Raw genomic sequence first — 70910 nt, 5'->3', positions numbered from 1 at the left:
TGCGATCTTGTCAGAGACAGGACAATCACATGAAGGTGGAACTGTTTGCCTGCAGACAATAGCTGTTAACAGAATGGAGCATTAATGTGGGTGAACAAGGAGAAAATACAGGATTTTGCCTACATACACCTCTTGGCATTTACAAGGAGAAGAGCCCAGTCCTGCACCGGAGAAAGAGTAACCCCACACATCAGGGCAGGCTGGGACCCTACTGAGTGAGTAGTGGCCAGGAGGAGAGGAGCATGGCCATCAAGAAGATCTGAGTTATCAGACTCAGCTGAGATCTATAAGAGACCACCAACAGAAGGGACTGCAGCCAGCAGGGAAAGAGGTGCAGCTATGAGAGTCCTTAGGAAAGGCTGCTGTGGAAAGGACTAAGGGCTGTGACAAGACAGAGTCCCAGCAGGACCCAGGTCTTTGTGCCCATGGCTATGGCTGTTGTCTCTGCCACTGAGGCCTATGGAGAGACAGCCGATCATTAAAGCACCAGAGCCTCATTGCCTCCTCGCCCCCACCCATGAACCAGGCAGGCGTCATACCATTCTCCTGCACTTGGCCATGCACATCCCCATCTCCTACTGCTTCACAAAGAGCCCTGAGCAATTTGGGAAGAGAACAGATCTCCTTCCTAGGCAACATGAGTCAAGGCCTGACCCTTGTGCTGGTGAAACACATCCAGTTTTCCTACACCTCAGTGTCATCTTCACATTGCCTTTGTCTCCGTGTCCTCACTGCCTCCAGGGTTCTGCTCTAACGAGCTCCAAGGGAGGCTGTGTCAGTGTTGGCCCTCAGGGGGACACTGCAGGAAACTTGCCTCTGACTTGGACTTCTGGAGAGATGTCTTCAATTGTCTCTGAGTGCCTGAGGTTCGTGGGCTCATCAGCAAAGCCCCCAGAGGGGTGATTGCAGTGCCTTGGGCTGGTGCTGTGCTGCTGAGCTGGGCTTGGCTCGTGGGACAGAGTGAGTTCGTGGCAAGAGGGCCGTGGTGCAGAGAGACAGCTGTGCCCAGGAGCAGCTCCTCTGCACAGCGCAGCAGGGCTGGGGGCTCTGACCGCAGCTGGCACACAGACAGGAGAGAAGGAGAGAGGGCTTGGAGGCACTGAGGAGCACAACAACAGAGGGCAGCGTGTGGCAGGACACATCTGCAGGCTCCTGAAACCGTGAGGCTCTGGCAGCAGGGACATGCAGGTGGGGTTACAAGAGGGGTCTTGTAAGGCTGGCACATCTGATTACTGATAGCATCTGTCAAGATGGGTCTCTTTGTTTCTCCAGAAACGAGTAGAAAACGCTTTAGAGAATGGCATTTATGATTGGAGCTTTCAACAAGAAGACCACGGTAGGGGCTACCTGAAAGGCAAGATATTTTCTGTAGCCTGTGCTTGCGTTAGAGTGGACGCCAGTTTCATGGTAATGGGTAGTCAGGTTTGTACTGCAGGCTGAGACTGCTAGAGCATTGCAGTGAGGGATCAATATTTAATCAATGAACTTCATGAAGTCCCTTCCCACACCTCAGCCCACAGACTGCACCAACATCATCCTTGTGATCCTCACATGTTTTATTCTAGCTGATATAAAGGAGCTGCAAACCCTATGATGCCCAGTGCCCTGTCTTTGAGAGTATCTCCTTGCTTGAGATGTGCACAGATCACCTGCAATGAGCAGGAGCTACCTCTTCTGCAGGCAGAGCTGCAGCACAGGAGGGTCTGCTAAGTGTCCGTCTGTCCCTCCCTGGCCTTGCCTCCCCTGGCAGCAGCACGCTGGCATTCCTCCTGTCTTCTCCAGCTGGCCGTGCTGCTGCTGGTCTTGTTCCCAGGCTGGCTGGGGATGGGGGTTTCACATTCCCATGGGGAGAGCCCTCAGTGTGCTTGGGGGAAGGGGAGTACGGGGACTGGTTTAGGGGTCTGGAGTTGGGCACTTTGAGCCTCGATGTCTCTGCTCCCAGCAGTGTCCTGGTTTGTTTCAGGCAAACATGGGAGTGCAATTGTCCAGTAGGTCAAAGAGACACCAGTACAGGGCAGTTGACACTAGGACTAACACACAGACTTGATGTGCTCTCTCAAGGACACTGCACTGAAGCCATCACCACGTTGATGACACACAAGGATTTATTTGAATACAGTGGGGCTGCTAGAACAAAAGAGACAAAAGAAAACTCATCATATGATCTTTACCACTTGCTTAGGGCAGGACTGACTCCCACATTGCCCACAGCAAGTCGCGTGCTCTCAGTGACACCCTCTAGCAGCACCAGCCAGAACTCATGAAAAGGACCTGTCAAAAGTCAAAATGGAAGTGGAGAATCATTTGGGAGGGATTAAATGAAAAATTGAATGAGTTTTCCTCTGAAATGAGAAATGAAGGCAAAAAAGAAAAAAAGATATTAATGTATATATATATTTTTTTCTGTAAGATAACTCTGTTAAGATAACTCTGATAAACACTCATTGTTTTTCTGTTCCTTGTGCAGGACCCCAAGCCCAGAAATAGGAAATGCCCAACATCAGCTCTGTGAGCGAGTTCCTCCTGCTGGCATTCGCAGACACACGCGAGCTGCAGCTCCTGACTTTCGGGCTCTTCCTGGGCATCTACCTGGCTGCCCTCCTGGGCAACGGCCTCATCCTCAGCGCCGTAGCCTGCCACCACCGCCTCCACACCCCCATGTACTTCTTCCTCCTCAACCTCGCCCTCGTCGACCTGGGCTGCATCTCCACCACTCTGCCCAAAGCCATGGCCAATGCCCTCTGGGACACCAGGGCCATCTCCTATCAAGGATGTGCAGCCCAAGTTCTCTTTTCTGTCTTCTTCTTTGGTTCAGAGTTTTCCCTTCTCACTGTCATGTCGTATGACCGCTACGTTGCCATCTCCAAACCCCTGCACTACGGGAGCGTCCTGGGCAGCAGAGCTTGTGCCCAGATGGCAGCAGCTGCCTGGGGCAGTGGCTTTCTCAATGCTGCCCTTCACACGGCCAATACATTTTCCCTGCCCCTCTGCCAAGGCAATGCTGTGGAGCAGTTCTTCTGTGAAATCCCCCACATCCTCAAGCTCTCCTGTTCAGATGCCTACCTCAGGGAAGTTGGGCCACTTGTGTTTAGTGTTTATTTAGCATTTGGTTGCTTTGTTTTCATCATGTTATCCTACGTGCAAATCTTCAGGGCAGTGCTGAGGATGCCCTTTGAACAGGGCCGGCACAAAGCCTTTTCCACGTGCCTCCCTCACCTGGCCGTGGTCTCGCTCTTTATCAGCACTGGCATGTTTGCCTACCTGAAACCCCCCTCCATCTCTTCCCCATCCATGGATCTTATTGTGTCAGTTCTCTACTCAGTTGTTCCTTCATCAGTGAACCCCCTCATCTACAGCATGAGGAACCAGGAGTTCAAGGATGCAGTAAGGAAACTTTTTGGATACATGCTTCTTTGCAATCAATAATGTTTGTGAGTTCCCTGATTATTTCAGGAACTGTGAGGAAAATTTTTTGTTACTACATTTCTCTATAAATATTTTCTACAAATTATTTGTTTTGATTTAAATTATGTTATCCTTAACCTGCTACCTGTTTTTCTTATTTCTATTTTTTCATTTACAATGACCCAGTCATCTAATTATTGAAAGAAGCAGTTTATGTAGAGAAACAAAGAAACAAAAACAACAACAACAACAACAACAACAAAACACATCAGGTCTACATTGTTATCTGCAGCAATCTCTTCCCATCCCCTCTGAAGCTGAGGAACCAGCCCCAGTACACAGGAGGGGCTTAGGACCAAGAGCCCAGCTGCTACATGGAGTTTGGGTCGGGGCTGCTGCTTCCCTGGAGCCATGGCCATGGCCAACAGCAGGACGTGGCCTTGACACTGCTGCTCTCTTTTGGCTTCCGGACTGTTCTCCTTTGCTCTTTATTCGGATAAGCTGTCAGATCTCATGTACCTTGGTGACAGTCCTGTTGTCTTTGCAGTGGCATCCCTGTGGCTGCAGGCAGCAGCAGGCACTGTGCAGCTCTGGGTCACAACTGGCCTCCCTGCTAGTACCACAGTAGCAAGAGGGTCTTGCTCAGAGCAAACCCAGAACCCTGGATGCCTCTCCAAAGCTGTTGCCAGAAATACAGCCAAGAGGTTGCTCCCTGCTCATCTGTTTTCTGAGGTTCTTTTTGTGGGGTTCCTCACCTGGGGGCGCAACAACCCCAAGCAGAGCTACAGGCTGGGAGATGAGTGGTTGGAGAGCTGCCTGGCAGAGAAGGACATGGGAACACTGGTTGATAGTCGGCTGAATATGGGCCAGTAGTGTGCTCAGGTGGCCAAGAAGGCCAACGGCATCCTGGCTTGCATAAGAAGCAGTGTGACCAGCAGGTCCAGGGAAGTGATTGTCCCCCTGTAATCAGCTCAGGTACTGAGAGGAGAGTGATGTAACCGCTTGAGCAAGTAAATTCAGGAGGAAAAGCTGAAGTGACTTGGAGTATTAATGGGCCCCACTGAGGGCTGTTACTAACAAAGCCTCCCCAGGGCCTTGTTAGGGCAGATAATTGGAGGCCATGGTTACAGACAGGCAAAGCACTGTGCTGAGAAAAGTCTTTGTTGGTTTCAGTGAAGAAGAGCCAAGGCCTGACCACGGCCACTAGGAGAGGAGACCCTACACCCCCCTGTCTGGCTGAGGGCTAGTCTTGGGGTCTGTGGGATGTGGTGGGTACTGTGATGCTACTAGAAGAACTTCATTTTGACACCTCTGCAGCCCTGCAGTGTTGCAAGGAAGCAATGCCAACACTCAGCATGCCAAGCAGGTGCCTTCTGCTGGCCTAGCAGGGCCACTGCCAGATGTCAGCCCAAAAGTGCAGCTCCCAGGGAGAAGTCAAGGCTGACCTGCCACTTCCAGACACAAGTGTCCTCCCAGTCCCTTTGCGTGACACATTCCTGCTGCTGCCCTATCAAGTGCAGAGACAGAAGTGACCTCACAGTCCCTGCCACAGTCACATTCCTCCTGCTGGGACAGGAGATGCTGAGGCAGAGCTGAGCTCCTCAGAGCATTCCCACCCATCTCCTCCTTGTGGCCCACAAGCTGATCAGATCAGGGTAAGCAAGAGAGTAAAGGTAAGGAAAAGGGGCTATGGGCTGAGTTTTGGCTTGAAGGGATAGTTTGAGGTCAGGCATAAGAATAGTGGATTCCTGTCAGGGTGTGGACTAGCATTTAGGTTTGGGGATTAATGTCAGTGATTAAAATAGTGCAAGGGCTTTACATGACTGTTTTAAGCCAGCATTACAGCAGAATCGACATTGCCTGAATGTTCTAAACTCACAGAAATCATTCATTTCTGCTGGCCAATATTCTCTTTCCTCCCTCAAATCTCATATCTCTCCTGGCCAGGCTTTTCCTGACTTCCCCATATCAGTCATCTTCGTATGGGCAGCTTTCTGGTGGCTTTCATGATCTCAGAGTATCTGTCTCATATCCATTGGCTACTCCTTTCTATAGACTGACGTGGCACCTAAGTCAGGATGGAAAAGAACACAAAGGCTGTAGGTGAACCGTGCACAATGTGCCCAGCAGTTCTTGTACCACCCCAAAATTTTGTTTCCTGCCTCCAACTTTTGGATATGGAATGGTTTCTGTGCACCCAGGCTATCTTTTTCCAAACCCTCATGCATGGTTCAGTTTGCCGCAAGCGTCTTGGAGGCAGTGGCCCCCTCTGTGTCGAAAAATGAAAGCAGTCCTAAAGGATGACTTCAGGCAAAAGCTGACACCTCTGACATGACAACCCCTATCCAAGACCTCTTCCTCTATGGGGCCTACCAAGTACTTAGAAAGAGCCGATCTCAGAAACTACATGCACAGCAAGTGCCTTCTGCTGCCCTACCATGGACACTGGCAGATGTGAGCCTAAAGGCACAGATCCCAGCCAGGAGTCAAGGGTGACCTGTCAGCTACTTGAGAATGCAGTCACCTCACAGGCCATTTAATAGCCAGTCGCTTCCCGCTGGACTTAGTGCTTCTGATGCACCACTGAGCTTATAATACCACACCTACAAAACACCCCCTTTTTGGGCCAGGACCTGCCCAGGTAGAAGTGAGCTGGTTGTGATCCTCCAAGCTCATGGCACACCTGCTGGGCTCCCAGCCTCTCTGACATTCAGGAGCCAGTTCCGTGCCAGTCGTGGGAGGTGCTAGGGCAGGAGGGACCTTGCAGGCAATGTTCCAGCCCCATGCCTGTTGGCAGTCTCTCAGCTCCTTGGGCACAGTGAAGATCATGTTTTTATCCAGAAGCCATGAGACTGAAGCTGACATTCAGGGGAAGCACCCTCCAAGCCCCAGCCCCAGTCCCAGCTGGCAGTGGTGCTCTGCTGAGCGAGGGGGCTGTGGTGCCTGGGGCATGGGGACACTCTGCAGGGCCGTGCTGGGCAGGCTGGGAGGCAGACCCAGCTCATGAGGTCACTGCCATTGCCCCAGGGCTGCAAGGAATCACTTGCCAGGCTTCTTTGCTGGGGCTTTTGTGTGCCCTGGGGCTGCAGAGCTCTCCTCTGCCTGCTCACACCAGATTGAGCACTTGAGCTCTGCTCAGTCCACCTCAGACAGGCTCACGCTCCGTGGGCTCCATTCACTGCTGTCTCCTGGGCTCACACGGCCCCAGAAAAGAAGTCTGGTGAGTGATTTTTTGCAGGCCTGGGGCAATGGCAGTGATATTTCCTTGTTTCTCATGGTCTTCTCACATGTCTTTCTCATAGCCTTTCCCACTGCCCAGCACTGCCTCCCAGGTGGGAATAAGCCAACCTTCAGATGGGCCTTGGTCTTCTTCAGTCTTCCTGCTGCTTCTTAGGACCTTCCAGACTCCCCATAGAGCTCAGAGGGAGCCTTCTTGTCCAGTGTGTGGCCCTGCACTGGCTCTGACTGTGACGAAGTAATTCTCTGCAGAGCAGCCCCTGTGGTGCTGTGTTTTCAATATGTGACCGTTATGGGTCTGGCTGGGATGGAGTTAACTTTTCCTGTAGAAGCTCACCCAGTGCTGTGCTCTGCTTGAGTAGCTAGAACAGCACTGGTATCACGGTTGTGTTTTGTCTACTGCTGAGCAGTACTGTCATAGCATCAGGAATCCCTCTAATCCTCCCTCCCCAAAGAGCCAGCAGGCTGCGGGTGCACAAGAGACAGGGAGGGGACATCACCAGGGCAGCTAACCTAAACCAACCACGGAGATATTCCATACCATATGATGTCACACTCAGCAATAGAAGGTGGAAAATGGAAGGAGAGGGGAGAGGTGGGCTCCCGTTGTGAAAACGTCTGTCCTCCTAAAAATCTGCTGCATCTATTGAGGCCCCGTTTCAAGGAAGTGGTCAAGCATCACTGTCACAAACAGTTTTGCTATGCTTTTGTTTTTAAATAGCTTCTTTGCTAGTTCACAGGAGATGGGAATGCACTGCAGCTGAGACCTATGAATTTCTGCTTGCTTCTTTATTGTCTATAGCTACACAGAAAGCCTGGCTTTAGATATACATGAGATAATTATGAAAAGTAAAGAGATAAATGAACAGGTAGGAGGCTAACATGACATTAATTAAATCGACACCACAACTTGGAGAACATATTTATCAAGAAAAATAAAACCAAATTGCTATCCTAACTGTTTCTGAGATAAACTCAGAACGTAAAGGCACATAATTTTTTTTTTTAACAAATATGTATTCAAACAATTTCCTCAGTGCATCCTTGAGTTCCTGGTTCCTCATGCTGTAGATGAGGGGGTTCAGTGCTGGAGGTAACATGGAGTACAGAAAAGATACTGCAAGGTCCAGGGATGGGGAGGAGAATGAGGGGGGCTTCAGGTAGGCAAACATGATAGTGCTGACAAACAGGGAGACCACGGCCAGGTGAGGGAGGCATGTGGAAAAGGCTTTGTGCCGGCCCTGCTCAGAGGGTATCCTCAGCACTGCCCTGAGGATCTGCACATAGGATAACATGATGAAAACAAAGCAACAAAAGGCTAAAGAAACACTAAAAACTAGTGCCTCAACTTCCCTGAGGTAGGCATCTGAGCAGGAGAGCTTGAGGATCTGGGGGATTTCACAGAAGAACTGGTCCACAGCATTGCCTTGGCAGAGGGGCAGGGAAAATGTGTTGGCCGTGTGCAGGACAGCATTGAGAAAGCCACTGCCCCAGGCAGCTGCTGCCATGGTGGCACAAGCTCTGCTGCCCACGAGGCTCCCGTAGTGCAGGGGCTTGCAGATGGCAACGTAGCGGTCATAGGCCATGACAGTGAGAAGGGAATACTCTGCTGTGATAAAGAAGACAAAGAGAAAGACCTGTGCAGCACATCCTTGATAGGAGATGGCCCTGGTGTCCAACAGAGAATTGGCCATGGCTTTGGGCAGAGTGGTGGAGATGCAGCCCAGGTCGAGAAGGGCAAGGTTGAGGAGGAAGAAGTACATGGGGGTGTGGAGGCGGTGGTGGCAGGCTACGGCGCTGAGGATGAGGCCGTTGCCCAGGAGGGCAGCCAGGTAGATGCCCAGGAAGAGCGCGAAGTGCAGGAGCCGCAGCTCGCGTGTGTCTGCGAATGCCAGCAGGAGGAACTCAGTCACAGAGCTGATGTTGGACATTTTCTGACATTGAACACTGTTGTCCGTAGAGAAGGAGAAGGCAGAAAAAGTTTAGAAGACAATTCTCTGAGGAAAGCCTACTGCAAGCCTTAGAGCACTCTCATCTGAAGCCTCTCTCTTTGCAAAAGGATCTTTCTGCAGCTCTATCGCTTGAGTCCAAGCTGATGCTGGGTGAGACTGGCACTGCAAGCATGCAGTACTGGGGACTTTAGAGGTGTCCTTCCTTCTGTGAAGCAGTCAGAAAGCAGGAACAAGGGGGAAACTCAAGTTCAGTCCACTTATGGGATCCATGAACTTTGCAGGGTTGTTGCAAAAAACACCTCCAACCACACTGTAGAGCGAGTCAGATTTTATTATGCTTAGTAGAACAATCACACTCTTGCATTTCCAAAGAAGTGGAGACAGCTTAAAGCAAAGAAGCTCCAACCCCAGTGCAGTTGGACAGAATCCTCACCTTATCTCCAGGTACATGAGCAGGATCTCAGCTTTTCCCTCTTCTCCAAGAGTGCAGAAGCCTCATTCCAGCTGCCCACAGACAGCCATCCAGCAGCACAGACATGGGTTTAGTACAGAGGTGTCTTCTCCTTGAGGTACCTGGATAACACAAGGATGCCAGGAGAGAGCTGCATCCTGCGGGAGAGAAGAATGCAGCCTAGGACAATGCCCCACGGACAGAGCTGGATATTCGCAATCTGGGGTGTCCCAATACCCAATCTGCATCCCCTGCAGTGTCTGGAGGAGACTTGGACACCCAACTCTTGGCTAAAAAGAGCAGCTGGGTTATGACACTCCAAGGGGCTTCTGCCAGACTTTCTCACCTTGCACTGCAACCCAGCAGGACTCTCAAAGCCTACTGCATTACTCACTGCCCTCCCAGAAACAAGACCCAGCAGGAGGAGACCCTTCCAGGACCTGCAGCTGCATGGCCCTCCAGCCAGACCCTTACCTTGTCAAGGGCTGTGCAGGTTTCTCCTGCAGGCAGCTCTCAGCATCCTCCCACTGCCAAGTGCCTTCAGACCCTCTCTCCTTCTCTCCTCTGTGTGTGCCAGCTGCGGTCAGAGCCCCCAGCCCTGCTGCGCTGTGCAGTGGAGCTGCTCCTGGACACAGCTGTCTCTCTGCAACAGGATCACTTTTGAAATGAGTTTTCTCTGTCCCACGAGCCCGGCCCAGCTCAGCAGCACAGCACCAGCCCAAGGCACTGCAATCACCCCTCTGGGGCCTATGCTGATGAGCCCACGAACCTCAGGCACTCAGAGACAATTGAAGACATCTCTCCAGAAGTCCAAGTCCCAGGCAAGTTTCCTGCAGTGTCCCATTGAGGGCCAGCACTGACACAGCCTCCCTTGGAGCTTGTTAGAGCAGAACCCTGGAGGCAGTGAGGACAAGGAGTCAAAGGCAATGTGAAGGTGACACTGATGTGTAGGAAACCTGGATGTGTGTCAGCAAGCACAAGGCCCAGGACTTGACATCCAACCCATTTTAAGGGGGATCCTTTCCCTTCACACCTTGCTCAGGGCTCTTTGTGGGGCAGTAGGAGATGGGGATGTGCATGGCCAAGTGCAGGAGAATGGTATGATGCCTGTCTGGTTCATGGGTGGGGGCGAGGAGGCAATGAGGCCCTGGTGCTTTAACAATCAGCTGTCTCCTCCTAGGCCTCAGTAGCAGAGACAACAGCCATAGCCATGGACACAAAGACCTGAGTCCTGTTGAGACTTTCAGCCTTGCCATAGCCCTTGATCCTCTCCACACCAGGCTGTCTGAGGGACTCCTAGACCTGTATGTCTTTTCCTGCTGGCTGCAGACCCTCTTCTGTGTAGTACCACACTAGATCTCTGAGGAGTCTCATAACTCAGATCTTCTTGTTGGCCATGCTCCTCGTAAGGGAGCTCTGTGGGAAGCTGGCCTAGCTGCTGCTGAGCAGGCACCACTGCTCATATGGCATCCCTTGTGGTGCCCAGGCCCTCCTCCTCCTGGCCACTGTTCACTCAGCAAGGTTCCATTCTGCCCTGATGTGTGGGTTTCTCTTCCTGTGGTGCAGTATGGGGTTCTTCTCCTTGTAAATGCCAAGAGGTTTCTGTAGGCAAAATCCTGCAGTTTCTCAAGGTTGCCCCACACTGATGCTCCATTCTGTCAGCTCTTCATATCTACAGGCAGACAGTTCAAACTTTGCGTGTGATTGTGCTATCTTTGAGAAGACAGCAGCATCAGGAAAGTTTGGATAATACAGGAGTAACCAGTTGAATGGCATTGCAGCACAGAGCCACAGAAGAGAATGGAAAGCTGCCAGGTTCCACCTCTTCTGTGCTTCCTTCTCATGCATGCTGTCAGTTTGTCTGGAGCTGTGTCCTGAATGTTATGGGAATGTGCAGGTGAAAATTAGAAGGGCCAAAGCCAAGCTGGAGCTCAATCTGTCTGTGACTCTTAAAGACAATGAAAAACTCTTTATAAAAATACCATAAATAAAGGAGGATTAAGGAGAACCATCATCCTTTATTGGATGTAGTAGAAATATGGTGAAGATCTTGAGATAACGTAAAGGATGAGGTACTTAATGCCTTCTTTGCCTCCGACTAGGTCAGCGAGACCAGTTGTTCCACTGGACATTTCTTCTTCCTCACGGCCAGTGCCATCCTTCCAATGCACACTTTGTGGCATTTTTTTTCTCTACTGCTCTTTCCTACAGCCAAAAAAAGCTCCATCAGGCTGGAAACCACTCCTGAAGTAGGCATCCCAACACACCAGGCTCCTTGTGGCCTCTCAGCCAACCAGACACAAGTCACCTCAGCAGCAGCTTCCAAGCCAGGGGCCTGCTGCTGGCCTTGCAGCTTCTTGGCTACACACAGCCAAGCCTTGTGCCTGCTGCTGCCCAGCCATGGACTCAAGCAGAAGGGACAGGACAACCCATGTTGGGGCCTTCTTTCTGCCTGGGTCCTGCTGGGTCTGGAGGCAGAGGGGATCCCCCAGTCAGCATGCCAAGCAGGTGCCTTCTGCTGGCCTAGCAGCACCACTGCCAGATGTCAGCCCAAAAGTGCAGCTCCCTGGGAGAAGTCAAGGCTGACCTGCCACCTCCAGACACAAGTGACCTCCCAGTCCCTTTCCGTGACACGTTCCTGCTGCTGCTCTATCAAGGGTAGAGACAGAAGTTACCTCACAATCACTGCCACAGTCATATTGCTCCTGCTGGGGCAGGAGATCCTGAGGTAGAGCTCACCTCTCTGTTGTCCCCTACAGACTGGGACTTACCTTTCTGGTTTAGAGAGTAAACAAAATTTTAGTTGGAAGGTTTACCGTTCTGTTTGTGGTGTCAGGTCTCTGGTTAGGGTATGGGAAAGCATTATGGATTAGGGTTTTGTTTAGGTCTGGCAAGAAGTCTTGGGATAAATAGAGCATTTAATGTTAGTGTTAAGGGCAGGGATTAGGGTGAGCAAGAGAGGAAATGTAAGAAACAGGCGCTACGGGCTGAGTTTACTTGAGGTGATATTTTGAGTTCTGCTTTACAATAGTGGATTCCTGTCAGCATGTTAGACTAACGTTTAGGTTGAGGGATTATTGTTATTGTTTAAAGGCGTTACAAGACTGAAGTCAGTGTTACAGCAGCATCAACATTACATGAACCCTCTTACCTCTACAAAGGTAAGCTTCCGAGCTCCTCTTCCCTTCTTCTTCCCTCCCCCAAATCTCACATTTCTCCTGGCCAGGCTACTCCTGACCTCCCCATATCAGTCATCTAACTCGGATCAGCTTTCTGATGGCTGTCATTATATCAGAGTACCTGTGTCACCTCTGTTGGCTACACTATTCTGTAGTATTAGAATACTCAATACTCTGTTGGCTATTTTATTCGGTTACTCACAAAGCCTCCCATGGGAATTGTTAGGGCAGATAACTGGAAGCCATGATTACAGGTTGGCAAAGGCACTGTGCTGAGAAAATCACTGTTTATTTTGGTGAATCAGAAGGGCCAAGGCCTGACCCCAGCCACTGGGAGGGGAGATCCTGCACCTCCAGCATCCGCATGTCTCACTCTTCCTGGGGTCTGTGGGGCAGGGGGTGATGCCCACAATATCATGTGAAGGGCAGTGATATGACACCTCCCGGTGTTTGCACAAGGTTGAAAGGAGAATACATGGTCCCAATGCCATGAGTATAACACATCTCCTCCTAAGCTAAGGCCAAGGGGAAAAAGTTGTCAGTACAGCTGCAGCCTTCCATTCTTGTCAGAGCCCTCTGCCTTCTCCTCTGCAGGCTTTCCTATGCTGTCCCACACTTTTCTGAAGGCTGCAGACAGACACTTCTCTTCCCCACCTTGCTCTCACTCTGGTGTTCCCATGATTTCACTGCTGCCTCTGCACTCTCACCAGCTGTTCCTTCAAACACAAGGGCATGGGCTGATCCAAACTCCTTCTGGGTGACCTCTCGACCCACTGCACAAGTGCCAGTGCCTCACCTTCAAGTCAAGAATTTCATCTGACTATCAAATCTAAATCTACCCTCTTGAAGTTTAAAACCATTCCCCTTGTCCTATGATAGAGTCATAGACATCATAAAAGCACAAATTTGGAAAGGACCTACAAGACCATTTAGTCCAACCTTCCTATCACTAATACTGCCTACTAAGCTACTGAGCCATAGCTCCTAGCATCTTGTCCTGCTGGTTCTTGAATACTGAGGGTCAGTGAGTCCACCACGTCCCTGAGCAGACCATTCTAGTTCCCGACTACTCTTTGAGAGAAAAAGTTTTTTGTGATATCTAATCTAAACATCCCCAGGCACAACTTGTGGCCATTTGCTAGAGTCCTATCATTAGTTATCTGAGAGAAGAGGCTGACCCCCACATCATCACAACCTCTCTTCAGGAAGTTGTAGAGTGCAATGAGGTCTCCCCTGAGCCTCCTCTTCGCCAAAGTAAATAGTCTCAGTTCCCTCAGCCACTCCTCGTAAGACCTGTGCTCCAGTCCCCTCAACAGTTTGGTTGCCCTTCTCTGGATATGTTCCAGGACCTCAGTGTCCTTCTTGTAATGAGTGGCCCAAAACTGAACACAGTGCTCAAGGTGTGGCTTCACCAGAGCCGAGTACAGGAGGACAATCACCTCCCTGCTCCTGCTGGCTGCACTATTTCTAATACAGGCCAGGATGCCCTTGGCCTATTTGGCCACCTGGGCACACAGCTGGCTCATGTTCAGCTGAGCATCCATCAACACTCCCAGGTCCTTTTCCTCTTCATAGTCTAGCCACTCTGCCCCAAGCCTATAGCATTGCATGGAGTTATTGTGACCAAATTACAGGACCCTGCACTTGGCCTTGTTGAACCTCATCCCGTTCACCTCAACCCAGCAATCCAGCCTATCCTGATCCCTCTGAAAGGCCACCCTACCCTCATGTGGATCGTCACTACCTCCCAACTTGGTGTCATCTGCAGATTTAGTGAGGGTACACTCACTCCCCTCATCTAGGTCATCAATAAAGACCTTAAACAAGATAGGTCGCAGTACCAACCCCTGGGGGACACCACTTGTAACAGGATGCCAGCTGGACTAACCAAAAATCTTGGTTAAAATCTCTGAGGAGAGACATTATGGGCTTCACAAGGGCAATGGTAGCAGTGTCACAGGTAATCATAGAAACATGGGATCATAGAGTCATAGAATGGTTTGGGTTGGAAGGGACCTTAAAGATCCTCTTATTCCAACTATCCTCCTACTAGACCTGGTTGCTCAAAACTCATTTCAATCTGTTCTTGAACACTTCCAGGGATGGGACATTCACAGCTTTTCCAGGAAACCTGTTCCAATGCCTCACCATCCTAAGAGGAAAGAATTTCTTCCATATATCTAATTTAAACCTGCCCTCTTTTAGTTTAAAGTCATTACTCCTTGTCCCATCACTACACCCCCAGACAAAGACTGTCTCCCCAGCTTTCCTGTAGGTCCTCTCTAAGCACTGGTAGGTTACTCTAAGGTTTCTCGGGTGCTGAGTAGTACCAGTTCTCTCAGCACGCCTTCATAGCAGAAGTGCTCTAGCCCCTTTATCACCTTTGTGACCCTCCTCTGGACCTCTTCAAATAATTCCATGTACTCTAACTGCTGCGTTAAACCACAGCAGTCTTTTTGGCACACGGTGTGGGGCACAAAGGGTTGAGTTAAGTACAGATCTTACCACAAAGTGCTAAAGTTAAATTGTTATAAGCATTAGACTATTTTAATAGTTGCTGATCACAAGGTCGACATTTTGGATCTCAGGTCTGTTGGGCTTTCATTCAGAAATGCGTTGTATAGCACATTACTTACTGCCTGTGTTCCCATTGTGCTGTTTGTCATCTCTGGGGCTGGTTTAAAGATATTTTGCTATGTTGTGTAACACTACCTTATGAGTCTATAAAATTATTGGTCATGTGACAAATCTGTTCTTTGTACTGAGCATTGCCATCACCTCCATACCTCAGGAACCATCACTCAGAAACTATTAAGAATTACACTCTTGACCATTTTGCTTCAGGGAGCCAATCTAGGGGAGGAAAAGGAATGTACACTTCTCCACTTCTACACCTCCCCCTTCTCCTCTAGGGTAATTACACTACCTCTACAAAGCTCAGAATATCCATGGGATGGTCCTACTGTGATGTCTCCTGAATGTGTTTCAACTTTTGTTTAAGGATAAGCAACTCTTGAAGAATGCCCTCCAGAGACCTGCCCCAAGGCAGGAGACTTAGGAGTGGCAGGGAGCATGGGAGGATCTGGGCAGGCACCTAGAGCAGTGGGCACCTCCAGTGCTTTGGAACTTCCCCCCTGAGCACATGCAGAATCCTTAAAAACTGCAGAAGTACTTGAAAAGGAGGGGTTATCACCTTGGCAATTCCAAAGGGAATTCCAAAGGGAGCCTCAGTCAGTGTCACTCCAACCCCTGGGACAGGCCCTGCAGCTACTCCAACACCTCTGACATGTCCCACAGCCACTCCAGCCACTGTGACAGGCCCCAGACTAGACCAGACCCCCCAGGTCTGCTCTTGCTAGGCCAGAGCACCAACCTTTGCCAGGATCCGTTGCCTCTACATGCAGGAGAAAACAGAGGGTGTGAAAATCAGGCTCCTGAGAATGGAAGAGAACTACTGCCCGGAAAAGAAAGGAGGGAGAGGAATGTTGATCTATGAAACCTTGACATAGACTTCCCCACGAGAGGGTACTTCCAAGATCCAAAAGGGTACAGCTGGAGTTTCGGGATAGCTGCCTTCAAGAGAGAGGATGTTAAAGAGCTGTCTACCTTGCCCAGTCCCTGGGAGGACACTTCCATTTGTGGACTTGTTGAAGGTCAAAGAAGGTGTAGATGGTTACCAGAATGTTCTACCAGTTGGGGACAGGCTGGACATCAGTCAGTAATGATCAATTGCACTGTGCATAGCTTGCTGTGTACATAACAATAATAGTACTAAAAATAATTGCTATTATAATTCTTTCTCTACCATTTCAGTCCTTTCAACTGCCCTGACCTCAACCGATAAACATGTGGGGGGGTTGGTGTGAGCTAACAGCTGTGTGGTGCTGAGCTGCCCGCCAGGTTAAAGCACATCATGTTTGACAACCACAGTCCAACAGTGCAAATCACACTTCTAAAAATCTTGTGTTCAGAGAGGAGCAGTAGATGATCAGTTCAGTCTGCCTCAATGAGCAAACCCCAGCAGAGACCCTGCTGCCTTGGGGAGGTGTCAGCCCTGAGGGACAGCTCGAGGGAGCCCAAGGGCACAGAGCAAGCGATGCCATGGTCGGGTGCTGTGCTGCTGAGCTGGGCTGGGCTGCTGGGCACAAGCGGAGATCCTGGCAAGTGCTGCAGAGAGACAGCTGTGCCCAGGAGCAGCTCCTCTGCACAGCGCAGCAGGGCTGGGGGCTCTGACCGCAGCTGGCACACAGAGAGGAGAGAAGGAGAGAGGGCTTGGAGGCACTGAGGAGTGCAACAACAGAGGGCAGAGTGTGGCAGGACACATCTGCAGGCTCTTGACACCGTGAGGCTCTGGCAGCAGGGCGATGCAGGTGGGGTTGCCAGAGGGGTCTTCTACAGCTGGCACATCTGATGGCTGATAGCATCTGTGAGGATGGCTTTTACTCTACATTTAATGTGGAATAGAATGTGCTATACACAATGGCATTTAAAAAAGGGCATTTCCAGAGGAAATCTGAGGCTTGGTTAATCTGAAGAGGAAGGATTTTATAGTTTCTGTGCTTTCCGAATCTTGCAGTGCAGTGGAAGCATGGATGGGGTCTGTGAGCATGGACAGGGAGGAGATGTGGGGACATAGAACCATCTCCCAGCAGGGAGGCAGCAGGGACTTGGGCAGGCGGTGAGAGGGAGCTGCTGCCACAAATGCTGTGCGAGGGAGGGCTCAGGCACCTCCCCACAACCCCCTGCACAGCAGGCGCCTTCCCTGGGACACCCCCTGCTCTCCTCTCCCACCAGCACAGCCTCTGCCCTCAAGCCCCCGCTGTCCCCAGCAGGAGCTGCCTCATCTGCAGGCAGAGCTGCAGCACAGGAGGGTCTGCTGAGTGTCCGTCTGTCCCTCCCTGGCCTTGCCTACACTGGCAGCAGCACGCTGGCATTCAATGTGCTTGGGGAAAGGGGAGTATGGGGCCAGGGTGAGGGGTGTGCAGATGGGCACTTTGAGCCTGAATTCCTCTGCTCTCAGCAGTGTCCAGGTTCTTCTCAGGAGAACCTCCTTAGTGCAATTACCCTGCAGCTCAAGGACACACCAGCAGAGAACAACTGAAACCAATGAAGGAAAGTGATCTGCCAACTGTCTACATGCAGTTTGGCAAATGCTTTGAGAGGTATAATTATAAAATGGAAATGTTTTTTCTCAGATAATCCTGATATATTATCACTCTATTTCTGTTCCTTTAGCAGGACAACATATACAAAACAAATGCCCAACAGCAGCTCAGTGAGTGAGTTCCTCCTGCTGGCATTCGCAGACACGCGTGAGCTGCAGCTCCTGCACTTCGCGCTCTTCCTGGGCATCTACCTGGCTGCCCTCCTGGGCAACGGCCTCATCCTCAGTGCCGTAGCCTGCGACCACCGCCTCCACACCCCCATGTACTTCTTCCTGCTCAACCTCGCCCTCCTCGACTTGGGCTGCATCTCCACCACTCTGCCCAAAGCCATGGCCAATGCCCTCTGGGACAACAGGGCCATCTCCTATCAAGGATGTGCTGCACAGGTCTTTTTCTTTCTGTTCTTTATATCAGCAGAATATTTTCTTCTCACTGCCATGGCCTACGACCGCTACATTGCCATCTGCAAGCCCCTGCACTACGGGAGCCTCGTGGGCAGCAGAGCTTGTGCCCAGATGGCAGCAGCTGCCTGGGGCAGTGGCTTTCTGTATAGTATCCTGCACACGGCCACTACATTTTCCCTGCCCCTCTGTCTAGGCAATGCTGTGGACCAGTTCTTCTGTGAAGTTCCCCAGATCCTCAAGCTCTCCTGCTCAGATGCCTACCTCAGGGAAGTTGGGGCACTTTTGTTTAGTTTTTCTTTAGTATTTGGTTGTTTTGTTTTCATTGTTTTCTCCTATGTGCAGATCTTCAGGGCAGTGCTGAGGATGCCCTCTGAGCAGGGCCGGCACAAAGCCTTTTCCACGTGCCTCCCTCACCTTGCCGTGGTCTCCCTGTTTGTCAGCACTGGCATATTTGCCTACCTGAAGCCCCCCTCCATCTCTTCCCCATCCCTGGACCTGGTGATGGCTGTTCTATACTCACTGTTGCCTCCAGCAGTGAATCCCCTCATTTACAGCATGAGGAACCAGGAGCTCAAACATGCAGTGAGGAAACTATTTTATACCTCTTCCTTCAGTATTAATAATGTGCATAAAATACTAATAGGATTTCTGCAAACAAACACTCTTAATGCAAATTCTTGAAAGTAATTTTCTTTATTATTATTTCCTATAATTTGTGGCTTTGATTTATTGTTATTCTAAGCCTCCTAATTATTATTTTATTATTATTATTATGAAGTCAATAATTTCAAATACCTTTACAGTCAATATTCTTGTTTAAATAAATCAATAATGAAACGGGGACAATTTCATTAGTCTCTACTGCAGTCTGTTCCCATCGCCAGTGCCTCCAGCAGTGAACCCACTCATCTAAAACGTGAGGAACCTGGAACTAACGGTTGCAGTGAGGACACTGATTGAATACATATTCTTCAGCTTCTTTAAGATACTTTTTTTTCTTTTTATTTGTCTGTGTTGTTATTTCCATTAGCTATTGTTTCAGATATAAATAATATTAATCTTAACCTCCTACTTCTTAAAGATTTACCTATAGAACCAGGCTTCCTGTGTAGATAAACACAATAAGGAATCCAGAAGAAATTCATTGGTCTGAGCTGCCATCTCTTCCTATCACCTCTGGAGCTGGGGGAGCACTTGTTGGGGCACTTGTGTTTTAGTGTTTCTTTAGCCTTTAGTTGTTTTGTTTTCATTGTGCTGTCCTATGTGCAAATCTTCAGGGCAGTGCTAAGGATACCCTCTGAACAGGGCTGGCACAAAGCCTTTTCCACATGCCTCCCTCACCTGGCCATGGTCTTCCTCTTTCTCAGCACTTCCATGTTTGCCTACCTGAAGCCTGCTTCCATCTCTTCCCCATCTCTGGACTTGGTGGTGTCACTTTTGTACTCAGTGGTACCTCCAGCAGTGAACCCCCTCATCTACAGCATGAGGAACCAGGAGCTCAAGGTTGCAGTGAGGAAACTGTTTCTATATGTGCTTCTTAAGCATCAGTGTTGTTAACATTATTGTGATTTGTATCATATCATTTTTTGTACTTAGTATTATTATCATATTGTACTACTAATAATAATCCTCTAAATGCTACCATTCTACTTGAGAAACTGACATGAGACATTTTCATTTCATTTTTCATTTTTATTGTTTTCATAACTTTTGATATTGGCTTAATTTTTTAAGTAATTTATTTACTTTGACTACGTCTTCTAATCCACCTATTGAACTAGCCACTATCCATCATTTATCAGCAGTCTTGGCGACTGGGGGAGGTCCCAGTTGACTGGCAGCTAGCAAACGTGACGCCCATCTACAAGAAGGGCCAGAGGGCAGACCCGGGAAACTACAGGCCTGTCAGTTTGACCTCAGTGCCAGGGAAGCTCATGGAGCAGATCCTCCTGAGAGTCATCACGCAGCACTTGCAGGGCAAGCAGGCGATCAGGCCCAGTCAGCATGGGTTTATGAAAGGCAGATCCTGTTTGACGAACTTGATCTCCTTCTATGACAAAGTGACGCGCTGGGTGGGTGAGGGAAAGGCTGTGGATGTGGTCTACCTTGACTTCAGCAAGGCTTTTGACACCGTCTCCCACAGCATTCTCCTCAAGAAACTGGCTGCTCTTGGCTTGGACTGGCGCATGCTTCGTTGGGTTAGAAACTGGCTGGATAGCCGGGCCCAAAGAGTCGTGGTGAATGGAGTCAAGTCCAGTTGGAGGCCAGTCACTAGTGGCGTCCCCCAGGGCTCGGTGCTGGGGACGGTCCTCTTTAATATCTTCATCGATGATCTGGACGAGGGCATCGAGTGCACCCTCAGTAAGTTCGCAGATGACACCAAGTTAGGTGCGCGTGTGTCGATCTGCTTGAGGGTAGGAAAGCTCTGCAGGAGGATCTGGATAGGCTGCACCGATGGGCTGAGGTCAACTGCATGAAGTTCAAGGCCAAATGCCGGGTCCTACACCTGGGGCGCAATAACCCCAAGCAGAGCTACAGGCTGGGAGAGGAATGGTTGGAGAGCTGCCAGGCAGAGAAGGACCTGGGAGTGATGGTGGATAGTCGGCTGAATATGAGCCAGCAGAGTGCTCAGGTGGCCAAGAAGGCCAATGGCATCCTGGCTTGTATCAGAAACAGTGTGACCAGCAGGGCTAGGGAGGTGATCGTCCCCCTGTACTCAGCTCTGGTGAGGCCGCACCTCGAGTACTGTGTTCAGTTTTGGGCCCCTCGCTACAAGAAGGACATCGAGGTGCTTGAGCGGGTGCAGAGAAGGGCGACGAAGCTGGTGAGGGGCCTGGAGAACAAGTCCTATGAGGAGCGGCTGAGGGAGCTGGGCTTGTTCAGCCTGGAGAAGAGGAGGCTCAGGGGTGACCTTATCGCTCTCTATAGGTACCTCAAGGGAGGCTGTAGCGAGGTGGGGGTTGGTCTGTTCTCCCACGTGCCTGGTGACAGGACGAGGGGGGATGGGCTTAAGTTGAGCCAGGGGAGTTTTAGGTTAGATGTTAGGAAGAACTTCTTTACTGAAAGGGTTGTGAGGCATTGGAACAGGCTGCCCAGGGAAGTGGTGGAGTCACCATCCCTGGAAGTCTTCAAAAGACATTTAGATGTAGAGCTTAGGGATATGGTTTAGTGGGGACTGTTAGTGTTAGGTCAGAGGTTGGACTCGATGATCTTGAGGTCTCTTCCAACCTAGAAATAGAAATAGAAATTCTGTAATTAAACTAGACTTCCTCTGTAAGTATAGACAATAAAGAAGACAGCATAAATCCATTGGACTCAGTATCCCTCTCTTCCCATCTCCTCTGATTCTGAGGGAGCAGCCCCAGCACGCAGGAGAGGCTCAGGGCCAAGAGACTCACTGCCCGCTGGACTCTGCCTCTCTGCTGCCTTTGGGTTGGGGCTGCTGCTTCCCTGGAGCCATGGCCATGGCCAGTAGCAGGACTTGGCCTTGTCACTGCTGCTCCCTTTGGCTACCTCATTGTTCTCTTGTGCTTTCACATTCAACTAAGTCTTGAGATCTCATGTATCTTGCTGACAATCTTGTTGTCTGTTCAGTGGTATCTCTTTCATTGCACAGCTCTTCCAAAGCTGGTGGAAGGAATATACCCAAGGAACTGCTGCATGAACGGGCCTCTTGCTTTTCGGGGCTTCACTGTGGATCAGAATCTCAGAGTGCTCAGTGTAGTGCTGGACTGGGAGCTCCCTTCTTGGCTGCACATGGCTCAGCAAACAATAACTGGCCTTGACTGGCCTGGGACTGTGTTTAGTCTGATGGCAAATGGCATGCTGGATCAGTATCTGGAGCTGCTCTGTGGCTGGGCCAGGCCTCTTGTGCTGGCCTGGGGAGTGGGGCTGGCCCTGCGGGGCACAGGCACTGTGTGCTGGGGATCTGCCAGGCAAGAGAGCAGGGCTCCTGCAGCTTCACGGACCTCCATCTCCTGAGCCGTGCCTGGCCCCAGTGCGGGGGCTGCTGGGGAGGCCCAGAGCCGCCTTTGTGCCAGCAGCTGCGGTGCCTTTGAGGGGCTGCGGCTGTGGTGGCCATGCCCAGAGCCCTGCAGCAGCCTGCAGTGGGCGCTGCCCTGGGGCCAGCTCAGCCTGGGCTGCTGTGCTGGTGTGGGGTTTAGCTGCTCAGCACGGTAAAACCACCACAGCTGGGGAGAGGGCAGGGAGGTGGGGAGAGGTGGGCAGGGGCTGGGCTGGGCTGGGCAGTGCCCGACAGAGGGCAACAGCAGCGTCAGGGAGCAGTGGCAGCATGCAGTAGAGGGCTCCCAGCAGGGCTTGGTGCTGCAGAGCCAGGGCTGCATAAAGGGAGCCCAGAGCTGCAGGGGCAGGGGCGAGGAGGCCGCTCTGGGCCCTTGCTGGCCTGGGCAGAGCAGGAAGGGGGCCCAGGGCATTCGTCCCTTCCACGCAGCCTGCCAGGACCTACAAGGTGCTCATGGAGAATCCAGGGACAGGATCTGCATCGTGGTGAGCAGGGAGAGGGCAAAGCTTCTCTGAAAAAGAGGCTGAAACTGAAAAATGTCCCTCCCCTGTCCCATGGTGTGACAGAGCCAGTGTGGAACAGGTTTCCTTTATTTGATATAGTTCTTGTATAACTTGCATTGATGGTGGCACAGAAAGAGCGTTCCTTCATCAGTGATGCACATCCTTCCTCATGTTAGGACAAAACTCAACATCCTTCACTCTGCTTATTCTTGTGAGGAATGTTTTAACAATTCGTGTCCATAAAGAACAATTCTGTTTGAATCCTGTCTGCCTCTGGGCCCTGCACTGGCAATTTAATTCTTGAACCACAGATGCAGTGTGTCCCAATCTCCCCCTCATTCTAGTCAATTTATCACGTCTTCAGAAAATACTCCTTAAATTTATGAACCTGTTTGCTTTTGTTATTCCAGACTTCTATTTCTAACAGTTACAGCCTTTTTTCCTGTCTTCTTCGAGATTAACTTAACACTGCTATAGATGTGTCTGTGAATGGCTGGGGAAGAATGTTTTAATTACTCGTGAAGTGTCAATAAGAAAGCTGTTTGTGTTTGATGTCTGGGGGTTTCAGAACAACTGATAACAACTAGTGACTGTTATGGGATACTATGCATACCTTTGGTATCTGGTTAGGGGGGCCGAGAGATTAAGAGGAAGGAAAAAGAAGCTGAAGGACGGCTGGGAGACAAGACCTGAAGGGAATGTTCTATAAACTTGGTATGGTGCCAAGTGAGTACAAAGGGGAGAGGAAGACTACGAGCCTTCAGCATGAAAGACCCCTAGAGACCCCCAGAGGAGACCCCCAGAGGAGACTGCGCATGCTCCAGTAGGAGGGACTGGACCCCGGAAGCTAATTATAATAATCTATTTTTTTAGAAGTAGTAATGAATATGTATTAGTCTAGGAGCATAAAAATCAGCTGCTTGATGTAACTGGTGTGCGTCCTGGTGGAGCGGAGACTCCCGGTGCACCCAGCGCTGTTTGCTTACCTCTATTCCTTTATATTCTTTCAATAAATCCTATTTTTTTAATCCTAATTTGAATCCTGAGCCATTTATAACAGTTTCATGATTATCTATTTGCTTGTCCAGTGAATCCGTCAATCTGTCTATAAACTGCATATAAGGTTCATTGACTCCTTGTCGTATGCTAGTAAAAGAAGGCTGGCTCCTTCCTGTTTCTGGCAGTTTCAGCAGGGCTTGTAATGCTAGTTGGGCTGACTGTCGCAAGATGGCATTGTTGAGCCAAGTTGTAATCGTGGGTCCATTAACGGCTCAGTTCCCATAAGCTGAGGAAGCCCCGCACCCATAAGAGGGTCGCCTAATGTTCTTTCTAAATTCTGCAGTGCCACTATCTCACACAGTTCTCTCCATTTCTGTTCCCATAACAATTTTTGAGTCGGGGTGAGGATCATAGCAGCTATTTGGCGACAATCATACGGAACCAGCAACTGACCTGTCATCACATTTTCTAATAATGATTGTGTAAAAGGCGCATGCAATGCGTAGGTCGTGACTGTTTTTCTCAGTTCCTTTATCAAGTCCCGCTGAAAAACATTATACTCATTTGGCCCATTATTCCGTACTGTTACTGGAAAAGCCATGCCTATCAGGTCTCCATCTCTCAATGCCTCTCGGAGTATACCGTCCCAACGCTTGCAAGGGTCAAAATCTTTACTTGATCGAGGGGCCTCGCTTTGGGAAGAGATGGGGGCCATAGAAACATCCCTTGTCAGGGGCACCGATGGTGACAAAGGTGGAGGAAATGGGCTAGGGTTTGTTTCAGCCTCCTTTTCAAAATCAATCAGGTTGATCTTTTCTGTCAGTGCACAAGCACCTTCTTGTGCTTCGCTTGCTTGTGACACTGCAGTTTGTACCTTTTTTTTTTTCTGCCCACCAAGCTCTTAACATTTCAGTTACTAAACGCCAAGTTGTCATTACATACACTACTATGGTATTTCCCCGAGAAGCAGCATCCCAAATAGTCCCTGCATGTTCCCAAGTAGCTAAATCAAACATCGCTGATACAGTTGACGGGGCAAGTTTTTTTGCAAAAACTTTTAACAGTAGTTTCAGTTTATATGGATCAACTTTATCCCTCTTTTCTCTAAGAGTTTGCTCAACAATTTCACTATTGTCTCCTCCTTGGCCGATAGGTTCACCCCCATACTTCTGCCCGCTGCTCACCTGGGGTTAGGTGTGGTCCCAGGGTGGAAGCTGCAGTCCTGCTGTCAGCTCAATTCATTCAGCGGGGTTCCCTTTGGTCCCAATGCCTACGTTGCTCGTCCCAAATCTCCCATCACATTGAGGTCATTTGCAGGGAATTGATCACACAACTCAAGGCTGGTGTGCAACTGAAGCATTTATCGTTCACGCGACTACCACGCTCTTACTCTGCTCGTTGATTTGTTGCCATGCTGATCGCTCGTGCTGGTTGTTTTCTCAACTCCTCAATTGTTACTTCTTCTTCGACTTTATGCAACTTGTCTTGTACCTTATCTTGCATTTTTTTTACTAGCTACTTTGTTTCTGTGTCTAGCAGATTCCACAGGCTTCCAAACTGAGCTCCCATAGGGGGTATCCAGTACCTGAGGGAATTATTTGGAGGTAATTAGTTGCCTAGAAACTTAGGCAACTAACAGCTTTCTGAAGATCCAGGTGAAGTCAAGTGCACGTGACCCATGGGGCAGAGCTTTGTACGGAGTGCACCGTCATTATATGCCAAATCATTGAAAGTAATGACCAGGAAAGACTAAGAGGAACTCATGGTGGATGAATTGGCTAGCCAGCTATGGAATTACAAAGAAACTCTCTATTCTTCCCTACGAACCTGTGTCTTGTCTATGGAGAAACTGTCCGAGTAGGTCCAACAGCTACAAGAGAATACATTTTCCTCCCCACCTCCACGAACCAATACCTCAGCTGTCAGGCGTAAGTGTCCCTCTACTCAAGAAAGGTGATATAGTGGGTACATACCACATGCAGCTCTGTGGTTTTAACTGTGTGACAACAGAGAAGCCATGAGAAAATGGGATGGAAAATCTACCTCCATCCTAGAGGCATGGATACATGAAGCACAAGGAAAAGCATTCACAAAAAGTGGTTCTTCTGAGAAAATTGCTGCTCCTGTTTCTAGTGGGCAGTCCTCCAAACAGAGTAATGAATACTATGAGCGGGACTAGAGAGGTTCTACCTCCAACCGGGGGGAGGAATGGGGCAACTGGGTGTATTGGACTTTGAGGATTACTTGCTTAACACAGACCCACAGGAGGTGTTAGGTTTTAAAGGACACCAATGCACAGTGTACTGTAATGCCATCAAGCTAAAAGGGCCAGAACCCAATTGTATTTCTGGAATGATGGGAGAATCCCAGTAGTCAACTGTATTGGAGGCTGATGTGAGTCTAATGGGAAAGAGTGGCAAAAGCAACCCCTTGAGACTGGCCCAGAAGCTCTGTGAACCCTTAGTATAGACTCCTTCAGGAAAGGGTAGTTCAAAGATCCAAAGGCTTACCTTTAAACAGTTGTCTACCTTGCCCGCTCTCTCACAGGGCCCTTCTGCTCTGGAGGTGCTGATGGCCAATGAGCAGCAGGTGCCAATCGCTACCACAACAGTGCACCTGAGGCAGTATTGCACTGACAGAGACTCCCTGACTCCCCTGCATGAGCTGGTTCATTGACTGGAGAGCCAAGGAGTGATCAGCAAGGCTCTCTCACCCTTTAATAGTCCCATATGGACAGTGCAAAATTCTACGGGGGAGTGGAAGATAATGGTGGATGTCTGTGGCCTGAATGAAGTCCCACCACTGCTGATTTTGACATAAAACAAAGGAAGGTCAAAGGACCTACACAGGAGATCCTGAGGCAGGCTGGCCAGGTTCAGGGGGACCCCTGCTTGAGGACGGGCTGGGTATCGGTCAGTGTGTGGTGAGCAATTGCACTGTGCATCGCTTGATTTACTAAACTACATTATCATCATCATCATCAGCAGCAGCAGCAACATCTCTTCCTTTCCTTTGCTATCAAACCATCTTTATCTCAACACATGAGCATTTCAGGGATGAGGATGAGCTACATGGTGCTGAGTTGTCTGCCAGGATAAAGCACAACATGCTTGACAACCAGAGTCCAAAGCACAAATCACACTTCAAAAAATCAGTCTCTGACATCTACAGAGAGAAGCCTTCCTCTGAGACCAGTGCTGGTTCTGCAGGAGCAGTGCCCATGTGCAGGAGTGTAGAGGAAAAGAGTCCCATCCCAGCAGCACGGCCAGGGAACACCAGCGTTTGGGGCATGCAGAGCTGCTCTCTTGCCACTGCTGCCCTCTCCTGCTGAGCCCTGATGGTGGGGTCAGGCTCAGCTGCTCCTATCACTTGGTGCCAGTGCTGCTGTGGGGCTGTGCTGGGACTGCAGGCAGGGACAGGCAGTGGGCACGACAGTGGCACAGCTGGCCTCCACTGCAGCACTTCCCTCCTAAGGGGGGATCTCCTCCAAGGTGGACTGAGCAGACCTCAAATGCTCAATCTGGTGTGAGCAAGCAGAGGAGGGCTCAGCAGCCCCAGGGCACACAGCAGCCCCAGCAAAGGAGCCTGGCCAGTGATTCCTTGCAGCCCTGGGGCAATGGCAGTGACCCCATGAGCTGGGTCTGCCTCCCAGCCTGCCCAGCACAGCCCTGCAGAGTGCCCCCATGCTCTGGGCACCACAGCCCCCTCGCTCTGCAGAGCAGCACCACCGGCTGGGGCTGGGGCTGCAAGGATGCTTCCCCTGAGTGTCTTCTAGGCTGGCTTCAGGCACACAACTTCTGGATGTGAGCATGATCTTCACTGTGCACTAAGAGCTGAGAGACCGCCAACAGGCACGGGGCTGGAACATTGCCTGCAAGGTCCCTCCTGCCCTAGCACCTCACAGGACTGGCACAGAACTGGATCCTGAGTGTCAGAGAGGCTGGGAGCCCAGCAGGTGTGCCATGGGCTTGGAGGACCACAATGAGATCACTTCTACCTGGGCAGCTCCTGGCCCAAAAAGGGGGTGTTTTCTAGGTGTGGTATTATAAGCTCAGTGGTGCGTCAGAAACACTAAGTCCAGCAGGAAGCAAATGGCTGTTAAATGGCCTGTGAGTTGAGCTCTTTTTGAAGTAGCTGACAGGTCACCCTTGACTCCTGGCTGGGATCTGTGCCTTTAGGCTCACATCTGCCAGTGTCCATGGTAGGGCAGCAGAAGGCACTTGCTGTGCATGTAGTTTCTGAGATCGGCTCCTTCTAAGTAGCTGGTAGGCCCCATAGTGGAAGAGGTCTGGAGTAGGGGTTGTCATGTCAGAGGTGTCAGCTTTTGCCTGAAGTCATCCTTTAGGACTGCTTTCAGTTTTCGACACAGAGGGGGCCACTGCCTCCAAGACGCTTGGGGCAAACTGAACCATGCATGAGGGTTTGGAAAAAGATAGCCTGGGAGCACAGAAGCCATTCCGTATCCAGAAGTTGGAGGCAGGAAACAAAATTTTGAGGTGGTACAAGAGCTGCTGGGCACATTGTGCAGGGTTCACCTACAGCCTGTGTGTTCTTTTCCATCCTGACTTAGGTGCCACGTCAATCTCAAGAAAGGAGTAGCCAACAGAAATGAGACAGGTACTCTGAGATCATGAAAGCCATCAGAAAGCAGCCCCTGAGAAAATGACTGATATGGGGAAGTCAGGAGAAGCCTGGTCAGGAGAGATGTGAGATTTGGGGGAGGAAAGAGGAGTTTGGCTAGCAGAAATTAATGATTTCTGTGAGGTTCGAACATTCAGGCAATGTTGATTCTGCTGTAACACTGACTTCAAACAGTCATGTAAAGCCTTTCCCTTATTTTAATGAGTGATATTAATCCCCAAACCTAAATACTACTCTACACCCTGACAGGAATCCACTATTCTTATGCCTGACTTCAAAGTATCCCTTGAAGCCAAAACTCAGTCCATAGCCCCTTTCCCTTACCTTTACTCTCTTGCTTACCCTGATCTGATCAGCTTGTGGGCCAAAAGAAGGAGAAGGGTGGGAATGCTCTGAGGAGCTCAGGTCTGCCTCAGCATCTCCTGCCCCAGGAGGAGGATCATAACTGTGGCAGGGACTGTGAGGTCACTTCTGTCTCTGTACTTGATAGGGCAGCAGCAGGAACGTGTCACAGAAAGGGACTGTGAGGTCACTTGTGTCTGGAGGTGGCAGGTCAGCCTTGCCTTCTCCCTGGGATCTGCACTTTTGAGCTGACATCTGGCAGTCGCCCTGCTAGGCCAGCAGAAGGCACCTGCTTGGCATGCTGACTGTTGGCATTGCTTCCTTGCAACACTGTGCAGGGCTGCGGAGGTGTCAAAATGAAGTTCTTCTAGTAGCATCACAGTACCCACCACATCCCACAGACCCCAAGACTAGCCCTGAGCCAGACATGGGTGTGCAGGGTCTCCTCTCCCAGTGGCTGTGGTCAGGCCTTGGCCCTTCAGCTTCATTAAAACCAACCAAGATTTTTCTCAGCACAGTGCTTTGCCTGTCTGTAACCATGGCCTCCAATTTTCTGCCCTAACAAGGCCCTGGGGAGGCTTTGTTAGTAACAGCCCTCAGTGGGGCCCATTAATACTCCAAGTCACTTCAAGTTTTCTTTCTGACTTTAGCTTCTCAAGTGGTTACATCACTCTCCTCTCAGTACCTGAGCTGAGTACAGGGGGACAATCACTTTCTTAGCCCTGCTGGTCACACTGCTTCTTATACAAGCCAGGATGCTGTTGGCCTTCTTGGCCACCTGAGCACACGGCTGGCCCATATTCAGTCAACTATCAACCATCACTCCCAAGTCCTTCTCTGCCAGGCAGCTCTCCAACCACTCATCTCCCAGCCTGTAGCTCTGCTTGAGGTTGTTGAGCCCCAGGTGAAGAACCCGGCACTAGAACCCCAGAAAACCGAAGAGCAGGGAGCAACCTCTTGGCTATGTTCCTGGCAGCAGCTTTGGAGAGGCGTCCAGGCTTCTGGGTTTGCCCAGAGCAAGACCCTCCTGTTACTGTTGTGCTTTCAGAGAGGCAGCTGTGACCCAGGGCTGCACAGTGCCTGCTGCTGCCTGCAGTCACAGGGATGCCACTGCAGAGAGAACAGGACTGTCACCAAGGCATATGAGATATGATGGTTTATCCGAATAAAAGAGCACAAGAGAACACACTGAAAGCCAAAAGAGAGAAGCAGTGAAAAGGCCACGTCCTGCTGCTGGCCATGGCCATGGCTCCAGAGAAGCAGCAGCCCCTACCCAAAATCCATGTAGCAGCTGGGCTCTTGGCCCAGAGACCCTCCTGTGTGCTGGGGCTGATCCCCCAGCTCCAGAGGGGATGGGAAGAGATTGCAGCAGATAACAATGTAGTTCTGTTTTTGTTTTGTTTTTGTTTTGTTTTTGTTTTTTTATTTATTATGTTTCTCTACATAACCTGCTTCTTTCAATAATTAGATGACTGGGTCACTATAAATGAAAAAATAGAAATAAGAAAATCAGGTAGCAGGTTAAGGATAACATAATTTAAATCAAAAGAAAAAAATTGTAGAAAATATTTATAGAGAAATATAGTAACAAAAATTTTCCTCACAGTTCCTGAAATAATCAGGGAACTCACAAACATTATTGATTGCAAAGAAGCATGTATCCAAAGAGTTTCCTTACTGCATCCTTGAACTCCTGGTTCCTCATGCTGTAGATGAGAGGGTTCACTGATGAAGGAACAACTGAGTAGAGAACTGACACAATAAGATCCATGGATGGGGAAGAGATGGAGGGGGGTTTCAGGTAGGCAAACATGCCAGTACTGATAAAGAGGGAGACGACGGCCAGGTGAGGGAGGCACATGGAAAAGGCTTTGTGTCGGCCCTGCTCGGAGGGAATCCTCAGCACTACCCTGAAGATCTGCACGTAGGATAACATGATGAAAACAAAGCAAAGAAAGGCTAAAGAAACACTAAACACAAGTGCCCAAACTTCCCTGAGAGAGGCATCTGAACAGGAGAGCTTGAGGATCTGTGGGATTTCACAGAAGAACTGGTCCACAGCATTGCCTTGGCAGAGGGGCAGGGAAAATGTGTTGGCCGTGTGCAGGACAGCATTGAGAAAGCCACTGCCCCAGGCAGCTGCTGCCATCTGGGCACAAGCTCTGCTGCCCAGGAGGCTCCCGTAGTGCAGGGGCTTGCAGATGGCAACATAGCGGTCGTAGGCCATGACGGTGAGAAGGTAATATTCTGCTACAACCAAGAAAGCAAAGAGAAAGAGTTGGGCAGCACAGCCTTGGTAAGAGATGGCCCTGGTGTCCCAGAGGGCATTGGCCATGGCTTTGGGCAGAGTGGTGGAGATGCAGCCCAGGTCGAGGAGGGCGAGGTTGAGGAGGAAGAAGTACATGGGGGTGTGGAGGCGGTGGTGGCAGGCTACGGCACTGAGGATGAGGCCGTTGCCCAGGAGGGCAGCCAGGTAGATGCCCAGGAAGAGTGTGAAGTGCAGGAGCTGCAGCTCGCGCGTGTCTGCAAATGCCAGCAGGAGGAACTCACTCACTGAGCTGACGTTGGGCATTTTCTGACATTGAAGAATTGTCTGTAGAGAAGGAGAAGGCAGAAAAAGTTTAGAAGACAATTCTCTGAGGAAAACCTACTACAAGCCTTAGAGCACTCTCATCTGAAGCCTCTCTTTGCAAAAGGAGCTTTCTGCAGCTCCATCGCTTGAGTCCCAGCTGATGCTGGGTGAGACTGGCACTGCAAGCATGGATTGCTGGGGCCTTTAGAGGTGTCCTTCCTTCTGTGAAGCAGTCAGAAAGCAGGAACAAGGGGGAAACTCAAGTTCAGTCCACTTATGGGATCCATGAACTTTGCAGGGTTGTTGCAAAAAACACCTCCAACCACACTGTAGAGCGAGTCAGATTTTATTATGCTTAGTAGAACAATCACACTCTTGCGTTTCCAAAGAAGTGGAGACAGCTTAAAGCAAAGAAGCTCCAACCCCAGTGCAGATGGACAGAATCCTCACCTTATCCCCAAGTGCATGAGCAGGATCTCAGCTTTTCCCTCTTCGCAAAGGCTGCAGAGGCCTCACTCCAGCTGCCCACAGACAGCCATCCAGCAGCACAGACATGTTAGTACGGAGGTGTCTTTTCTTTGAAGTATCTGGATAACACAAGGATGCCAGGAGAGAGCTGCATCCTGCGGGAGAGAAGAGTGTAGCCCAGGATGATGCCCCACGGACAGAGCTGGATACTCGCAATCTGGGGTGTCCCAATACCCAATCTGCATCCCCTGCAGTGTCTGGAGGAGACTTGGACACCCAACTCTTGGCTAAAAAGAGCAGCTGGGTTATGACACTCCAAGGGGCTTCTGCCAGACTTTCTCACCTTGCACTGCAGCCCAGCAGGACTCTCAAAGCCTACTGCATTGCCCACTGCCCTCCCAGAAACAAGACCCAGCACGAGACCCTTCCAGGACCTGCAGCTGCATGGCCCTGCAGCCAGACACTTACCTTGTCAAGGGCTGTGCAGGTTTCTCCTGCAGGCAGCTCTCAGCATCCTCCCACTGCCAACTGCCTCCAAGCCCTCTCTCCTCTCCTCTCTGTGTGCCAGCTGCGGACAGAGCCCCCAGCCCTACTGCACTGTGCAGAGGAGCTGCTCCTAGGCACAGCTGTCTCTCTGCAACAGGATCACTTTTGAAATGAGTTTTCTCTATCCCACGAGCCCGGCCCAGCTCAGCAGCACAGCACCAGCCCAAGGCACTGCAATCACCCCTCTGGGGGCTTTGCTGATGAGCCCACACACGAACCTCAGGCACTTAGAGACAATTGAAGACATCTCTCCAGAAGTCCAAGTCAGAGGCAAGTTTCCTGCAGTGTCCCCCTGAGGGCCAGCACTGACACAGCCTCCCTTGGAGCTCGTTAGAGCAGAACCCTGGAGGCAGTGAGGACAAGGAGACAAAGGCAATGTGAAGGTGACACTGATGTGTAGGAAACCTGGATGTGTGTCACCAAGCACAAGGGCTGGGCCTTGACCCCAAGTGCTTGGGAAGTGAGATCCTTTCCCTTCACACCTTTCACAGGGCTCTTCATGGAGCAGTAGGAGATGGGGATGTGCATGGCCAAGTGCAGGAGAATGGTACGACCCCTGCTTTGTTCATTGTTGGGGTTGAGGAGGCAATGAGGCCCTGGTGCTTTAACGATCACCTGTCTCCTCATAGGCCTCAATGACAGTGACAACAGCCATAGTCATGGACACAAAGACCTGGGTCCTGCTGGGACTTTGAGCCTTGCCATAGCCCTTTATCCTCTCCATACCAGCCTGTCCTAGGGTCCCCTAGACCTGTACCTCTTTTCCTGAGGGCTGCAAACACTCTTCCCTGTGGTGCCACACTGGATCTGAGCTGATTCGGATAACTCAGACTTTCTTGGTGGCCATGCTCCTCGTAAGGCAACTCTGTAGAAAGCTGGCCTGGTTCCTCGTGAGCAGGCACCACTGCTCCTATGGCATCCCTCGTGGTGCCCAGGCCCTCCTCCTCCTGGGCGCTGCTCACTCAGCAGGGTCCCAGTCTGCCCTGATGTGTGGGGTTCCTATTGTTATGGCGAAGGACGAGGCTCGTCTCCTTGTAAATGACAAGAGATTTCTATAGGCAAAATCCTGCATTTTCTCAGGGTTCCTCGACACTGATGCTCCATTCTGTCAGCCATTCATGGCTGCAGGCAGACAGTTCAACCTTCATGTGATTGTGCTATCTCTGACAGGATAGTAGCATCAGGACTTCAGGAAAGTTTGGATAATACAGGAGTAATCACTTGAATGGAACTGCAACACAGAGTCACAGAAAAACAGTGGGTGGAAGGCTGCCAGATTCTACTTTTTCTGTTCTTCCTTCTCATGCATGCTGTCAGTTTGTCTGGAGCTGGGTCCTGAATGTTATGGGGCTGTGCAGGTCAAAGTTCAAAGGGCCAAAGCCCAGCTGGAGCTCCATCTGTCTATTACTGTCAAAGACAATAAACACTGCTTATAGAAATACTTTAAGTAGAGGAGGATTGAGGAGAATCATCATCCTTCATTGGACATGGGGGAAATCTGTTAATGATCTAGAGATAAGGTAAAGGCTGAGACACTTAACGCCTTCTTTGCCTTAGACTCTAGCAGCAAGACCAGTTGTTCCCCTGGATATTTCTACTTCCTTGTAGCCAGTGCCAACCTTCCATGGTGCACTTTGTGGCAGTTTTTCCTCTCCTGCTGTTTCCTACTACCACAAAAAGCTCCATCAGGGTGGAAACCACTCCTGAAGTAGGCAGCCCAACCCAGCAGGCTCCTTGCGGCCTCTCAGCCAACCAGACACAAATCATCTCAGCAGCATCTTCCAAGCCAGGGGCCTGCTGCTGGCCTTGCAGCTTCTTGGCTACACACAGCCAAGCCTCGTGCCTGCTACTGCCCACTCATGGACTCAAGCAGAAGGGACAGGACAACCCATCTGGGGGCCTTCTTTCTGTCTGGGTCCTCCTGGCTCTGGAGGCAGAGGGGATCCCCCAGTCAGCATGCCAAGCAGGTGCCTTCTGCTGGCCTAGCAGGGCCACTGGCAGCTGTCAGCCCAAAAGTGCAGATCCCAGGGAGAAGTCAAGGCTGACCTGCCACCTCCAGACACAAGTGACCTCACAGTCCCTTTCTGTGACACCTTCCTGCAGCTGCCCTATCAAATGCACAGGCAGAAGTAGCCTCACAGTCCCTGCCACTGGGTCATAGTTTAACCAGGCCGGCAGCTAAACACCACACAGCCATTCGCTCAACCTCCCCACTCCCTCTCTGGGACGGGAGAGAGAAATGGAAAGTGAAGCCCGTGAGTTGAGATGAAGACAGTTTAATAAGACAGGAGAATAATAATAACAATAATAATAATAACAATTATAATAATAATACAATGATTATAATAGTACTACTAATAATAATATGTACAAACAAGTGATGCACAATGCAATTGCTCACCACCCGCGAACCGATGCCTAGCCTAACCCCAAGCAGTCCGGCCCCCCTCCCCTGGCTAGCCACCCCTATGTATTGTCTAGCATGACGTCAGATGGTATGGAATACCCCTTTGGCTAGTTTGGGTCACCTGTCCTGGGTCTGTCCCCTCCCAGCTCTTACTGCACCCCCAGCCTGCCTGTTGGCAGGACAGAGCAAAAGGCTGAGATGTCCTTGGCTTGGTATAAGCACTGCTCTGCAACAATTAAAACATCGGGGTGTTATCAGCACTCTTCTCATTCTAAGCCAAAACACAGCATTCTACCAGCTACTAGGAAGAAAATTAACTCTGTTCTAACTGAAACCAGGACATCTATCCACCCCTTATTCCATACCATTTATGTCATACTCAGGTTACACTCTTTTCCATACATTCTAATTAGTCACCATTTTCCTGTAGGGTATATAGTAGTCATAGTAGTGGTAACATACAGTATTATATAGTAATTAACATGGTACAATTCAGTTCATGGGCTATTCTCACCCAGTATTAAATCCCCTTGAGGTACACACCGGACCTCTCCGTTCTTTTGCATCACCCACCAAGTGTATCCAGGTCCCTGAGCGAAAACAATTCCACCAATAGGTTTGCCTTTTCCTGAGGCAGGAGTAGCCCAGACTGTTTTACCCAGCATATTTCTTACACGCACTACAGGAACTTTATCCCCATCTACAGTACGTAACAGGTTTGATTGGTCAGGTCCAGCTTGGTTGGCAGATCCCCTAGTATTGACTAATCAGGTGGCCTTTGCCAAATGCGTGTCCCAATTCTTGAATGTCCCAGCGCCCATTGCTTTCAATGTAGTCTTTAACAGTCCATTGTATCGTTCAACTTTCCCGGGGGCTGGTGCATGATAGGGGATGTGATACACCCACTCAATACCATGCTCTTTGGCCCAAGTGTCTATAAGGTTGTTTCGGAAATGAGTCCCATTATCTGACTATTCTTTCTGGGGTGCCATGTCGCCATAGGACTTGCTTTTCAAGGCCCAGGATAGTGTTCCGGGCGGTGGCATGAGGCACAGGATATGTTTCCAGCCATCCGGTGGTTGCTTCCACCATTGTAAGTACGTGGCGCGTGCCATTGCGAGTTTGAGGGAGTGTGATGTAATCAATCTGCCAGGCCTCTCCATATTTCTATTTCAGCCATCGTCCTCCATACCAAAGAGGCTTTGACCGTTTGGCTTGCTTGATTGCAGCACATGTTTCACAGTCATGAATAACCTGTGCTATAGCGTCCATGGTCAGGTCCACCCCTCGATCACGAGCCCATCTGTATGTTGCATCTCTACCTTGATGGCCTGAGGTGTCATGCGCCCATCGGGCTGTAAATAATTCACCTTTATGCTGCCAATCCAGGTCCACCTGAGCTACTTCAATCTTAGCAGCCTGATCCACCTGCTGGTTGTTTTGATGTTCTTCAGTAGCCCGATTCTTGGGCACATGAGCATCTACATGGCGTACCTTTACAGCCAGGTTCTCTACCCGAGCAGCAATATCTTGCACAATGCAGCAGCCCAGATGGGTTTGCCCCTGTGAGGAATGTTTTAACAATTCGTGTCCATAAAGAACAATTCTGTTTGAATCCTGTCTGCCTCTGGGCCCTGCACTGGCAATTTAATTCTTGAACCACAGATGCAGTGTGTCCCAGTCTCCCCCTCATTCTAGTCAATTTATCACTTCTTAAATTTATGAACCTGTTTGCTTTTGTTATTCCGGACTTCTATTTCTAACACGGCTATAGATGTGTCTGTGAATGGCTGGGGAAGAATGTTTTAATTACTCGTGTGTCTGGAAGTTTCAGAACAACTGATAACAACTAGTGACTGTTATGGGATACTATGCGGATCTTTGGTATCTGGTTAGGGGGGGCCGAGAGATAAAGAGGAAGGAGAAAGAAGCTGAAGGACAGCTGGGAGACAAGACTTGAAGAGAATGTTCTATAAACTTGGTATGGTGCCAAGTAAGTACAAAGGGGGAGAGGAAGACTACGAGCCTTCAGCATGAAAGACCCCCAGAGACCCCCAGAGGAGACCCCCAGAGGAGACTGCACATGCTCCAGTAGGAGGGACTGCACCCCGGAAGCTAATTTTAATAATCTATTTTTTTAGAAGTAGTAATGAATATGTATTAGTCTAGGAGCATAAAAATCAGCTGCTTGATGTAACTGGTGTGTGTCCTGGTGGAGCGGAGACTCCCGGTGCACCCAGCGCTGTTTGCTTACCTCTATTCCTTTATATTCTTTCAATAAATCCTATTTTTTTATTTAATCCTAACTTGAATCCTGAGCCATTTATAACAGTTTGGGGGCTCGTCCGGGATGGCTATAGTTCCTGAATTCTGACTTAATCTAGGAGAGGCGCCCCACCATTTGGTGGCTCCTGTTTGAGTCAGATCAGGACTAATGCCATCCTGAACCTGAATAGAGGTAATCAAAGAATTTGATTTTTTTTGAGCTCCCTTGCCGGCTGTTTTTTTGCCCGTAATTCTGTGCGCGAAGATCTGGATGAAGACGACAGGGTCGTTTGGATACTGTTCAGTTGGATTCCGGTGTCCGGGATCGAACCGGATGAAGACGACAGTCGTTTGTGGATACCGTCTGGTTCGATCCCAGACGAAGACAGCAGAGATGCTTGTGGATACCGTCCAGTTGGATTCTGGATGAAGATGACTGATTCGTAAGATACCGTCCGGTTGGGTAAAGGTGCGTTTGCTAGTGTTTGTGTGTGAGAGTGTAACTGAGTCTTCTAAAGTCAGCGTGGAGGTCTTTTTGTTTTCTCACCAGTTCTAATCTCCTGTCGGAGGGGGCTGGGCTGGTGAATGGAGTGATACGTGGGTGGGTGATAGGTCCTAAACCCCCTGCAAGACACTCTCACTGGGGGCAACCAAGGGCTGTGGGAATTGCCACTAGTAAAATTCCCGGATGGGTCAGATAAAATCGAAGACCAAAGACCAGAAAGGGAGCAAATTACCAGATATATGACCAAAAAGTCCATTATGAATAATGATTAGAAATTGGAACAATAGGGGCCCCAGAAAATTAAAGAGTAAATTGAAAATGATCCAGTATTATATGATAGAATGACCAAAAGAACCCTTAAGACCCCATGTATTTTGATCCACGGAGGACGGGGTCTGTCAGGCTTTAAACATTAATAGTAGAATACCTGTGGATCCGGAAAAGAGCAAGCTGAAACAATGGAATTAGAAATTAGAGAGCAATTGATTAAGAATGAATATGTGCTGCATTTGTGCCTGCACTTATACCACCAGATAACAGGAGCCTCTCGGACCCCGAGAACCAGATCAAAAACAACCTCATGGTTCAGATTTTAATCAAGGGGTCTGAGATAAGGAGGACTGTTCACAAAGGGACAGGTTAGGAATATGTATATGTATAGGAATGTTTATGTATATGTAACTCTTTACTAAAGCAATTTGCCATGTTAGGCGTGTACGACTTTGGTGGGACTACCCGCCCCGTGCTGCATGGAACTGAGTAAACATACCTACTTTACAATCTTACGGATTGTGGAGTCAGCTTTCTGTGAGTCATTTTGGTGAGCCAGGCAGGAGACACTCTGCTCGGCTGTGGGATCGGCTGCAGCGTGGACACCCCTAGGTGCACCCTGAGCGTTTTGCTCGGAGGGGACTCCACTCTCAGCTGCTCACCGCAGGAGCAAAGATCTCCCGAAACTGCAGACAAACGGTATGTTTTCAGCTGCTGGAGGGATACTAACTGGAGTGTTAATAATTGTATGTGTTTTTATGTATGTATTTTGTGTTGAAAGTATTTGTGTAAGTGTAAGGGTTTGAAACAAAGTGTTACAAGTCACTTCACGAAGAACACAGTCAGAGACAATACTTGTTTGGTTGGTTTGGTTGGTTATCATTCTAAATTATATTCCTGTAGTATGAATGAGATGTGCTGGAGGCCTCCGTGTGCGATTGTGCTGTGTGAGTGAGACGCAGCGTTGCTGCAAAGCGAGTGCAGAGTTCCGATCCGTGGTTCTGTACTCTCCGCAAGGGGAGTGGGCAGAGATGAACAAAGTGCTTGACAGACTGAAAAGAAGTGCTGTTTTATCCAAGTTTGAGTGGTGGTGCCTAATATATGGGCCCGGTGTATCTTGTGTATCTCGTGTATCCTATTTTTGCTCTTAAATGTTTTGACTGTGACAAGAACAAGGCAGGAGCATGATCTGACTCTACTGGTGCTTTCGGCTGTGCTTCCTGCAACATATGAGGCCCGCACAGGCCGAGACCTGGACTCGCTGAGACCTGAACAGGCCGAGAGACTGGAGCGGCGCCGAGAGACTGGAGCGGCGCTGGGAGACCAGAGAAACTACGGAGGGACTACCGCTGGACGGAGAGAGCCCTGGGACGCTGCAGAGCCACGGACGGCTCTGAGAGACAAAGAATAGACCTGACAGAAGCTGCAAAACGCGGGGAAATTGAAGTAATTGCGGAACATCCGAGATCGAGTTGCTACGGGAGATCAGAGGCGTCAGTGGACACCGGCAGTCGACTCTCACCGTGAGGCGAGTCGGCGCAGAGCAGAGGGGCGGACATTAGGACCCTGCAGCCTGTCTGACGTAACCATGGAGGCAGATTAATTTGAATCCTGAGCCATTTATAACAGGCACCAATTGCCACGTCTCCCACAACACCCTCCCTGTTCTCCAGCAACAGACCAAGGAGAACACCTTTCCTAGTTGGCTCCCTTAGCACCTGCACCAAGAAGAGATCATCTAGGTGCTTTATGAACTTTCTGGACTTGCTCGTGACAGCTGTGTGGTGATCCCAGTTGACGTCGGGCAAGTTGAAATCTCCCATAAGGACAAGAGGAGTTGATCTCGAGGCATCTCTTAGTTCTGCAAAGAATAATTCATTGGCATTGTCGTCCTGGCCGGGTGGTCTGTAATAGATTCCCACAACGGCATCCCATTTATCTGTTCGTCCCTTAAAGTTGATAAGGCAGCACCAGGAATGTGTCACAGAAAGGGACTGTGAGGTCACTTCTGCTTGAAGTAGGTGGCAGGTAACCCTTGAGTTCTCCCTGGGAACTGCACTTTTGGGCTGACATCTGGCAGTGGCCCTGCTAGGCCAGCAGAAGGCACCTGCTTGGCGTGCTGACTGGGGGAGCCCCTCTGCCTCCAGAGCCAGGAGGACCCAGACAGAAAGAGGTCAGAGGTTGGACTCGATGATCTAGAGGTCTCTTCCAACCTAGAAATTGTGTGTGTGTGTGTGTGTCTGTGTGTGAAGGCCCCCATATGGGTTGTCCTGTCCCTTCTGCTTGAGTCCATGGCTAGGCAGCAGCAGGCACAAGGCTTGGCTGTGTGTAGCCAAGAAGCTGCAAGGCCAGCAGCAGGCCCCTGGCTTGGAAGCTGCTGCTGAGGTGACTTGTGTCTGGTTGGCTGAGAGGCCGCAAGGAGCCTGCTGGGTTGGGATGCCTACTTCAGGAGTGGTTTCCAACATGATGGAGTTTTCTTTGGTCGTAGAAAAGAGCAGGAGAGAAAAAAATGCAACAAAGTGCTGTGGAAGGTTGGCACTGGCCACAAGAAGGAAGAAATGTGTCTCTCAAAGGGTCGTGCTGTCTTGCCAGAGGTCACCCTCTGATCAGACCCTTGCTTTGTTTTTCAAAGAAAAGCTGGTGAGGGCTGACGAGAAATGGGTGAAAGCAAACTGTGAGAGCAAGTTGGTGAACTGAGATGGGTGTCTGCAGACTTCAAGGAAATAGGTCAGACTGTGGCCCAGCATAGGAAAGCCTGCAGAGGAGAAGGCAGAGCGTGCTAGTAGAAATGGCAGGCCCAACAGCCTTGAAATTTCTGTCCCCTCGGCTAGAGCTTATGAGGAGATACATGTATGTTATATTTATTGTGATGAGGCCTCATTGATTCCTTGCAACCCCATGCAGCACCACGGAGGTGTCACACCAGTGTTGTTCTCATGGCATCACACTGCCCACCACAGCCCACAGACCCCAGGAACAGCCTTGAGCCAGATGTGGGGGTGCAGGATCTCCTTTCCCAGTTCCAGGGGTCAGGCCTTGGCTCTTCTGCTTCACTAAAACCAACCAAGACTTTTCTCAGCATAGTGCTTTGCCTGTCTGTAACCATGGCCTCCAATTATCTGCCCTAACAAGGCCCTGGAGAGGCTTTGTTAGTAACAGCTCTCAGTGGTGCTCATTAATACTCCAAGTCACTTCAGCTTTTCCTTCTGACTTGAGCAAGTAAAGTGGTTACATCACTCTCCTCTCAGTACCTGAGCTTCATAGACTGAGCACCAAAATACACCATGGAACTTATTAAAATGCAGAAACTGCTAACATCTTTTCCACAGTTGTCTTCAAGCCTTCATGCCTTGTGCAGCTAATTGCAGAGCCTGCAAGACGTAGTTAAGGAAGATTTCAAAAAACACCTAGTGAAAATGTGTTTTGTTTTTAAAGGCTGAATTTTGCTGCATTTCAGTTTTGAGCATCATTCTCCTATTGCTATTGATCCAGGGGGATTTCTTTGGAGACCTTTATCAGGAGGAAAAGCAGAATCTGGAGGTCTGACACCTCTGCTGCCAGCAGTGGTCTTTGTCCCCATAACTGCAGCCCAACCCAGCACGTGAAACCCTTTCTCACACAAGTCAGGGGTTCTTTGGGAAAAAAAATAAAAAAATAAAAATAAAATAAAATAAAATAAAATAAAATATCAAAACGACCATTGGAACCTGAGAAATTCAGCCTGAATCTTACTAGAAAACTGGACATCCATGGTCTCTCTTGGGTTTTCTGTGGAAAACTCAGAATGAAAACTAAAGAAAATATTTCTTCAAGTGGCTGTAGTTGTACCCATGATCTTGGGGAAATTGTCCCCTTCCAGCCACGGAAAATTAAACTGAGTAATGTGAAAAGAGCTGCCCAGTCAACAGAGTAGCTATTGACTGGGCAGCTCTTTTCACAAGGCAGATATCCCAAAACCCCACTGGTGGTGCCCTCTTGGAACTTTGCAGTACCCTCTCCCGAAGCAGTCTATGCTGAGGATACACAAGATGATATCTCTGGGCCAGTCCCATTAGGGTGCTTGTGCCATTCCTGCCCAGTTAGACTCACTTCAGCCTCCAGTACAGTTAACTGCTGGGATTCCCCTGTCACTTGAAAAATATAGGTGGGTTCTACCTCTTTCTAGCTTGATGGCATTAGGGCACCCAGTGTACCTGTGTCCAGTAGAGCCTGATACATTGGTGGGACTGATGTGCCAGGCCATCTAATATACCCAGTCCAGTAAACCCGACTGTCCTTTTCCTCCCTGCTTCCCCCTGTCTGGAAGGAAGACCCCTCTAGTCCTGCTCATAGTATTCATTACGGTGTCTGGTAGATGGCCCACTGGAAAGCATGTCCCACCATGGCAGAGGAGAGGGCACTGACAGCCGAGGGACATATTTGGGTGGGGAAGACGGGGCCCAGCAGAGACAAGGAGTCAAGGCAGTTGGGTGGGGGAGGCCAGCAGAAGCAGCCCAAGGGGTGGTGCTGCTGTTGAGGACACGTTTGTGGCAGCAGCCTGAGTGGGCAGCAGCTGTGCACAGGCGAGGGGAGGCCAGGAAGCGCATGGCAAGAGCGCTCCTGCCAGCGGAGCCAAGGCCGGGGCCAAGCCCATGGGCAGAGGCAGGCCCAGGGCAGGGGGCTGCAAGGGCCATGCTGAGCTCCCTGCCCCTGCAGCACCGCCCTGGCCCTCGACCTCCTCTCCCCTGCCCCTGCAGCTCTGGGCTCCCTTCTTGCATCCCTGGCTCTGCAGCACCAAGCCCTGCTGGGAGCCCTCCCCTGCATGCTGCCACCGCTCCCTGACGCTGCTGTTGCCCTCTGCCGGGCACTGCCCAGCCCAGCTCAGCTCCTGCCCACCTCTCCCCACCTCCCTGCCACAGCTCCACATTCCTCTCCAGCATGCCATTTGCCATCAGACTAAGCACCATGGGGACAGTCCCAGGCCAGTCAAGGCCAGTTATTGTTTGCTGAGCCATGGCCAGCCAAGAAGGGAGCTCCCAGTCCAGCACTACACTGAACACTCTGAGATTCTGATCCACGGTGAAGCCCCAAAAAGCAAGAGGCCCATTCATGCAGCAGTTCCTTGGGTATATTCCTAGCACCAGATTTGGAAGAGCTGTGCAATGAAAGAGATGCCACTGTATAGACAACAAGATTGTCAGCAAGATACATGAGATCTCAAGACTTAGTTGAATGTGAAAGCACAAGAGAACAATGAGGAAGCCAAAGGGACCAGCAGTGACAAGGCCACGTCCTGCTGCTGGTCATGGCCATGGCTCCAGGGAAGCAGCAGCCCCAACCCGAAGGCAGCAGAGAGGCAGAGCCCAGCGGGCAGGGAGGGGCAGCCCCGAGGGCCACCATGGGCTGCTCCTGCATGTGTCAGCTGGGCTCTTGGCCCTGAGCCCCTCCTGCATGCTGGGGCTGCTCCCCCAGCTCCAGAGAAGATGGCAAGAGAGGGATACTGAGACCAATGAATTTCTGCTGACTTCTTTATTGTCTTTATCTACCTAGGAAGCCTGGATCTGTGTGTACATTAGATACGGTAAAAACTAACACAAAATGTAACATTCAGAATGCTGATAAATATGTTATAAAAAAAAAAAACAAAATATTGTTAAAATATTAACAGAGAAAAGTAATTTTTAAAATGTTCTATCATTTTCCCAAATATCCTTTGATTTCTGTTAGGATTATTATTAATGACAATGTTATGATAACACTTGTAATGATAAAAATGATACAATATAATGTGAATAAAAATATTTGCATATTATTAAGAATACATCTTCTGAACACATCGTGGATGCTTAAGAAGAACATATGGAAACAGTTTCCTCACTGCATTCTTCAGCTCCTGGTTCCTCATGCTGTAGATGAGGGGGTTCAGAGCTGGAGGCACCACCGAGTAGAGAAGTGTAACCACCAAGTCCAGGGATGGCGAGGAAATGAAGGGGGGCTTCAGGTAGGCAAATATGGCAGTACTGACAAACAGGGAGACCACGGCCAGGTGAGGGAGGCACGTGGAAAAGGCTTTGTGCCAGCCCTGCTCAGAGGGAATCCTCAGCACTGCCCTGAAGATCTGAACATAGGACACCACAATGAAAACAAAACAACGAAAGCCTAAAAAAACACTAAACACAAGAGACAAAACTTCCCTGAGGTAGGTACCTGAGCAGGAGAGCTTGAGGATGTGGGGGATTTCACAGAAGAACTGGTCCACAGCATTGCTGTGGCAGAAGAGCAGGGAAAATGTGTTGGCCGTGTGCAGGACAGCAATAAGAAAGCCACTGTCCCAGGCAGCTGCTGCCATCTGGGCACAAGCTCTGCTGCCCACGAGGCTCCCGTAGTGCAGGGGCTTGCAGATGGCAACGTAGCGGTCATAGGCCATGACGGTGAGAAGGGAAAACTCTGCATCAAAAAAGAAGACTAAAAAAAGTACTTGTGCAGCACATCCTTGATAGGAGATGGCCCTGTTGTCCCAGAGGGCATTGGCCATGGCTTTGGGCAGAGTGGTGGAGATGCAGCCCACATCGAGGAGGGCGAGGTTGAGGAGGAAGAAGTACATGGGGGTGTGGAGGCGGTGGTGGCAGGCTACGGCGCTGAGGATGAGGCCGTTGCCCAGGAGGGCAGCCAGGTAGATGCCCAGGAAGAGTGCGAAGTGCAGGAGCTGCAGCTCACACATGTCTTCGAATGCAAACAGGCGGAATTCAGTGATGGAGCTGCTGATGAACATCTGCATTTTGGGGGATGCGTTCCTGCACATAGACATATATTACATAGAACAGTAATAATGTGCAACAGACTTATCAGAGAAAAACTCATCCCATTTCCCATCTAAAGTTGTCAGAAAATTGTCCACTTCCAGGAAGACATTTGGCAGGTCCCTTTCATGAGTTCTTCCTGATGCCTGAGGGTATCCCTGGGAGCAGGTATCCTCTGTGAGCAATGGAAAAGTCAGTTATGTCCAATAGCCAGGGGAAAGGTGGAACATGGGGTAATCTCAGACTCACTTCACTGCTGGTATCAAAGAACCTTGCCCCAGTGTTGCTCCCAGGTCACCCAACTTCAGAGCAGATATATATATATGGATTTTTTTAATTTTTAATTCATAGGGTCAGATTTTTGTTGTTGCTACCCTACCACACCAGCTGAGCTTTTCTAAAACAGAATTCCTGGGCTTTTCTCCTGCACTTAATGGGAAACTTTGTGCATCCTAAGAGAAAAAGGGATTGTCCCTATAGCGTAGCGTGTCCTTTAGTGAGGACAGAGAATCCGTCCATCAGTGCTGGTCTCAGCCACCTCGTGTGAGCTGCAGGAAAGTTCTACTCAGAGGTTGACCTGAGAAGAACCTGGACATTGCTGAGAGCAGAGGAATCCAGGCTCAAAGTGCACATCTCCAGACCCCTAAACCAGTCCCTGTACTCCCCTTCCTCCAAGCACACGGAGTGCTCACTCCATGGGCATGTGAAACCCCCATCCCCAGCCAGCCTGGGAACAAGACCAGCAGCAGCACGGCCAGCTGGAGAAGCCAGCAGGAATGCCAGTGTGCTACTGCCAGGGGAGGCAAGGCCAGGGAGGGACAGACGGACACTCAGCAGACCCTCCCGTGCTGCAGCTCTGCCTGCAGATGAGGCAGATCATGCTCATTGCAGGTGATCTGTGCTCACCTCAAGTCAGCAGAGACCTCCAAAAGACAGGGCACTGGTCACTGGAGAATTTGCAGCTCCAAAAGATCAGCTAGGATAAAACCTGAGAGGACCACAATGATGATGTTGGTGTAGTTTCTGGGCTGAAGTGTCGGAAGGGACTTTATGAAGTTCATTGATTAAATATTGATCTCTCACTGCAATGTTCTAGGAGTCTCAGTCTGCAGTACAAACCTGACCACCTATTACCATGAAACCGGCCTCCACTCTACCACAGGTATCTGCAAGCACAGGCTACAGAAAAAGTCTTGCCATTCAGGTAGCCCCTGCCTTGGTCTTCCTTTTCAAAAATCCAATCATAAATGCCATTCTCTAAAGCATTTTCTACTCGTTTCTGGAGAAACAGAGAGACCCACCCTGCCAGATGCTATCAGCCATCGGATGTGCCAGCTGTACAAGACCCCTCTGGCAACCCCACCTGCAGTGCCCTGCTGCCAGAGCCTCACGGTGTCAAGAGCCTGCAGATGTGTCCTGCCACACGCTGCCCTCTGTTGTTGTGCTCCTCAGTGCCTCCAAGCCCTCTCTCCTTCTCTCCTCTCTGTGTGCCAGCTGCGGTCAGAGCCCCCAGCCCTGCTGCGCTGTGCAGAGGAGCTGCTCCTGAGCATGTCTCTCTGCAGCGCTTGCCAGGAGCTCCCCTTGGGACCAGGAGCCCGGCCCAGCTCAGCAGCACAGCACCCGACCATGGCATCACTTGCTCTGTGCCCTTGGGCTCCCTTGAGGTGTCCCCAAGGCCTCAGGGCTGACAGCTCCCCAAGGCAGCAGGGTCTCTGCTGGGGTGTGGTGGTTAAAGCAGACTGAAGTCATCACTGTCTGCTCCTAGATGAATTTCGGAGAGACTGATTTTATGCTCTTAAAGTTTGATTGTCAAACATGAGAACAAATATTTCCCGCCCTTAACTCTTATTGTGTTCCCACTGCATGGCAGGACACCTCAGCCACGACTGACAGGGATCATTTCACCCCTCTGAATGTGTCCTAACAAGAGAGGGGGGAACTGAATGCTCTAAAAGGTTTCCCAAGAAGGGAATTGGACACTAAGACAGCATTTGTTGAGTTTTCCCAGTAACACACATGGAAGATCCTCTACCCATACACAAATCTCTTCTTCCTCTCTCACATGACCAGCATGGAGACTGGGATGTGGAACACCCTCAACACTGTGCTTGTGCCTGACACAAACACCTGCAGATGCCGTGCTTCCTTCTGGAGACCATGCCCTACGGTCAGCCCTGGGCTGTATGCCATCCCTGTTCTCTGCAAGGCTCGAGAAGTGGAAGGTCTGACTCCAGAAGGCAGCTGTACATGAACCAGGGGATTTCTGTCATGTACAGGAATTATTTCTTCTCCTCCCAGCTATTCTTCTGTGGCCCCAGTGTCATAGATATCTTCTGTGGTTTTGCCCCACTGCTGGTGCTGTTCTGCAGTGCAAAGGTGATACTCACGGTCTTTGCTTTCATAATCTACATTTTGGATCCAATCTTCCTCTTCCCTCTCATGCAGTTTTCAGGTGTGTGTGTGTCCTGTATTGGCAGGCCAAGGCCTTATCCACCTGCTCTTCTGTCCTCACGAGTGTCACTGTTTTCTAAGATACTGCCATCACTGTCTGTGAGAAGCCCAAATACAGCCCTCCTCGGAGATCTTCATGAAGCCCTTTCCTAAACCACCATCCTCCCAGTCAGTCCTCAGGTTGCCTAGAGGTGGTATGGGAAGGGTGAGAGAAGTTCAAGTGGATCTGCAGATGTCATCATAAGACCTATCTCAAAGACCTTGGAAAGGACAGATGGATCAAAGACATTCCTCAGAACTTGGAAATGACAGATGTCAAACTCATCTGCTAATAGGAGGGCAAGCAGAAGAATGATAAAGCCTAATCAAGGAATAAAATGCCAGCCTCAGCCTTAGCCCCCAAACCAGACCTAAACTGAAGTCCTCAAAGCTTGCCCTTATCCTAAACCTTGAGCAGGATCCTTGAGCAAAACACCAATCCCTCCCTCGATGCTTTGCCATTCCCTTGACCCTGGAGGGTGACCTCTAATCCCTAAACATTAACCTGATCATCTAACCCCCAAAGCCCTCCAGCATGCACACAGCACATCTCAGCTTCAACCTCACTCCTATCCCTAACTTCAGCTGTTTGTCTCCTTGGGGCAGGGCAGGGACTGTGAGGTCCTGCAGCAGTCCCATGGCATTGGAAGAGGCATGTGAGGTGACAGGTATGTGATCAGATCAGAGGCCACAAGGAGGAGCTGGCTGGGAAAGCTGGGATGAGGTCAGGTGTGCCTCAGGATCTGGTGGGCCTGCAGGAGGCACATGGCGGTGAAGGAGGCTGGGAGGTCACTTCTGTCCGTGGAGCTAATGGACAAGCAGGAGGAATGTGGCACAGATAGGGATTGTAAACGGCAGAAGCATGCACTTGGAATTGAAGATGATGGTGAGGCACCTTCTGTTCTGGTCAGGTGAGAGACCACAGGAAGGCTGATGGGATGGGAGTCATGCTTGAAGTAGAGCTCGTGAGACCATAGAATGAGAGAATGGCTCCTGTTGGAAGGGACCTTAAAGGTCACCTAGTTCCAGCCCCCTGGCAATAAGCAGGGATGTCCCCCATGAGATCAGGTTGCCCAGGGCATCATCTAACCTGCTCTTGATCAGCTCCAGGGATCGGGCATCCCTAAGGTCTCTCAGCAACCTGTTTCAGTGCCTCACCTCCCTCTGAGTGAAGAGTTTCCTCCTAACCTCTAATCTAAATCTCCCCCCTTTTAGCTTAAAACCATTCACCCTTGTCCTATCATTATCTAATTGAGCAAAGAGTCACTCTCCATCTTTTTATAAGCTCCCTTTAAGTACTGAAAGGCCACAAAGAAGTCACCCCTGAGCCTTCTTTTCTCCAGGCTGAGCAGCCCCAGCTCTCTCAGTCTTTCTTCATAGGAGACATGCTCCAACCCCTTGATCATCTTTGTGGCCCTCCTCTGGACTTGTTCTAACAGACCCACACCCTTCTAGTGCTGGGAGCCCCAGTTATGGATGCAGGACTCCAAGTGGGGCCTCACAAGGGCAGAGTACAAGGAGTAGAAGTAGAAGTGACCTCCCTCCACCTGCTGGCCACTCCTCTGCTTATGGAGCCCAGGATGCTGTTGGCCTTCTGGGCTACAAGCGTAGAAATATCAATGTCGATCTCACTGTCTACGTCATATTAAACAGTACAAGTCCCAGGACAGACCCCTGAGGTACAAGACTCATCACCAGCCTCCACTTGGACATAGAGCCATTGAGCACCACTCTCTGGGTGTGACCTTCAAGCTAACTCCTTATCCACTGAATGGTGCACCTAAGAAATGCATATCTCTCTAATTTGGAGATCAGGATGTCATGTGGGACAGTGTCAATGGTCTTACAAAAGTCCAAGTAGATGACATTGGTTTGTCTTCTGTTGTTGTCTGATGTGGTCACTCTATTGTAGAAAGCCATCACATTGGTCAGGCACAATTTGGACTTTGGTGAAGCCATGCTGGTTGTCTGAGATCACCGCTTTGTCTTGCATGTGCCTTGACATTGATTCCAGGAGGATCATTTCCATGATCTTGCCAGATCATGGCAAAGGGCACAAAGACCTTTGTGTCCTTTACTCTCCTGAGTACAATACGACTTCCTTCTCAGGAATGGAGTAGCCAACACAGGTGAGACAGATACTATGTGATCACGGATGTCATCAGAAAGCTGATCCCAATAAGATATGGAGAGGTCAGAAGCAGCCTGGACAAGAGACATATGAGATTTTGGTGTGGGAAGACGAGCATGGCCAGCAGAAATTAATGGTTTCATAGAGGTAAAAACATTCCTGCAATGCCAATACTGCAGTAACAATGAATTAAAAAAGCCACATATGGCCCTTAATTATTTGAACCAGTAATTTTAATCCCTAAACCTAAATGCTACTACAACACTCTAAAAGGAATCAATTTTCTCTCTTGATAACCGTAATCCCTTCCCTTAAAACTAACATTAAAATGCTCTATTTAACCCTAGACTCCCTGGCAGATGTAAAACACCTGTAAACCACAGAGCTTATCCATACCTTAACCACAGACCTGACAGCACAAGCAGAACATGAAACAATCCCAATAAAACTTTGCTTAATCTCTAACACAGAATTGAAAAAGAGGTACCAAGGGGGCTAGAGAAAACTCAGCTTTACCTCAGGATCTCCTGCCCCAGCAGGAGCAATGTGACTGTGGCAGGGACTGTGAGGTCACTTCTGTCTCTGCACTTGATAGGCCAGCAGCAGGAACCTGTCACGGAAAGGGACTGTGAGGTCACTTGTGTCTGTAGGGGACAGGTCAGCCTTGCCTTCTCCCTGGGAGCTGCACTTTTGGGCGGACATCTGGCAGTGGCCCTGCTAGGCCAGCAGAAGGCACCTGCTTGGCATGCTGACTGGGGGATCCCCTCTGCCTCCAGAGCCAAGAGGACCCAGGCAGAAAGAAGGCCCCCAGATGGGTTGTCCTGTCCCTTCTGCTTGAGTCCATGAGTGGACAGCAGCAGGCACAAGGCTTGGCTGTGTCTCCACAAGAAGCTGCAAGGCCAGCAGCAGGGCCCTGGCTTGGAAGCTGCTGCTGAGGTGACTTGTGTCTGGTTGGCTGAGAGGCCGCAAGGAGCCTGCTGGGTTGGGATGCCTACTTCAGGAGTGGTTTCCACCATGATGGAGCTATCTGTGGTAGTAGGAAAGAGCAGAAGAAAAAACTTCCACACAGTGCACCTTGGAAGTTAAGCATTGTCTACAAGGAGGAAGAAATGTCCCTCAAAGGGTCGTGCTGTGGTGCCAGAGGTCACCCTCTGATCAGACCCTGGCTTTGTGTTTCAAGGAACAGGTGGTGAGGGCTGACAAGACATGGGTGAAAGCAAGGGATGAGAGCAAGGTGGTGAACAGAGATGGATGTCTCCAGACTTCATGGAAATAGGTCAGACTGTGGCACATGATAGGAAAGCCTGTAGAGGGGATGGCAGAGGGTGCTGGTAGAAATGGCAGGCCCAACAGCCCTGAAATTTCTGTCCCCTCGGCTAGACCTTATGAGGAGATACATGTATGTTATAGTCATTGTGATGAGGCCTCATTGATTCCTTGCAGTCCTGTGCAGCACCTCGGAGGTGTCACACCAGTGTTGTTCTCATGGCATCACACTGCCCACCACATCCCATAGACCCCAGGAAAAGTCTTGAGCCAGATGTGGGGGTGCGGGGTGTCCTCTCACAGTTCCAGGGGTCAGACCTTGGTCCTTCTGCTTCGATAAAACCAACCAAGACTTTTCTCAGCACAGTGTTTTGTCTGTCTGCAATCATGGCCTCCAATTATCTGCCCTAACAAGGCCCTGGGGAGGCTTTGTTAGTAACAGCCCTCAGTGGGCCCATTAATACTCCAAGTCACTTCAGCTTTTCCTTCTGACTTTACTTGCTCAAGCGGTTACATCACTCTCCTCTCAGTACCTGAGCTTCATAGACTGAGCACCAAAATACACCATGGAACTCATTAAAATGCAGAAACTCCTAACATATCTTCAATAGTTTCTTCAATGCCTTGTATAGCTAATTACAGAGCTTGCATGGCGTACTTAAGGAAGAAAATTTCAAAAAGCAGCTAATAAAAAATATTTTCCATTTTTAACGACTGAATTTTGCTGCATTTCAGTTTTGACCTCTGACCGCAGCTGGCACGGGGAGAGGAGAGAAGGAGAGAGGGCTTGGAGGCACTGAGGAGCGCAACAACAGAGGGCAGCGTGTGGCAGGACACATCTGCAGGCTCTTGACACCGTGAGGCTCTGGCAGCAGGGCACTGCAGGTGGGGTTGCCAAAGGGGTCTTGTACAGCTGGCACATCCGATGGCTGATAGCATCTGGCAGGGTGGGTCTCTCTGTTTCTCCAGAAAGGAGTAGAAAATGCTTTAGAGAATGGCATTTATGATTGGATTTTTCAACAGGAAGACCAAGGCAGGGGCTACCTGAAAGGCAAGACATTTTCTGTAGCCTGTGCTTGCAGATACCTGCGGTAGAGCAGAGTCTGGTTTCATGGTAATAGGTGGTCAGGTTTGTACTGCAGACTGAGACTCCTAGAACATTGCAGTGAGAGATCAATATTTAATCAATGAACTTCATAAAGTCCCTTCCCACACTTCAGCCCATAGACTCCACCAACATCATCTTTGTGGTCCTCTCAGGTTTTATCCTAGCTGATCTTTTGGTGCCGCAAATCCTCCAGTGACCAGTGCCCTGTCTTTTGGAGGTCTCTGCTGACTTGAGGTGAGCACAGATCATTTGCAATGAGCATGAGCTGCCTCCTCTGCAGGCAGAGCTGCAGCACAGGAGGGTCTGCTGAGTGTCCGTCTGTCCCTCCCTGGCCTTGCCTCCCCTGGCAGCAGCACGCTGGCATTCCTGCTGGCTTCTCCAGCTGGCCGTGCTGCTGCTGGTCTTGTTCCCAGGCTGGCTGGGGATGGGGGTTTCAGAGGCAGTGGTGTGCCCTCGGAGTGTTTGGGGAAAGGCGAGTACGGGGACAAGGTGAGGGGTGTGGAGATGGGCATTTTGAGCCTGGATTTCTCTGCCCTCAGCAGTGTTCAGGTTCTTTTCAGATGAACAACTGAGTACAACTTTCCTGCAGCTCTCACAGGGCAGCTGAGACCAGCACTGATGGAGAGGCTGGCTGTCGTCTCTGAGAGACACTGCACTAGAGGCACAGTCTCTTTGTCTCTGAGGATCCACAAGGTTTTACTTTGAGTGCAGCAGAATGCCCAGGATTTATGCCTTAGAAACAGTTCTCCGGTGTGGTGGGGCAGCTAGAACAAAAACCACAAAACAAATAATTACATATCTAAATCTCCAAACGTCTGCTCTGCAGTAGGGTGAACTAGGAGCAAAACTGGGAAATCTCTTTGGTATCAGCAGTAAAGTTAATCTGACACTACCCCATGATCCTACCATGTTCCTACCATATTGCTACCATGCTACTCCCTCTGGCTGTAGTGCAGGACTGATTCTTCCATTGCCCACAGAGGAGTCCCCTGCTCCCAGAGACACTCTCAGGCAGAATCAATGAAAGAGAGCTTCAAAATACCTGCCTGGAAATGGGCAATCTTTTGGTGATTTTAAATGAGAAAATGGAAAGGGTTTTACTCAGATATGTCTGTGGTACATTATCACTGCCTTTGTCTTCCTTGTACAGGACCTCATGACCAGAAACAACAGATATCCAATGTCATCTCCATCACGGAGTTCCTGCTGCTGCCATTCGCAGACACGCACGAGCTGCAGCTCCTGCACTTCCCCTCTGTCACAGCAATGCTGTGGACCAGTTCTTCTGTGAAATCCCCCAGATCTTCAAGCTCTCCTGCTCAGATGCTTAACTCATGGAAGTCAGCATTCTTCTGGTTAGTGGTTGCTTAGGTGTTGGTCGTTTTGTTTTCATTGTGCTGTCCTATGTGCAGATCTTCAGGGCAGTGCTGAGGATACCATCTGAGCAGGGTTGGCACAAAGCCTTTTCCACGTGCCTCTCTCACCTGGCCGTGGTCTCATTGTATTTCAGTACTGCCATGATTGCCTATGTGAAGCCCCCCTACATCTCTTTCCCATCCCTGGATGTGGTGGTGTCATTTCTGTACTCAGTGCTGCCTCCAGCATTGAACCCCCTCATCTACAGCATGAGGAAGAAAGAGCTCAAGGAGGCACTGAGGATGTTATTGCAATATTCAGTATTTCAAAAAGGAACTGGTCTTCTGCATCTGATTCCCTGAAGTATACCTGGACAAGGCAGAAACAGCTTTGTTCATCTATTTCAAAAAATGTTCATCCTTTTCAATTTCATACCAATATTTTAAATAATTTTATAATTTCATTTTATAAATTTAAGATATTTTTTTTCCTCTATCTCCTTCTACCTTTTCTTCTTATCCAAAGACCTCATGTAGAGGTGCTGTTAAGCTCTTTGTAGCTAACTAAATAAAGGAACCAGCAGGTAGGCAGTTTCTGTGGATCTCATTTCTCATAAACTCTTCTCAGGTACAGCAGTGGTTGTGGGATGAAGATCCCTGCTGCAACGTGGTGGAAAGCCCTGGTGTCCTCCTTTGGGGCTGCCCTTTCCGCCCTGGAAGGCACTCCCTCCCTGCAGCCTTTGGAGGGGACTTCCAAAGCCCATCTAGCCACCCCCACTAGCCACGCATGGACACCTACACCAGGCAGCCCAGGCCCATTTCCAGTTGGGTTTGGGGTATCTCCAGTTGAGGAGGACTCCCCCACTTTGGGGGAAACCTGATCGAGTGCTTGGTATTGGAAACATGATCCAGGTCTTGATCTTGCTCACAGTAAAAGTGGTTTCCTGTGTGCAATTCCCATGTCTTGTCCAATCACCGGGCATTGCTGAGACTGTCAGAGGAAAAGATGTGAGAGCAAATCCATGTCTCACAGACAGCTCATAGCAGCAGACAGAGATGAAGTAGACATGTTTTCTTGGTATTAGTCAGAACCAAAATGGTCACCGAGGCCTCTGTATTCAGTAAAAAGAGATCAAGGATGAGAAGAGAACAGGAAGTTCATAAAAAGCCACCAGGACAAGGGCCATTTTCTGCCCCTGCAGGAGACTGACCCTGGGCAAGGCCCAGCTTGGGAAGCAGCTGTGTTGGACGTTCATGGTGGGCAGTGAGCTGGGCAGGAGGCAGCCATGTGCCCTGGGAGCACAGGAGGGAAGGCTCAGGGGCACCTCACCGCAGCCTGCCAGGAGCTGCAGGGATGTCAGGAAGAGCCCCTGCGAGGCCAGACTATGCCCTGTGATGTGCAGGGAGCCCTCCTCTTGCCATGCTGCGTGTGCTGGCTGCAGCAGCAGGAACCCCCAGCCAGCCCCTGCATGGGGCATGGGGCTCTGCCACCCGCCTGGCCCCGGGTTTGGCTCCTTGTCTCTGCTGGGCCCCACCTTCCACACTCAGATATGTCCCTTGGCTGTCGGCTCCCTTTCCCCTGCCCTGTGGGAATACCAAGCCGGGGCGGACAGGTTACCATTAGGTGCAGTGGTGCTTGTGTAATTCACATGGGTGATGGCATAAATGCTGGTTCCTTCACCAGTGATTCACAACCTTCTTCATGTCAGGCCAAACTCAACGTCCTTCTCTCTGCTTTTCCTCATGGATGAACTGGATTAGGTCTCCTTGATTATTCTGAGGCACAATGCAATGCTTTTTGCCTTCTACTACTCCAGCAAAATATGTGTAACTTTCGCTTACTCTGCACATTGACCTGCAGGGTCATTCCACATTTTTTGCTTTCAAAACTTTAGTTGGACGGGGGTCATTTCCAAAGTGGGGCAAGCGGATGTGTTCTGCCTCAGCCATTTCAAGCATGCTATATTTATACTTACCAGCCTGAGTTTGCTAAAGATGACCCAGGAAGGTAAACGGATGTTCACATGGCTAGAAGGAATAAGGGAGAGTATCTCAGGTTTCCAATGGCCATTTCAAATCTAGGTCAATCCAAGGAACCCACTGAAGAAGAGGTTTGTCTTTGAAGGGGTGTTGCTGTGCTGGACTGGGCTGCAGTTACAGGGACAAAGACCACTGCTGGCAGTGGAGGTGCCTTGGGAACTCCACCTGGCTCCACCTGATTTTCCCAAAGGGCTCTGGCATCCTGCAGGTCTTTTCTGACATCTGCTGCTCCGGGGAAGTGCCTCAAACACAACGGGGCCACTGGAGGTTTTCCCTGGTTGCTTATGGTCAGACAGCAAAGCTCTGCCAGAATACCCAGTCTTTTTTTCAGTACTTGAATAATAAAGCAACAACTCATCAGCTCAAAAGACTCAATCCTTTCTGTAAAATGTCTCATGTGAAGTGTAATTTCTATCATGAAGAAATGTGATTTTTCAGGATGCATATTCATCCCAGGAGAAGAAATACTGGTGTTCACCTGTACTTGCATTGGCATTGCTTTTCTATCATGGTGTGCTCCCTCCCTCATCTTCCAGGCACAAAACTCATCTTGATTACATAGACCCTGCTGAATGTCCCCTTTCCAGCTGCCTGTCTGGACCTATGCACTTCCCATCATTCTCCTGGTTTGCCCCCCTCTTACCCTTTAATCATTCAGACCACTCTCAGTGACCCAGTTGCTGCTTGGAATTTCAGTGAGTTCAAGGTCGCCCATCTCTCAGCAGTCTGTCTAATGGTTTCCTTAGTAAGACCCTCCTCGTTTATCATTGAATTAGTATGAAATGGATTAATATTAACACAATTACTTAAAATTTCCTATTAATCACTGTAAAATACATCATGTACAGTCATCCTTTTGGGAAGGTAAACATCACAGGAGGCAACAAAATAAGGAACTTGAACTTTTTTTTTTTTTTTGAAAATTGCAGCATGATTTCCTGTTGTTTGTTTTGAAATAGGAAAACCCCTGTTCTTCCCACCTAAGCAGGGCTTCAAAGGAGAAACCCTAGACCAATATAACCAGGAGAATGATGCTCTAAACTGAAACACAACAAAATTCAGCCTTTAAAATGAAGAAAGATTTTTATTAGATACTCCTTGAAATCTTCCCCCTTAACTACAACATGAAAGCTCTCCAATTAGCTGATCAAGTCTTGAAGACTTGAAGAAAATGTTGGGAGAGACATGGCTCCTTAGGACTTTCTGTGTTTTAATGAGTTCCATTGTATGTTTTGGTGCTGAGTCAATGAAAGTTGGGTACTGAGAGGAGAATGATGCAACTGAGTTAAAAAGCAAATTCAAAAGGAAAAGCTGAAGTGACTTGGAGTATCAATGGGCCCCACTGAGGGCTGTTACTAACAAAGCCTCCCCAGGGACTGCTTAGGGCAGATAATTGGAGGCTATGATTAGACAGGCAAAGCACTGTGATGAGAAAAGTCTTGTTTGGTTTTGGTGAAGCAAAAGGTCCAAAGCCTGACCCCAGCCACTGTGAGGTGAGATCCTGCACCCCCCTGTCTGGCTCAGGACTTTTCTTGGGGGTCTGAGGAATGTGGTGGGCAGTGTGATGCCATGAGAGGAAAACTTGTATGACACCACCCTGCCTCTGCACAGGGTTGCAAGGAAGCAAAGAGGCTGCACTGCAATAACTATATCTCGTTTTCTCAAAAGCTCTAGGCAAAGCGTCAGGACTGTTGGGGCCTTCCCTTTTTACCAGCAACCTCTGTCTTTTCCTCTACACGCTTTCCTATGCTGTCCCACACTTTGTCCTATTTCCTGGAAGTCTGCAGAAACCCAACTCTGTTCACCACCCTGCTCTCATCCCAGAATTTCCATCACTTTACCAATGTCTCATGAACCCTCACCAGATGTTCCTTGAAACACAAAGCTAGGGTCTGATTATAGATACTCACCAGCATCTTCCAAGCCATGGGCCTGCTGCTGGCCTTGCAGCTTCTTGTGGAGACACAGCCAAGCCTTGTGCCTGCTGCTGCCCACTCATGGACTCAAGCAGAAGGGACAGGACAACCCATCTGGGGGCCTTCTTTCTGCCTGGGTCCTCTTGGCTCTGGAGGCAGAGGGGATCCCCCAGTCAGCATGCCAAGCAGGTGCCTTCTGCTGGCCTAGCAGGGCCACTGCCAGATGTCAGCCCAAAAGTGCAGATCCCCGCGAGAAGTCAAGGCTGACCTGCCACCTCCAGACACAAGTGACCTCCCAGTCCCTTTCTGTGACACATTCCTGCTGCTGCCCTACCATGTGCAGAGACAGAAGTTACCTCACAGTCCCTGCCACAGTCACATTCCTCCTGCTGGGCCATGAGATCCTGAGACAGAGCTGAGCTCACTCTCGTCTCCTCGGGACCTCTTTTTCACTTTCTGGGTTAGAGATTAAGCAAAGTTTTAGTGGGAGTGTTTGGTGTTCTGCTTGTGGTGACAGGTCTGTGGTTAAGGTACAGACAAGCTCTGTGGTTTAGGGATGTTTTAGGTCTGCCAAGAAGTCTAGGGTTAAATAGAGCATTTTAATGTTAGTGTTGACAGAAGGGATTAGGGTAATCAAGAGAGAAAACTGCTTCATTTCAGAGTATTATATTAGTATTTAGGTTGGGGAATAAAATTACTGTTTCAAGTAAGTTAAGGGCCATATGTGACTGTTTTAAGTCAGTCTTACTGCACTACTGGCATTGCATGAATGCTCTTACCTCTATGAAATCATTAATTTTTGCTGGCCATGCTCCTCTTACCACCCCATAATCTCACTGCTGCTCCTGACATCCCCATATCTTACTGGGATCAGCTTTCTGATGACATTTAACATCTCAGTGTATCTGTCTCACCTCTGTTAGCTCCTCCATTCCTGAGAAGGAAGTGGCATTGTAGTCAGGAGGGAAAAGGACACAAAGGTCTTTAGGCGCATCCTGCACAATGTGCCCATCAGCTCTGCACCTCCACAAAATCACACTTCCTACCTACAAGTTTTGTTTCCCAAATGGCTTCTGTGGATCCAGGGTTACTTTTCCCAGGCCCTCTCACATGTTTCAGTTTTGGATGTGCAGGGATGGGATAAGGAAAGCCAAGGCATGGATGGAACTCAGCTTATCTGGGGATGAAAAGCATAACAGGAAGAGATCCTATAGGTACTTTGCTCAGAAAAGAAAGGCCAAGGAGATTGTACCCCATCTGATGGATGAGAAGGGTGAACTGGTAATTACAGACATGGAGAAGCCTGAGGGACTCAACAACGTCTTTGCCTCAGTCTTCCCTGCCAGTCAGGCTTCCCAAGTCTTTCATTCCCTGAACCCATAGTTGGTGGCTGGGGGTGCAAATTCCCACCTGTTGTAAGTGAAGAGAAGATTTGAGGCCACCTGAAGAAGCTCAAGAAGTACAAGTCTATGGGGCTTGATGACTTGCATTCCAGGGAGTGGAATGCTGTGGCTGAGACTGTGGATGTTCCATCCTTGGGGGTGTTCAAGGCCATGTTAGATGAGGCCCTGAGGAACCTGATCTAGGGGGTGGTGTCCCTGCCTATGGCAGGGGGGCTGGAACTAGATGATCGTCAAGGTGCTTTCCAACTCAGCATTGTATGATTCTGTGATTGTGCTTCAGAGGGAAAGTAATAATAATAATAATAATAATAATAATAATAATAATAATAATAATAATAATAACAACAACAACAACATGGTATTGAGTTTCAGAATACTCAGTGATCCTTTGTTTCAACTCACGTTGGAAAGATCAAGACTGGGAAAAGTGCTCCATGCCAACATAAAGGGAGATAAAAAAGGGTCAACAGTGTTGGCCCAAGTGCCCATGACTGAAGGGCGCTGCTGGTAACTGGCTGGCAGGAGCACTTTGTACTACTAATGTCCAGCCAACTTCTCCCCCCCCCAACTTCATCCCCTTCTTCAGTGTGAATATCAGCAATGTGGCTAAAGGGAGACTCCAGGAGACTATGGAAAAGGCCTTGCCAAATCCAGATTCACCACATTCCCTTCTCTCCCCTCCCCTACTGCTTCACCTGTGGCAGGACTTTCTCCATCACGTTCCCATGGGCAGAGGTGACAACTGCAAATCTCCCAGTCCTTTTTCTTGTGCTTCCTGAAGACAAGTTTGCTGTCTGCTTTTTCCAAGTCCCCAGAAATCTCTCTGATCCAAACGCTTGATGGCCTGGTCCAGAAAGGCAGGGTAGTGTGACATAGCAGAGAGGGGTATCTGTAATGAGCCTGTGAGAGGGAGGTTACAGAAATCTCACAGAGACACTGGGGGTTGGTTCTGGAGTCACACAGGGCAACGACAGCGCTCTGTGAGGTGTCCACATCTGAGCTGGCCTCCCACGCTCCTCATACACACAGGACTGTTGCGAGACACGAGTCTCTGCCTTGCACACCACGCACAGTGCACTGCAGTGCCTGCAGTGTCCCTCTGGCTCCTGCAGCCACTGCCAGAGGCTGGGAGGCACCTCAGCCCTGCAGTGCTTTGCCCTGCTCTGCCCTTCTCTGAGATGCCCCAAGGCATGAGGAGTGGTCACAGGGACCTTGCTTCAAGGAAGCACATCTCAGAGCTGGATTCAGGTGCCTTCCCAAGGAATGTTACTTAACCTTGTGACACTGTCTGCCCCACCGGCCTTCATGAGACTTGTACGAATGGCTGATGGCTTTTGTGCTCACTCCTGTTCATCTCTCTCTGTGTGTATGATATGCCTGCTGGCACCAGCAGCAATGGGATTCCTTTTATACATCTCCCATGAACCCTCAGGGGGCCCTGCTCTTCTCCTGGACATCCTACCTTCCAGGGAGCCTGTATGAGATGAGCAATGAGCAGTGGACTGGCCAGCCATTGCTGAACCTCCTTCGATGCACTGTATATCTCTGAGCTGGTGGTGATGCTCTCCAGAGTAAGAAAAATGACAACAAGATAACAGAACAAACCTTGAGCCTGCAATGTATTGTGGGTCATATGCAGAAAAAAATGGGCTATGTTTTTGATTGTGAAACATCTCCAGTCATCAGTCTCTTCAAGCCATCCTTGAGCTCCTGGTTCCTCATGCTATAGATGAGGGGATTCACTGTTGGAGGCACCACCGAGTACAGAAATGATACCACCATGTCTAAGGATGCAGGGGAAATGGAGGAGGGCTTCAGGTAGGCAAACATGACAGTGCTGACAAAAAGGGATACCACGGTCAGGTGAGGGAGGCACGTGGAAAAGGCTTTGTGCTTGCCCTGCTCAGAGGGCATCCTCAGCACCACAATAAAGACCTGCACATAGGACACCACAATGAAAATAAAGCAACCAAGGACTAAAGAAACGCTAAACACAAGTGCCCAGACTTCCCTGAGGTAGGCATCTGAGCAGGAGAGCTTGAGGATGTGGGGGATTTCACAGAAGAACTGGTCTACAGCATTGCCTTGGCAGAGGGGCAGGGAAAATGTGTTGGCCGTGTGCAGGACAGCATTGAGAAAGCCACTGCCCCAGGCAGCTGCTGCCATCTGGGCACAAGCTCTGCTGCCCAGGAGCCTCCCGTAGTGCAGGGGCTTGCAGATGGCAACGTAGCGGTCATAGGCCATGATAGTGAGAAGGGAAAACTCTGAACCAAAGAAGAAGACGAAAAAGAAGACTTGTGCAGCACATCCTTGGTAGGAGATGGCCCTGGTGTCCCAGAGGGCATTGGCCGTGGCTTTAGGAATAGTGGTAGAGATGGATCCCAGGTCGAGGAGGGCAAGGTTGAGGAGGAAGAAGTACATGGGGGTGTGGAGGCGGTGGTGGCAGGCTACGGCGCTGAGGATGAGGCCGTTGCCCAGGAGGGCAGCCAGGTAGATGCCCAGGAAGAGCGTGAAGTGCAGGAGCTGCAGCTCACGCGTGTCTGCGAATGCCAGCAGGAGGAACTCGGAGATGGTGCTTCTGTTGGACATCTGCTTTTTTGGGGATGTGATCCTGAACAAAGAAGAGAAAGAATAGTAACAATGTACAACAGATTCATCAGAGAAAAACTCATCCCATTTCTCATTTAGAATTGCCAGAAAATTGTCCATTTCCAGGAAGACATTTGGTAGGTATCTTTCCTGAGTTCTTCCTGATGCCTGAGGGTATCCCCGGGAGCAGGGGACTCCTCTGTATTCAATGCAAGAGTCAGTTATGCCCAATAGCCAGAGGTAAGGTGGAACATGGGGCAATCTCAGACTCACTTCACTCCTGATAATAAAGAACCTTGCCCCAGTGTTGCTCCCTGGTTACCCAACTTCACAGCAGATATATATATATGATTTTTTTAAATTTTCATTTTATAGGGTCAGATTTTTTGTTGTTACTGACCTACCACACCTGCTGAGTTTTTCTAAAACAGAAATCCCGGGCATTTCTCCAGCACATAAGTGGAAATGTCGTGCATCCTAAGGGAAAAAGGGACTGGCCCTATAGTGCAGTGTCCTTTAGTGAGGACAGATAATCTGTCCATCAATACTGGTCTCAGCCACCATGTGAGTGTTGCAGGAAAGTTGTACTCAGAGGTTGACCTGAGAAGAACCTGAATACTGCTGAGAGTAGAGGAATCCAGGCACAAAGTGCCCATCTCCACACCCCTCATCCTGTCCCCATACTCCTCTTCCAGCCAAACACTCCTAGGGCTCATGGAATGGGCATGTGAAACCCCCATCCCCAGCCAGCCTGGGAACAAGACCAGCAGCAGCACAGCCAGCTGGAGAAGCCAGGAGGAATGCCAGCGTGCTGCTGCCAGGGGAGGCAAAGCCAGGGAGGGACAGACGGACACTCAGCAGACCCTCCTGTGCTGCAGCTCTGCCTGCAGATGAGGCAGCTCCTGCTGGGGACACCGGGGGATTGAGGGCAGAGGCTGTGCTGGAGGGAGAGGAGAGCACGGTGTGTCCCAGGGAATGCTCCTGCCGTGCAGGGGGTTGCAGGTAGGTGCCTGAGCCCTCCCTCGCACAGCATTTGTGGCAGCAGCTCCCTCTCACCACCTGCCCAAGTCCCTGCTGCCTTCCTATTTCTCTGCTTGGAGATGGTTCTATGTCCCCACATCTCCCTGTCCATGCTCACAGACCCCATCCATGCTTCCACTGCACTGCAAGATTCGGAAAGCACAGAAACTAAAAAAGCCTTCCTCTTCAGATTAACCAAGCCTCAGTTTTCCTCTGGAAATGCCCTTTTATAAATGCCATTGTGTATAGCACATTCTATTCCACATTAAATGTAGAGTAAAAGTCATCCTGACAGATGCTATCAGCCATCAGATGTGCCAGCTGTAGAAGACCCCTCTGGCAACCCGATCTGCAGTGCCCTGCCAGAGCCTCACGGTGTCAAGAGCCTGCAAATGTGTCCTGCCACACGCTGCCCTCTGTTGTTGCGCTCCTCAGTGCCTCCAAGCCCTCTCTCCTTCTCTCCTCTCACCTGTGGTCAAAGCCTCCAGCCCTGCTGTGCTGTGCAGAGGAGCTGCTCCTGGGCACAGCTGTCTCTCTGCAGCGATGCCTCTTGCCAGGAGCTGCCCTTGGGCTCAGGAGCCCGGCCCAGCTCAGCAGCACAGCACCCGACCATGGCATCGCTTGCTCTGTGCCCTTGGGCTCCCTTGAGGTGTCCCCAAGGCCTCAGGGCTGACAGCTCCCAAAAGCAGCAGGGTCTCTGCTGGGGTGTGGTGTCTGAAGCAGACTGAATTCATCACCGACTGGCCTTCTCTGAACACAGGAGAGATGACTTTTAGAAATGTTATTTCTACTGTTAGAGTATGGTTGTCAAACATGATGTGCTTTAACCTGGTGTGCAGCTCAGCACCACACAGCTGTTAGCTCACACCAACACCCCCCAGCCCCAAATGCTTATGTGTTGTAGTAAGGGCAGTTTGAAGTACTGAAGGGGAAGAGGAATAATAATAGCAATTATTTTTATTACTATTATCGTTATGTACAAAGCAAGCTATACACAGTGCAATTGCTCATTATTGACTGATCTCCAGCCTGTCCCCAACTGGTAGAACATTGCATTAACCATCTGCACCTGCTCTTCTTTGACCTTCAACCACTGCATAAATGGAAGGGTCCTCCCAGGGACTGGGTGAGGGAGACAACTCTTTAACATCCTCTGTCTCCAAGGCAGCTATCCCAAAACTCCACCTGTACCCTTTTGGATCTTGGAAGTACCCTCTCATGGGGAAGTTTATGTTAAGGTTTCATAGATCAACATTCTTCTCCCTCCTTTCTTTTCTGGGCAGTAGTTCTTTTCCATTCTTAGGAGCCTGATTTTCACACCCATTGTTTTCTCCTGCATGTAGAGGCAATGGATCCTGGCAAAGGTTGGTGTTCTGGCCTAGCAAGAGCAGACCTGGGGGGTCTGGTCTAGTCCCCAGACTAGACCTGGGGCCTGTCACAGTGGCTGGAGTGGCTGCGGGACATGTCAGAGGTGTTGGAGTAGCTGCAGGGCCTGTACCAGGCTTGGAGCAGCACTGACTGAGGCTCCCTTTGGAATTCCCTTTGGAATTGCCGAGGTGATAACCTCTCCTTTTCAAGCACTTCTGCAATTTTTAAGGATTCTGCACGTGCTCAGGGGGGAAGTTCCAAAGCACTGGAGGTGCCCACTGCTCTAGGTTTCTGCCCAGATCCTCCCATGCTCCCTGCCAATCCTAAGTCTCCTGCCTTGCGGCAGGTCTCAGGAAGGCATTCTTCAAGAGTTGTTTATCCATAAACAATAGCTGAAAGATATTCTGGAGACATCACAGTAGGACCATCCCATGGGTATCCAAAGCTTTGTAGAGCTAGTGTAATTAGCCTGGAGGAGAAGGGGGAGGTGAAGGAGAAAGAGAGAGTGCATAAGTGGAGAAGTGTCTCTCCCGTTTCTCCTCATGGATTGGCTCCCTAAAGCAAAAAGATCAAGAGTGTAATTCTTAATAGTTTCTGAGTGATGGTTCCTGAGGTATGGAGGTGATGGCAATGCTCAGTACAAAGAACAGATTTGTCACATGACCAGTAATTTTCCTGACTCATAAGCCAGTGCTACACAACATAGCAAAATAACTTTATACCAGACCCAGAAATGATAAACAGCGCAATGGGAACACATGCAGCAAGTAATGTGCTATACAACACATTTCTGAAAACAAGCCCAACAGACCTGAGATCCAAAATGTCGACCTTGTGATCAGCAACTATTAAACTGGTCTAATGCTTATAACAATTTATCTTTAGCACTCTGTGGTAAGATCTGTCATTATCTCAACACTTTGTGCCCCACACCGGGTGCCAAAAAGACTGCTGTGGTTTAACGCGACAGTTTGAGTACATGGAATTATTTGAACAAGTCCAGATCAAGGGGCTAGAGCAAGTCTTCTATGAAGGCACACTGAGAGAACTGGTACTGTTCTGCCTGGAGAAGACAAGGCACCGGGGAAACCGTAGAGCAACCTACCAGTGCTTTGAGAGGACCTACAGGAAAGCTGGGGAGACAGTCTTTGTCTGGGATTGTAGTGATAGGACAAGGAGTAATGACTTTAAAATAGAAGATGGCAGGTTTAAATTAGATACATGGAAGAAATTCTTTCCTCTGAGGATGGTGAGGCACTGGAACAGGTTGCCTGGAAAAGCTGTGAATGTCCCATCCCTGGAAGTGTTCAAGGACAGGTTGGAATGTGTTTTGAGCAACCCGGTCTAGTGCAAAGTGTCCCTGCCCACTGCAGGGGAGTTGGAATAGGACGATCTCTAGGTCCTTCCAACCCAAACCACAAACCCATGTTTCTATGATTATCTATGACACTGCCATCATTGACCATGTGAAGCTCATAAGGGCTCTCCTCAGAGATTTTAACCAAGCCCTTTCCCAAAATTTCATCATCCCCCTGGCCAGTCGTCAGGTTGCTTAGAGTTGGTTTTGGAAGAAGGAGAGAGGTGCTGGTACAGCTGCTGACATCATCATAAGACATATCTCAAAGACCTTGGAAAGGACAAATTGATTAAAGTCATTCCTCAAGACTTAGAAAAGGCAGATGTCAAACCCATCTTCTACTAGAAGGCTGAGCAAAAGGATGATTAAGCCTAACCAAGGATTATAACGCCAGCCTTCACCCTAGCCCCCAGTCAAGAACTAAACAAATCTCCAAAGCTTGATCTTCCCCTATAAATTGAGCAGGCATCTTGAGAAGAACACCGATCCTTCCCTTAAAGCCCTACCATTCCCATAACCCTAGAAGGTGAACTCTAATCCCTAAATGTTAATCTGAACACCTAATTCCCAAAACTCTCCACCATGCACACAACACATCTCAGCTTCAACCCCACTCCTACCCCTTACTTCAGCTGTTTGTCCCCTTGGGGCAGGGCAGGGACTGCGAGGTCCTGCAGCAGTCCCATGGCATTGGAAGAGGCATGTGAGGTGACAGGTATGTGATCAGATCAGAGGCCACAAGGAGGAGCTGGCTGGGAATGCTGGGATGGGATCAGGTGTGCCTCAGGATGTGCTGGGCCTGCAGGAGGCACATGGCGGTGAAGGAGGTTGGGAGGTCACTTCTGTCTCTGGATCTGACGGACCTGCAGGAGGAATGGGGCACAGATAGGAACCCTAAAGGGCAGAAGCATGCACATGGCATTGAAGATGATGGTGAGGCACCTTCTGTTCTGGTCAGGTGAGAGACCACAGAAAGGCTGATGGGATGGGAGTCGTGCTTGAGGTATAGCTCATGAGACCATAGAATCAGAGAATGGCAAGGGACTTTAAAGATCACCTATTGCCAGCCCTCTGGCCATAAGCAGGGATGCCCCCCAGGAGAACAGGTTGCCCAGAGCCCTTTGGACAGGAATCTCTTCCTCTGTTGCATCAACTACACCTCTCAGCTTGGTGTCATCTGCACACTTGCTGAGGGTGCACTCGACCCCACTGTCTATGTCATTAAAAAAAATATTAAATAATATGGGCCCGAGGACAGACCCCTGAGGTACAATACTTGTCACCAGCCTCCACTTGGACATAGAGTCGTTGACCACCACACTCTGGGTGTGATCTTTAGGCCAACTCCTTATCCACTGAATGGTTCACCCATCAAATGCGTATCTCTCTAATTTGGAGACCAGGATGTCATATGGGACAGTGTCAATGGTCTTACAGAATTACAAGTAGATGACTTAGGTCTGTCTTCTCTTGTTGCCTGATGCGATCACTCCACTGTAGAAAGCCATCACATTGGTCAGGCACGATTTGGCCTTTGGTGAAGCCATGCTGGCTGTCTGAGATCACCTCTTTGTTTTGCATGTGCCTTGACATTGATTCCAGGAGGATCTTTTCCATGATCTTGCCAGGCACAGAGGTGAGGCTCAGCATTCAATAGTTCCATGGCTTCTCATTTCTACCCTTTTTAAAAATGGGAGTGATGTTTTCCTTTTTCAGGTCACCAGGGACTTCACCCGACCGCCAGGACTCTTCAAATATGATGGGGAGATGCTTGGCAACTACATCAGCCAGTTCCCTCAGGACTCTGGGATGCATGTCATCAGGCCCCATAGACTTGTACTTGTTGAGTTCCAGCACGTGGTCTCAAACATGTTCTTCACTTAGAGTGGTTGGGACTTTGCACCCCCAGCCTCCATCCATGGGTTCAGGGAAATGAAAAACTTGGGAAGCCTCACTGGCAGGGAAGACTGAGGCAACGATGTTGTTGAGTCCCTCAGCCTTCTCCATGTCTGTCATTATGAGTTCACCCTTCTCATTCATCACAGGGTTACAATGTCCTTGGCCTTCCTTTTCTGAGCAAGGTACCTTTAGAATCCCTTCCTATTACTCCTTGCATCCCATGAGAATAATAGTTCCATCTGTGCCTTGGCTTTTCTTATCCCATCCCTGCACACCTGAAACTGAAACATGTGAGAGGGCCTGGGAAAAGGAACCCTGGCTCCATAGAAGCCACTTGGGAAACAAAACTTGTAGGTAGGAAGCATGATTTTGTGGAGGTGCAGAGCTGATGGGCACATTGTGCAGGATGCTCCTAAAGACCCATATGTCCTTTTCCCTCCTGACTACAATGCTACTTCCTTCTCAGGAATGGGGTAGCCAACAGAGGTGAAATAGATACACTGAGATGTTAAATGTCATCAGAAAGCTGATCCCAATAAAATATGGCACAGTCTGGAGCAGCTTGGACAAGAGACTGTAGATGCTAGATGCTACACTAACACTGATTTAAAACAGTCATGTATTGCCGTCACCTTATTTGAACCAGTAATTTTAATCCTTAAAACTAAATGCTACTAAATACTAAACACTACTCGACCTCTCTGAGAGGAATCCACTACTCAAAGTATGCATTGAAGCAAAACACAGCCCATAGCCCCTTTCCCTTACCTTTCCCTTACCTTTACACTCCTGCTTACCCCAATCCCTACCCTAAACACTAACATTAAAATGCACTATTTAGCCCTAGAGAAGTTGTTGGCAGCCCTTAAAATTCCCTAAACCACAGGGTTTGCCCATAAGCTTATGACAGACCTGATATGCACAGAAGAACACCAAAGATTCCCATTAAACCTGTGTTTATCCTCTAACCTAGAATGGTGAGCCCTAGTCCCTAAAGGACTATAGAAAGGTCAGCCCTACCTCAGGACGTCCTGACCCAGCAAAAGGAATGTGACTGTAAAGTCACTTCTGCATCTGCACGTGATAGGGCAGCAGCAGGAACGTGTCACAGAAAGGGACTGTGAGGTCACTTGTGTCTGGAGGTGGCAGGTCACCCTTGACTTCTCCCTGGGAGCTGCACTTTTGGGCTGACAGCTGGCAGTGGCCCTGCTAGGCCAGCAGAAGGCACCTGCTTGGCATGCTGACTGGGGGATCCCCTCTGCCTCCAGAGCCAGGAGGACCCAGGCAGAAAGAAGGCCCCCAGATGGGTTGTCCTGTCCCTTCTGCTTGAGTCCATGAGTGGGCAGCAGCAGGCACAAGGCTTGGCTGTGTGTAGCCAAGAAGCTGCAAGGCCAGCAGCAGGCCCATGGATTGGAAGCTGCTGCTGAGGTGACTTGTGTCTGGTTGGCTGAGAGGCCGCAAGGAGCCTGCTGGGTTGGGATGCCTACTTGAGGAGTAGTTTCCACCCTGAGGGAGCTTCCTTTGGTAGTAGGAAAGAGCAGGAGAGAAAAAACTTCTTTGGAGTATACCTTGGAAGTTACGCATTAGCACGATAGAATAAGAAATGTCCCTCAAAGTGTCGCACTGTGGTGCCAGAAGTCACCCTCTGATCAGACCCTGACTTTGTGTTTCAAGGAACAGCTGGTGAGGGTTGACGAGACATGGGTGAAACAAAGGATGAGAGGAAGGTTGTGGACAGAGATGGGTTTCTGCAGACTTCAAGGACATAAGTCAGAATGTGATAGAGTCTGCAGAGGAGAAAGCAGAGGGTGCTGGTAAAAATGGCAGGCCCAACAGCCCTGAGTTTTCTGTCCTCTTGGCTAGAGCTTAGGAGGAGATATGTTATATTCATTCTGATGAGGCCCCATAGATTCCTTGCAACATTGTGAAGCTCCTCGAAGATGTCATACCAGTGTTCTTCTCATGGCATCACACTGCTCACCACATCCCACAGACCCCAGCAAGAGCCTTGAGCTGGACTTGGGGGTGCAGGATCTCCTCTCACAGTTCCAGGGGTCAGGCCTTGGCTCTTCTTCTTCACTAAAACCAACCAAGACTTTTCTCAGCACAGTGCTTTGCCTGTCTGTAACCATGGCCTCCAATTATCTATCTGCCCTAACAAGGCCCTGAGGAGGCTTTGTTAGTAACAGCCCTCAGTGGGGCCCATTAATACTCCAAGTCACTTCAACTTTTCCTTCTGACTTTACTTTCTCTAGCAGTTGCATCATTCTCCTCTCAGTACCTGAGCTTCATAGACTCAGCACTACAATACACCATGGAACTCATTAAAATGAAGAAATTCCTAACATCTCCTCCATAGTTTTCTTCAAGGTTTCACGCCTTGTGCAGCAAATTGCAGAGTTTACCTGACGTAGTTAAGGGAAAAGATTTCACAAAGCACATAATAAAAATACTTTCTTATTTCAAAGGCTGAATGTTGTTGCATTTCAGTTTGGAGCATCATTCTCCTATTGTTCTTCATCCACGGTGACTTTTTTGGAGACCTGCATCAGGAGGAAAAGCAGAGTCTGGAGGTCTGACACCTCCACTGCCAGCAGTGGTCTTTGTCCCTGTAACTGCAGCCCAGCCCAGCACATGAAACCCTTTCTAAGACATGTCAGGGGTTCCTTGGGAGAAAATAAAATATAAAATAAAATAAATAAAATAAAATAAAATAAAATAAAATAAAATAAAATAAAATAAAATAAAATAAAATAAAATAAAATAAAATAAAAGTTGAAATGACCATTTGGAATCTGAGAAATTCAGCTTGAATTGCAGTAGACACCTGGACAGCCATGGTCCTCTTGGGTCTTCTGTGGCAAACTCAGGATGAAAACTAAAGAAAATATATCTTTATTGGCTGTAGCTGTACCCATGAGCTTGGCCTCTTTTGGGAAATTGCCCCTTCCAGCCACACAAACCTAAATTGAGTAAAGTGAAAAGACCTGCCCAGTCAATGGAGTAGGGCAAAGTCCTACTTCCTGTGCTATAGGTGCAGAAGGCAAAAAGAATTGCATTGTGCCTGACACTACTCTGGGACGTGTCACCCAGGTCAGGCAACTTTACCTTAGTGCTGACAAGTCCATCACTAAACCACGGTACCAAGCTCTACATCGACATCATGTCAGATGTTCACGTGTGCAGGCAGACAGTTCAGCCTTTGCGTGATTGTGCGCTCTCTGACAAGACAGCAGGATCAGGAGCTGCAGGAAAGTTTGGATAATACAGGAGTAACCAGCTGCATTGAATTGCAGCACAGAGTCACAGAATGGTAGGCGATGGAAGGCTGCCAGGTTGCACCTCTTCTGTGCTTCCTTCTCATGCATGCTCTCAGTTTCTCTGGAGCTGTGTCCTGAATGTTATGGGGTTGTGCAGGTCTAAATTAGAAGGGCCAAAGGAAGGTGATTAAAGGATTGGAGCATCTCAATCCCATCCAATTGGTTCCTAGCCTGAATCAAGAGGAGTGTGGACAACAGGTTGAGAGAGGTGATCCTCCCCCTTTACGCAGATCTGGTGAGGCCACACCTGGAATAGTGTGGGCAGTTCGGGGCTCCCCAGTACAGGAGGGGCATAGAATGTCTAGAGAGGGTCCAGCATAGAGCCAGGAAGGTGATTGAGGGATTTGAGCATCTGTCCTCTGAGGAAAGACTAAACACGCTGGGCCTGTTTAGCCCAGAGAAGAGGAGATTGAGAAGGGATCTTATCAACCTCTACAAATACCTGAGGGGACAATGTAAAGAGAATGGTGCCAAAATCTTCTTAGTGGTGGCCAGTGATAGGACCTGGCAGCCTTCCATCCCCTACCCTTCTGTGACTCTGTGCTGCAATTCCATTCAGCTGGTTACTTCTGTATTATCCAAACTTTCTTACAGCTCCCGATGCTGCGATCTTGTCAGAGACAGGACAATCACATGAAGGTGGAACTGTTTGCCTGCAGACAATAGCTGTTAACAGAATGGAGCATCAATGTAGGTGAACAAGGAGAAAATACAGGATTTTGCCTACATACACCTCTTGGCATTTACAAGGAGAAGAGCCCAGTCCTGCACCGGAGAAAGAGTAACCCCACACATCAGGGCAGGCTGGGACCCTACTGAGTGAGTAGTGGCCAGGAGGAGAGGAGCATGGCCACCAAGAAGATCTGAGTTATCAGACTCAGCTGAGATCTATAAGAGACCACCAACAGAAGGGACTGCAGCCAGCAGGGAAAGAGGTGCAGCTATGAGAGTCCTTAGGAAAGGCTGCTGTGGAAAGGATTAAGGGCTGTGACAAGACAGAGTCTCAGCAGGACCCAGGTCTTTGTGCCCATGGCTATGGCTGTTGTCTCTGCCACTGAGGCCTATGGAGAGACAGCTGATCGTTAAAGCACCAGGGCCTCATTGCCTCCTCGCCCCCACCAATGAACCAGGCAGGCGTCATACCATTCTCCTGCACTTGGCTGTGCACATCCCCATTTCCTACTGCTTCACAAAGAGCCCTGAGCAATTTGGGAAGAGAAAGGATCTCCTTCCTAGGGAACATGGGTCAAGGCCAGGCCCTTGTGCTTGGTGACACACATCCAGTTTTCCTACACCTCAGTGTCACCTTCACATTGCCTTTGTCTCCTTGTCCTCACTGCCTCCAGGGTTCTGCTCTAACGAGCTCCAAGGGAGGCTGTGTCAGTGCTGGCCCTCAGGGGGACACTGCAGGAAACTTGCCTCTGACTTGGACTTCAGCAGAGATGTCTTCAATTGTCTCTGAGTGCCTTAGGTTCGTGGGCTCAACAGCAAAGCCCCCAGAGGGGTGATTGCAGTGCCTTGGGCTGGTGCTGTGCTG

General features: G+C 49.6%; 4 protein-coding genes across 4 annotated transcripts; 1 reads left to right on the top strand and 3 right to left on the bottom strand.

Moving 5' to 3' along the window:
- Positions 1-429: 429 nt before the first annotated feature.
- On the bottom strand, positions 430-8573 carry LOC311216218 (olfactory receptor 14A16-like; the record flags this gene model as incomplete). The annotated part of the gene is made up of 2 exons (XM_084297766.1): positions 430-457; positions 7669-8573. 2 exons carry the CDS (start codon positions 8571-8573, stop codon positions 430-432), a joined length of 933 nt encoding a protein of 310 aa, XP_084153892.1.
- Positions 8574-17481: 8908 nt separating this feature from the next.
- Positions 17482-25992, top strand: LOC311216217 (olfactory receptor 14C36-like; the record flags this gene model as incomplete). Its single annotated transcript, XM_084297765.1, has 3 exons — positions 17482-18291; positions 19219-19302; positions 25864-25992. The coding sequence occupies 3 exons, from the start codon at positions 17482-17484 to the stop codon at positions 25990-25992; spliced, it is 1023 nt and encodes a 340-aa protein (XP_084153891.1).
- Positions 25993-29935: 3943 nt separating this feature from the next.
- LOC311216216 (olfactory receptor 14A16-like) lies at positions 29936-30871 on the bottom strand (the record flags this gene model as incomplete). The annotated part of the gene is made up of 1 exon (XM_084297764.1): positions 29936-30871. The coding sequence occupies one exon, from the start codon at positions 30869-30871 to the stop codon at positions 29936-29938; it is 936 nt and encodes a 311-aa protein (XP_084153890.1).
- Positions 30872-43123: 12252 nt separating this feature from the next.
- LOC311216215 (uncharacterized protein) lies at positions 43124-60409 on the bottom strand (the record flags this gene model as incomplete). Its single annotated transcript, XM_084297763.1, has 2 exons — positions 43124-44083; positions 59492-60409. 2 exons carry the CDS (start codon positions 60407-60409, stop codon positions 43124-43126), a joined length of 1878 nt encoding a protein of 625 aa, XP_084153889.1.
- Positions 60410-70910: the final 10501 nt, after the last annotated feature.

The sequence above is a fragment of the Netta rufina genome (assembly GCF_964035555.1).
Source record: "Netta rufina genome assembly, chromosome: 18".
Classification (NCBI taxonomy): Eukaryota; Metazoa; Chordata; class Aves; order Anseriformes; family Anatidae; genus Netta; species Netta rufina.
Note: the sequence above shows the minus strand (reverse complement) of the source record. Positions and strands in the feature narration are given on the sequence as shown.